Genomic DNA, 72089 nt, shown 5'->3' with positions numbered 1-72089 from the left:
AAGACTTGTGAACGTCCCCTTAATGAGTTCAGAATTGCTGTTGTTCAGTGCAAAGGAGACAATTTTTTGGTAGGCAGCTTTTTCCGTTGAGATCTTACTTCAAGGAGTTAAAATACTTTTCTGGATTGAAATTAAAAAATAAATTAATTGCCATGCTTTTTCCTGGTGAGGGTTAAACCAAGTGAAGATGGTGCATGAGTGGACACGGTATTGGCTAATTTAATGGCTAGAAAATAGCTCAGCACCAACCACTGCAACGAAATAGATTTGATTTTAACTGGACAGTGTAGGAAATAGGTGCGGTGGGTATTTATTTGCAATGTCTTTTTTTGGTCGCTAGATGTCCCTGCCTCCTGTGGGAGGAACAGCTACCTGGGAAACAACAAGGTGAAGCCAAAACCAAAGCCGGGCAGATTCCCGGAGGGTATGGAATCATCGAATCATTTAGGCTGGAAAAGCCCTCTAAGATCATCGAGTCCAGCCCTTAACCCAAGCAGTCCCCAAGTGTCATGTAGGAAAGTGTCCAGTTTAGGAACATCTTGTGATCTCTGTGGGTGCTTAAATGGCAGGAGAGGTAGTGCAGGGATGTGCTTTTACCAGAGATACAGGATGAAAATGAGATTTGTTCATGGAAACTTTTGAGGAGCTACTTACTGGGATGGCTGGAGCAGTCAGATGTGGTTGGGCAAAGCCTTGGTGACTCAATCTCCTCCCCAGTGATAAACACCACAAAGTATTCTTACTGTAACTGTGAAGGTGCTATTTAAAATTGGAGTTTAATTGCTGAGACATGAGGATGACTACAATGCACATACATATATGTCTTTATGTGTGTGTCTGTATCTGAGAGAAATCCCACAGTCCTACCATCGTGGTAATTAATGTTTGTTTTAACAATGTCCACAATAACAATCTCGACAGCCAAGTTTTGTGCCACACAGCAGATTTTATTTTGTGTGACAAGGCTGGGGGGAGCCCCTAATTAACCAGAGACCTAATGTTGAAGAAGATTCGCATTTATTTCTAAAATGTCTCCCTTTGAGTACAAAATGCCCAGGTTTTGATAAATCTGACTGCCGAGCTCTCCCCTGGTGTGAACAGACACGACGCTGTTGCTGTGGAGTCTTGTTCTCATGCTCAGGTTGTAGAATTGGGTTTTGTCTTTCCAGTAACGACCCGTTTGCTGCAGATGGAATCCAGGGCTCACTCTGTGGAAGGTCAGCTCTGGGGAGAGCTGGGACAGATGCTGTTCCCTTGCAGGAAAGCTTTGGGCTTTAAATATTTGACAGTTGAGTGCAGATCACAAATACAGAAAGCAGAGCAAAACGCTGCAGAAGTGATTGTGGTCTCCAATTAACAAGTGAAAAATAGTGCCAGAGTTGAGTGTAAAATACCAAACATAACTCTCAGGAGAAAAAGCACATGTGACTGAAACAGTTCCCTTCAGCTGAAACGTGGGCACAGGGACTGCTAAACTCTTTTATTGTGCAATTTTATTTTTTTGCATATATGGCTAAAAGTTTATGGGCATTTAGTTTAGTGTTAGACTGCCCTGTTCCCGATCTGACTTGCCACAGGTTGTTGTAAAAATAAAATTATTTTGGGTTTTTCGAATACCTGCAAAATTGTGGCGGTTATTAAAACACACACAAACTGATAGACTGCGTGTTTATTAAGCTTGGATACTCGTCCCTTTAGAGCCCACCTGCCAGTGAATATTTCACTCCAAAGGAGTCAGTTAAAGTTCAGCAAATTAATTTTGCAGTGGGTAACTTCGTGCAGAGGTGAGACCTGCTACAGTGCCATCAAAATGTTGAGAGGAGTGAATTCTGTTGGTGTTGCAGACTCAAGGAGGTACCTTGCCCTGGAAAGCTGCTTTTCTGCCTGTGGAATCCCCAAACTCTTTAGGAAATGAAAATTTGAAGGTTCTTTGTCATGCATCTGATGAGTCCAAACCTCTCTGTCCCCTCGCCCCCCTCACCCTCCCACAAATACTCTGTGGGTTCAAGAATTCCAAAGAATAATTTCCATTGTGCTGCATTTGTTTAGATTAGGCAGTCCATGGCTATCCAGCTGGAACAACGGCTCTTAAAATAAAACTGATCCTTTGAAATTTACATTTAGTACCTATTTTTTCTAATTTCAACTGGGTAACTAATTTTTTTTATTGTGCTAATGGGCTGTTATGCATATGTGGAAACCATTTACTGCATGCCCTAGATGGAAAGAGACTCATATTTCAGCTCTGAATATTTAACACTTAATAAGGTAACCACCTGCTTTTAAACTTACTCCAGCATATTTCAGTGGCCTTTACTGCTCATTGTGAACATCAGAATTATTTTTGATCTCCTGTAATGAAACAAATAACCCAACCAATTGAAGCACTGCATAAAAATAAAATAAAAAACCCCATAATCTCTCTATTTTTCAGTAATTCAAACAACTCTGTGACGTTATGAATCGCTTAGAAAGGGTTCTGTAGCTTTAAAAGCCAAGGCTGCACATGGTGAAGGTTTGTCCTTGTCGCCATGACACAGCAAGGGCAGGTGCTGAGCTCTGCCTGTTCCCATCAGCCCTCCCCAGAGCTGTCTGGAGCATTCCTGCTGAAACCTCAAAGCAGGAGGAACCGTTCCCTGCATCTGTTCCACTTTGCCCCCAGATTCTGTTGTGCCTCCTGAACCTGCATCTGGGGAGGATGGAGTTGGCAGGGAGGCACTGCAAGTGTGGCTGGAAGCCATGCACTTACTGCTCACTTTGGAGCTGGCTGCTCCAGACTTCAAACAGCTTGAGAAACCTCAGTTCCAGGGATTGGCACAGCTGAGGGACAGGATTAGTTTGGAGTGGTGGTTTGTGGGGGGGAAGTGTTACCTTAATTCAGCATTTCCTGTTCCTCTCGGTATTGCTGTTTGATTTTGATGGTCACTCTTCGGGACCAGAACGTGATTAATACCCTATTATCAAGCTCCAAGATGCCAACCTTTTCCAGGCAGTGCCAGCAAAGCTGAGCTTTCCCTCTGGGAATTGCCATTCCCCAGTGCAGTCAGCTGCCAGGTTAGCACTGTTGCCTGCCTCTCTGCCTCACTTCTGGTGATTGTTTGCAAGAAAACCCTACTTCTTTCTAGTTTTGAAGCATGGCAGTGCATGGATTGTGTAAAAGTGGGAAGAAAAGTTAATGGGGGAAGGGTCCCTTTGGTTTGCTGTTTATTGGGTGAGTTGACCTGTGCATTTTTCATATGGAAAAGAAGGTGGGAAGGCTTGGGTACAGCAGAAAATGTCCTACTGCCTGGCAGCTCTATTTGCAGGGCAATAATGCTCATTTTAAAGTCAGCTGTGACAGAATCCTTGAGAAGGGAACTCTGGAGGTGGCACTAGGCTTCTAGACTGATTTTGTTTGTGCTATTTAGTCCCTTGAAAATAAGGGTGAAAACTTCCTCTGAGTCCAGAACTCGCTTTGTGTCCTTCCAGTGCGTAAGTGGGGCTCACAAGAGATCTGGAGAGAGACTTTGGACAAGGGCATGGAGTGAGAGGACAAGAGGGAATGGCTTCCCACTGCCAGAGGACAGGGATAGATGGGGTATTGGGAAGGAATTTTTGGCTGTAAGGGTGGTGAGGCCCTGGCACAGGTTGCCCAGAGAAGCTGTGGCTGCCCTTGGATCTCTGGAAGTGTTCCAGGCCAGGTTGGATGGGGTTTGGAGCAAGCTGGGCTAATGGAAGGTGTCCCTGCCCATGGCAGGGGGTGGGAACAAGATGATTTTTAAGTTCTCTTCCAACCCAAACCATTCTGGGATTCCATGGACTCAAGAGAGTATTTTATGGACAGCCAGTGTGAGAGCAAGGAAACAACCTGCCCGTAGTTGCTGTGGGAAGGAGGTTGTGCTGCAGCCCTTGGTACCAGCTGGAGGTTCCTTGGTGCCGATGCTCCAAGTCCCAATGGAGCACAGTGCCATGGCCAGCTGGGAAGTGAGGAAGGCATTTATCCCTGAGGCTGGGCCGTCACGTGGCTATAAAGCATTTCTCACAGATGCTGCTGTCGGAGAGCTCAGTATCAATAAGGAGAGAGAAACCCTCTGGAAGCTGGATTCTCTTGGTGACCCCTGAGCACGTGTCCTCGCTCCGAAGGAACCGCAGCGCTCCTCGGAGCATTTCCCTCTGCCCGCAAGCCTGACCTCTGTCCTGCTGAGCCTCAGCTCCAGCCAGCTCCTGCTCTTCCACGTGCTAATCTTGGCGAGGCACCGGCACAACTGGACGTCTGTTGTGTTCTCCTGGGCTGTAAACAACAGGCCCAGCCACGTGTCATCTCCGAGCTCCCCGATCCAAACAGTGGCGGGAGCACCGGCGGGAGCAGCTCTGTGGAGTGTCCGGTGTGCGAGGGGGTCAAAGGGAGCTGGGCCTGCCAAGGATCCTGAGCACTGACGAGGCTTGGACACGTGTGCTGGACAGAAGCAGAGCAATAGTGGCAGAAGGGCTCAGTGAAGCAGCTCGAGTCGTTACAACCACTGGTTTTCCTTCTTTCCATGCAGATAACAGGGAATAGTGCTTTTGGAGAGAATGGTTCCCTGTCGAGGGAGCTGGTGGGTGTCAGAGGAGGGACTGTCGGGATCGGTGATGATGTTAGCAGAAAAAGAGCGTGCTTTTGTTCAAACTCACTCTTCACGTGGGAAAGGATTTTTGTGAAGGAAACAGTTTTTGTGATATGAGAATTTCTCTCCACTTGTGGAGCGAACCAGGGCTTTTCTGAAGCAGATGAGTTGTGTCAACTCTAGGGCCTTATTGAGCCTTTCTACCCTTAAAGTGGAAAAGATTGAAATCTGAGGTTTGTACAGCAGAGGTTACTAAAACAAGGAGAAAACTTGGTTCTTTTCCTGGGTTTTGGAAGAAATCTGATATGTAATATTGAGGAATTTATTTCACCTCTGTGCCTTTCTTTAACCATCTGTAAAATGGGAATGATACTGGCTATGTTATGTCAGGTGCTTTAGGATGTGTAGGACAAAGGAGGCAGGGAACAAGCCAGATGCTGATTGTATTGGATTATCTTCCAAAACCCTGAATCTGGCAAATCCTCACTGTACATGGATCTATCATCCTCCTTCACTCCCAGTATCAACCCCATGCAGAATAATTTGGAGAAATTCTTCCCTGTGAGGGCGGTGAGGCCCTGGCACAGGTTGCCCAGGGAAATCCCTGGAAGTGTCCAAGGCCAGGTTGGACAGGGCTTGGAGCAACCTGGGATAGTGGAAAGTCTCCCTACCCATGGCACCATGGAATGAGATGTTCTCTAAGTTCCCTTCCAACCCAGAGCAGTCTGTGATTCCATGAAATTGAAATTCTGTTTTCATAAGGAATATGTACTTTGTTATAACTGCCAGTGATGGGAAGGCATAAACAGCTAAACAGCTTCACCACTAAGAGCTTTTTTCTTGTAAGGGTGAACAATGTACAGATCCTGCAGCATTAGCTGCCACTTATTTTATTTTTAAACAACTCGTCCCCGTCTGTAACAGGGAACAAATTAACTTGAGCAGTGTGACAGTTTGCATATTTTCAGTCTATTCATCTTCCCAGAGGAGGCAGAGCTCGAGCTTTTAAAGCAAGAGCACACGAAGTGCAGTTCCAGTCTTTAACAATCCTCCTGTGCCCTGTTTTCATGCCCAGTTATCATCTCCCTCTCCCCACAGAAAGCTCAGAGCAATCCTCATGCTGGGCAGTGGAAGTGCATGGAATCAGCCAGCAGTGCCTTGCTCTCCTGTGGATACAGGTGAAACTGGTGTCTGCTACGTGCTTGGTGGAAGGATTCCTCCCAAAATCTACGTCCAGCACGAGATAGACAGGATATAATCAATATCCTAGATATCCTGTATCCAGTTAGAGCTGATTGAGGATGTGGTGCACCCCAAGACATACATCACACACGTTGTGCCTCACTCCTTCCTCTGCTGGGTTTTCCTCTGCATCCCGTGAACTCCATAGGAGAGAACCTTCAGTGATGTGCTGCTAATGCTCTGTGTGTGTTACACAGGCTCTTGGTGCAGGAATGCTGACACAAACAGAAAGGAGATAACTTGGAAATTCTATTGCTCCATTTATGTTATTATTGTAGTTAATGGTCTGTCAGCGTTTCCATTATAAATCCCTATTTTTCAGGGGTTTATAACTCAGCCGTAAAAATTCTCTCCAGGCTGAAATTGGCATGTGTGTTTTCAGCCTGAGAGCACATGTGTTGTGTTTTTTTTTTTTAACAAGTTTAAAAAAAAAAAATTAGAACTGCATTCACAATTTTTAAGATATAGAATTGCCAAAAAAAAAAAAAAGGCACCAACAAAAAATAGGTGATTGGTTACAGATGCTTTCTTTGCACTCATATAACTCAAAAATTGCTGAGTTATTTCAGCTGTAATTGTGGGTATGTGTAAGGTTAAAATGGTGGATTTAGTACTATTCCTTTCTTTATGGTGTTGGTATTTGACAAGCAAATAGAAAACAGACCCCTATACTGTATACACTCACGTATAAGCTGACCTGAGTGTAAACTGACCTCCCAAACCTGCCCCACACCCCCCTCCTTGGGGCCACGTTGTTCCAGTGTCAGCAAGGATGGGGGTGCTGGGAGAGGATTTTAGGTTTTGGTGAGTTCCTTTGCCTTTATCCCATCACTTCCAAGGTCTGTGCCGGGCTGTGGCCGCGGAATCCACATGGACCAGGTGGTGTGGGCAATAAAGAGCTACAATAGACACGTGTTCCCCCAGGCTCTGAGGCCCAGCTTTGTCCACCTTGTTTACAGAGGGCCTGCCCTGTGTCTGGGATCACCCCGGAGAAGTTTACACGAAGAGGAGTGTAAACCACATGTTTTACTCCGAAGCATCTGAAAGGAAAAGAAACAAGGGGAAGACCAAGAGATCCTGTCTGGATTCTTTGCTGTCTGCACACACAGATTTTCCTTCTGATCTCCCCACACTCTTCACTTGTGTTTTGTTCACCAGGGCTGGAACAGAAAAGGGTGACCAGCATCCAGAGAAATTTTATTTTACGGTCTCCAGATCTCCTAATTCCCAAACTAATTTGCTTCCGAGTGAATTGATTACCTCAAGAACTGACTCCAAGAACAGGCTGCAACAGGGTGCACAGATTTTTATATTTTTTTTGCATGTAGGGTGCTCTCTGCATAACATTTTATTATGCATAAAACCAGAGCATCACATGCCTTCCAAAGAATGAACAGTTCCTTTCACACTAAGAGAAAGTGCAAGAAATTCCAGCAATCCTGTGCCATAGTGACTCCTGCCACGTCTGTACTTTGGCACCGTGGTACCTATAAAAGTGTGTAAAATAACGATTATGGAAATTTATAATCTGATTTTCTTTCCTTTTTTTTTTTTTTTTTTACATTTATCAGACAGATCTTTTTGTAAGTATTCGGCTCTTTGCGTTTTTGCTGCTCACACTGGATTTTCTCCGTGATGTTTTTAACGTCCTGTGATATATAACATCCCATCATATCTTAAACATTCCTTTACATCAGTATGAAAGGTCATGTACTTGGGCTGTTTTTCATTTCACGAACATCTGGGCTTATGAGATTAACAGAACAGTACAGCATTGCCTTCTTTTTGGTCTCTTTTATTAATAACTTGTGAATAACACTTGTCTTCTACCATGTGGATTATACTTCTGTTGGGGTAATTTCCTCACTGTACTAATGGCTGCTGGTTAACCCCTTGCTCACAACTGCTGCTGTTACCAGCTCAAATGGATTTTTTATGTTCAGCTGTATAATCCTGTATGTTTCCATGGGGTAGGAACAGGCCATTTCCCTAAAAAACAGGGATCTAGCACCATTTTCATGCTGTAAGATGTCCCACCTGGGCTCCAGTTGTCACTCTGGAGAAGGCCTGGGGCTCCTGTAGGTCCTCTGGTGTATCTTCCAGATATCCCTGAGGCTTCAGTGTCACTGTGTGCCTGGGATTATGTTATATTTTTATATTTGTGATGAGCACAGTCAGGAATCGGGGTCCTCCTACAGTGCAATGGGAGGGTCACATTATTTAATGGTGATAGACGAGGGCCTGGAGTGCCAGGACAAGGGGGAATGGCTTCCCACTGCCAGAGGGCAGGGTTAGATGGGATATTGGGAAGGAATACTTCCCTGTGAGGGTGGGGAGGCCCTGGCACAGGCTGCCCAGAGAAGCTGTGGCTGCCCCATCCCTGGGAGTGTTTGAGGCCAGTTTGGATGGAGCTTGGAGCAACTTGGGCTAGTGGAAGGTGTCCCTGCCCATGGCAGGGGATTGGAAATGGATGATCTTTAAGGTCCCTTCCAATCCAAACCATTCTATGATCCTCTGATTTCTGGTTTGCAAAACCATGAAACAGGAATGAGAATAATTGTGACAGTAAAGGCTTTACCTGATTGTGAGGTGGTTTCATATTGTGCAGAGACCACACAGTCAGTCATAAGTGACATGAGAGGTGATCTGAAATCACCTGAAAGGCCAAAAAAGTGTTTTCTATGCATAGATCATAGAAACACAATATGGTTTGTGTTGGAAGGGGCCTTAAAGACCCCTTTGTTAATTAAATCTTTTACTGGAGTGTAACTGTCAGACCTGGTTCTACACCTGCGAACAGGAAAACACTGAACAGAGAAGTACAGACCTGGAGATTAAAGTCTCCATAGTTTGTCACCAGTCATTTAATCCCTCATTTCTTCTCTTTTGTCTGTGTGTTTATTGTGGGTTTTGTGTTCGGGGTTGTATCTCCCATAGCAATTCCATGGGGTTTGGCCACAAGATGGCATCTGATTTCATGATCTTCTTTTAAAATATCACTCTTTTTTTTTTTTTCTATCTTGATGGAGTAATGCCCAGTTTTCCTGAAGCAAATTATAACCTACTTTTCTCCTCCCTTAGGGAATGCCTTCAGGAGCGAATGCAGTAGGATTTTCCATGGCATTCTTGGTTGCTGATAGTTGGAACCACCAGCAGAGATGATGGGTGACAGTTGCTGTGGATCCTCTGCCCTGTAACCCCACTCCTCCACCCTTCCAGGGTGTAACTGCTGCCTCTGTTATGATTGTTGCCTGGCAAATGAGAACTGACACAAAAACTTCAGCTCATTTCATCTGTGAAGCGATTCAAAGTCCCTTGAAGCTGTTTAACAAACTCTAACTGGCATAGAATAAACTTTGCCTGGGTCCTTGCTTACAGAAAAATATCCTACAGTTTCTTAATTCTCACTAACCTGCCTAAATTTAGGGGTGATGTGTTTCCTTCTTCTTCCTGCTCCAGAGCATCTCCCATGTTCCTGCATTTGGGGAATGAGGAACAGCCAGATTTGAAGGACAAACAGCCTCATCTGAGTAGACAGGGAGTTCTGCCTCTACAACTACAGGAGAAATGGGTAACTGAGATTTATCACAGGATCAGACCTGCAGCAAACTGCAACAGTTGGTTCTTGGAAGCTTATGGAACATGAATAAGAAGAGTAAGTAGGATCTTGATTTCCAAAGGGAGAGCTAAAATATTCAAAATTATTCAAATGGGTTTGGCTTAACAGTGTGAAAACCAATGATTCAGTGCAGCTAATCAGTATTTAGATAACATGTTGTTTGGAAACTACTGGATGATGTGAAATAGGGCAATTGACCTTTTTCTAAGTAACTTTAGCAAATAACACAACTGTGAATTGCTCCAGAATATTTTGTCACAGCTGACCTTGCAACAGCTTAAGAAGGCAAAAAGTGAAAATGGAGTTGAATAAGAGGTAAGAGAGATTTTCATACAGTTCTTGGTGGCTTTTACAGGTGGTTGTTTGGTCCAGCCCTGGCTGAGAAACTCCACATCCCTTTGATTGCTGGAATTGATTGTTCCAGTTCAGCTGGAGAGAAGAGCCTCAACAGTGTTGCAGAGGCAAGTGTGCTCTACATCCCACTGGGAAGGACTTCACAGATGTGGGAACTCTTCACAGATTAGAGGCCACGGGGTAGGAACCCTCTGTGAGCCAGGATGGGAGAGCACCCGGGATTTCAGATGTGGGTGGAACCACACAGGGAAGGTGGGGCTGTAGACATCAAATGGTTTGGCCTTGTTGTTACTGCTGAACCAATGGAGCAAGAAAAATGGGAGATTTAATCTCTGCAGTCTGGTAACCCTGTATGAAATGTAGAAGAAAAGGTAGAGGAATCATCAAATTGTTAAGGTTGGAAAAGACCTCTAAGATTATCAGGTCCAGCAATCAACCCAGCACCACCACCATGTTCAACAATAAACCATGTCCTCAAAATGCTCACAAAAGAGAGACAAACTGATAAAGGGTGAAACAGTGAAAAGGATTTTTAAACAAGAATTTTGGCAAATTGTGGTGTTTCCATTGGTGTATCTCGTTACTGGAGTTTCTGATTAAAGTTTTTCTGTGTTTGGGCAGAGGTGAAGGCTCTTTGCCCTGTGGGTTCCTGCTGCCTGGTGGGGGCTGAGCTTGTCCCACAGGGTTTTCTCTGTGGTGGGACACACTGCTATGCTCTCTGTCCTGTAACAGAGAAAAAGTACCTGCTTTTAAAAAATTCAGTGTCTTTAATCTCTCTGAAGCCTCTTACACTCAGTCCGGTCACTTATGGCTAAAATGAGCAAGTGGGGTTGTGTGTGGAGAGGACAGACAGACAGTGTATGATCAGAGAGCTCAGCCAAATCCTCTGTTTTTCAAAAGACATTTTAATACAAGCTCTGTTAACTTTATCAAATGTCTCTTTCTGTAGATACTTACCCTGGCATCTCAGAGACTTATCTTTCTTTATTCCTATAACATTCTAGAGAAGCAAGGAAGGGATGCTGTCTTATTTTTCACTTGAACAAGTGTAACACAGAAAATTTTTAACCCAGATGACAAACCTATTTAACTGTATAATTCTGAGTAGCAACTTAAGGCTCTGTAAAGACAGTCCCTGAAGGATCTAGATCCAAACATTTTGCCCAAGGTGAAGTTGAAATTTGTAGCAGAGCAGTGAGGCTTGACTTCCCTACATGTGGATCTCTCTTGATGGAGGCAGATCTTGCACTGCACAGCAGGTGAGGTGTGGAAGGAGGTTTGTGCCAACCTGCTCCAGCTGCTCACCTACCCTTTTGCCTCCTCACGGCCACCCCAGCTGTCCCAGCAAGGTGCTCATGTGAGTCCTGTGTCAGGCTCAGGGACGAGGGCTAATTTAAAGGACATAAATAGCAGACCTTCACTAATTCTTCCTGATATACATTGCTTCCATGAGCAATTTTCCTAGGAAGCTGACAGGGCTGAAGGCTATCCCATTTTCCACAGGTATTACTGGGTCCAGGAGAGGATGTTTGCAGAGTAAGTAACTTTGCACATTTCCACTCTGCCTGAGCCTCCCTTCAGCTCCCTGTGGTTGAAGAGTCAGGAAAAAGCTGCTATTGGCACAATTTGCTCTTGTGCTGAGATCTGGCCCGAGGAGCTCAGGGATGTGTCTTGGTGAGTTGTGCTTCAGGTAATTATTTGCCTCTTGGTGCACTGGGTGGTACCAAAGCTCTGTGTGAATGTTAAAGAGCAGATTTTCAACCAGCTTTCAGCCAGCCTAGAGAATATTCCAGCTAACGATTTATTTTTGTAAAGAGCTGACTCTCTTACCGAGAGGGGCTGTCTTTGTTTGGTGTGGAGAAGTTTCAAGCTCTTCCACTCCAGGTCTTAAGGAAAGAGATGACTGCAACACTGAGGAGCTACGGACAGCTATCCACTCACACCTCCATTTTCAGCTTTCCACATCTGGTTAAGTGCATTATGGCATTTTTGCTTTTACATATGAATCATTAGCTCTTGGCTGTGGCTGGTAGGAAAAAGAGACAGCAATTTTCATGTGCCTGTCCATATTCTTATATAGAAAGGGGATAAATATTTTTCTAAAATACACTATGTGAGTGCTTCTGTTGCATCTCTCATCTAAGTACCCCCGAGTTGTCTGCAAATTGTAATCAAGTATGATGAGACAATTAAAACAATAAGGGGAAATATGAGATCAACTTCCATTTCTTTTATGAATCCAGGGACAAGCACATATTTCTTTCCTGCTGAGCAATGAGAAGTTCCTGTTTCATTCGGATGCACTTGAAATGTGAAGTGGGACTACAGTTTATCCTTACTTTTACTTTTCTGCTAATGTGTTCAAAATGGGGTTAATTTGGCAAATATGCTTTCTTCAGCAGAACTCAATCTTCATCTAAACAGCCCTTCCCAGTGTAAGCAGGACAGTAAGTGGAAAAGGAGGTTATTCCTCTATTAATCTCCCACATGGCTCAGTAAAGTTCTGGCAGCCTCTTGTGTGACTTTCCTGTGTCAAATGGGAAAAACTTTTATACTTTCTAGTTCTCACTTCTGTACTTCAGTCCCAACCCCAAATGTCCTTCTCTGTCAGCTGCTGCCTCTGTTCCCTTTGAAGTTCCACCGTGTGACCCAGAGAGATTTGAGCTGTGTTTTTGTGCTTTGTTGTCTCACCTGCTCCTGTTCTGACAGCTCGGGATGGGTGAGTGAGGCAGACAAGCAGCTTTCTGGAAAGGCTCAGGCTGGGGAAACCTGTGTTCAGGGACTGCTGAACTCCGTGGCAAGGCCACATTTCCCCAGGGTCTGAGTGACTTCCAGGCACACTGAAGGTACTCTGAGAACATTACACTGTCCCTGGTTGGCTGCCCAACAGGCTTGTTGTGACAGTGACACTTTCTGCCTCCAGTGTGCTTCATGCCATCTCTCCTACACCCACAAAACCACCCCAAATGAGCTGCTGCAGAAACCTGTACCTTTTTCTTTCCTGTAGATTTTGTGAAGACAGAGCAAGTCTTGCTCCTTGTGTAAGGAAAAAAGTCTTTTTGGGTGTTGGAGAGGTGTTTAAAATATGGGACAACACTGTGCCTCAGTAATGTTAGTTGTGAGTCTGCTCAAGGTATGGGAATACTGGCTGGTTGACTCTTTTTCTAGAAGGAGCATTTTCCACTGAGCCTGTGATTCCATAGCGGTCTAAGCCAAAATAAATTGGTGTGCTGTGGTCTGGTGCTACCCCTCACCTCTCCTTGCACATTCCCATCCCATGTCCTCCCCTCTCCATTCTGTGGACGAGGCAGGGCTGCTCCCTGTGTGCAGGGGGGTTTGCACTGTGGCAGGAGGGAAGGGCAGAGGTGCTGTGCTTCTGTAACATCCAAAAGCGAAGTCACCACCTGGCCAAAAATTCTGGGAACTTGTGGCCTGCCTTAATCAAACCCACATGTCCAAACAGGAAGCCACTCAGTGCTGTTCTGCATTTCCATGAGTAGCCTGGGATGGAGAGTGGGGAAGACACTGTTGAGTATTTTTCCCAGTTCTACCACTAATTTATGCTCTTTCTGACCTTTGGCAAAACAATTTAATTTGCAGACGTCCAAACTGTACAATGGGGCTATCAATACATTCCATCCCATAGGAAACTTGCTCGGTGACACTGTGTGAGCCAAGACATTTGAGATCCCTGGGCAGAAAGTGCTTCTGAATTGCTACAATTATGATTTTGTTAGTTATTTGTATGTTTGTAAATATGGGGCAAGAAGTCTGAAAAGATACCATAAATCTAGGACTCTGGAAAAATGTCCAAAGGAACATTTAATTCCTTTCACTCTGAAGTTTGTAAGTATTAGAGTCCGTGTTAGGAAAAAAATATTTGTATGCGTTCTGTCACTGTTCAGATATAACTAGTGCAATTCAAAAATATTGAAATCAAACCAAAAGATTGCTTGTAAATTATTTCCACCTTGATTTTTTTCTTGAGGGGAAATAAAGGATGTCACAAGGAACCCAGAGCATTACCCTGTCTGGGCTGTGCTGCACAGGACTAGTTCAAAACTGAATCATAGAATCATGGAATGGTTAGGATTGGAAGGGACCTTAAAGATCATCTCATTCCAACCCAAGATCCACAAGATTCAGTATGGAAGAATAAAGTGAGAGGAGCCCAGCCAAACATCTCTGCTTGTGCCAGCTGTTGGAGTTTATCAGGGTCTAAACTCCATGCTGGGCTTTGTGACCCTCACGAGAAAAGCAGAACAGGTTCCCAGTAATGGAAACACTCAGGAAAATGGTTTTGTTTCCCGTTTCAATGTTTCTGCTCTTGCACATGTGCAGTCAGGGCGTTTCCATGGGCAGCACTGCTGGAAGCCTCTTTCCTCCTCCACATCTGGGGTGACAGTCGGGAGTGAACGCGGGAGACCAGGCTGACAAAGAGCTGAGTATTATCCCGAGGATAAATGAGTTAACCCATCACTGCAAACACTGTGCTGGCGGATTTTAGTGCAATTAGCTCCACAAATACCAAGACATGCAGTCTGCAACCAGACTAAAAGGTCTCCTAAACAATTAGGGGACCACGGCCCCATGGACCCCTGTCATGCACATTAATGTCACTGGCCTTAGCAAAGGGGATGTGTGTGCTTTGATGCCAGGGGAATCCAGAGTTTGACGGCCCCATAAACTTCGTCCCGTTTTTGGTCCCACGACTCAGTGGCATTTTATTTACTGCACCTAATAACATTTAGTCAATAAACACGTACAGGTTGGAGAGAAGGTCTAGTGTGAGCTTAATTACCTCAACTCTCTGCCTTCTCTTTTGTTATGTACATCATGGATACTTGACAGCATTAACATTCCTGGAATTGTATCTGCCATCCTTTGTAAAAGGATTGAATACTACGCATTAGTTCGGGCTCGTGGGGCATTTGTGTCTCCAACAACAGCTTAATTATGGACATTGTTTACTAATCAGTATTAAATTGACAGACTATGAGGGCTAATCTGGAGATTAACACAATAGCTTGTTTTCATTTTGTTCTTCTAGCAGTTTATTGAATGCAAGATTTAAAACAAGACCCTTTTGTGAGCTTTACCTTCCCCATCACAGCTGTGTGAGTGGAAAAGTCTGTGCATTTCTGTAACGTAGAGTTTGGGCACAAACATTTTACTCAAGATAGAAGAACAACCATAAAAAATCCACGTTGTTCCGTTGTAAAAGCAACACAGGGTGTCCTTTCTGTAGGATCAGCAGTTCACAAATCTTTAGGCACATTTAAGCCTCCTGTTTGTTCTGTCTCACAAACTGCACAGAGTATCATCACTCAAACAAATACCAGCAGACCCCAGGCCCTAAGGAGTAATTTGTGGAGTGAGAAGATGTGATGTCACTGCGTGCAAAGTCATTCAGTGAAAGCTGTGGGCACTCCTGGGCCATCTGTTTTGCCCATACAAATTATTGAATTCCCTGATAATTCTGATTTCCCTTGTCAGCCACGAAAGCTGAATGTCTGTTCTGCACAGGCAGGTGCCTGTTTGATTATGAGAAATAAGAGGGTTCATTTAGAGAAGGACACACATGTGAGAGAGTCTTACCCATGTTGTATCTGTGTGATGGCAGCATTGGAGATTTACAGTAATTTACAGCAATGACACTGATCTGACGTGTCCAGTTCCCAAAATATTCACATCCACATCCCACTCTGATTTTTCAGACTGCTGAAAACACCTCGGGTTTTGTAGCCTGGGAAACTTTGCATCCTGCTGGATTACTTGGCTGATTAAGTATAAATGAATGAAAACTCACTTAGTAATAATGAGATAATCTCTTTCTAGTCTCTTACTTTCTCCGAGAGTGATGTAGCACGGGAAGAAGTGATGCTACAAGAGATGCAGAGTGGGAGAAAGTGATGCAGCACTGAACTTCACAGCACCAGTGACATGGGGAGAGTGGATAAAACAAGCAGAAGCAAGTGGAAAGGGCTGTTCCCACCCTCTGTCCCACACATGGCACTTCTCCTGTGCAGGGTTTAATGACAGTGTGGCACTCCAAGCTCTGTTATGTCTGGCAAGAAAAGAAGACAACAAATCTGACCAAAAAATCTGACAAATACTTCTGAAGTGCCCAGCAGAGTGTCTCCAAAGTCAGCTCTCTTCTTGTCCATGCACTCCTCATGCTGGAAGTAATTAGTATAAAAGCCCTAATCTTTTTTTGCATCCGAGCCACGCGGTATAATCCAGCCTTTCAGGAGGATAAGTCAGTATTTCTGAGCTCACTTGGATTTAATGTAAACAATAAAGGGCTAATTCAATAAAATGGCTTTGACCCATCAAAATCTACTTTTGGGAGCTGTTCTGCAGGCTGGGAGCCCACATGGTGTGTTGTGCATGCAGGAATCTTCAATCCTGCTTCCTTGGAGAATAGCTGAGAGTGCACATGGACCAGCCCTAAGGAGAGCCACTTGTTAGGGATTTTGCTCCTTGCTTTGTGGGGTCATTCTTCATTCTTAGAGAACTTGCTTGTCAAATACAATATGACAACATTTCTGATTTATTCACAGGTCTTAGAAAAAACAAAGGAAGAAAAGGAAAAGAAGAACAAACAGACAAGTAGCTGGGACAAAAAAGTAACTTTTTTTTTTTAATTTTTAAAGTTCTCTTGTGTTTAAGCTTCTTCAGAGGAGTGTAGTTTTCAGGACACTTTGAATATTTCTACTTATCTGTCTCCTAAAAAAAAAAAAAATCACAAGAATGGTGTTAAAAATTAAGGCATCCAAACGAATTTGTTGCCTTCTGAAAATTGATGCTGGAGGGTTCCAAACATTTTAGCTCACAGACTCTGAAAAGTCTCCCAGAAGAGGTGTGGACTCTTGCAAGTGAATTTAAAACCGTGACAAATAGGGTCTTTTATTATTGTGCTCCTGACTCCTTACAAATTGTCTGTTATTCACAGATTCAAAGTGATATAAATGATTGGTTATTGTAGCACAGGCAAGTTTTATTCACATTTTTTTTTGCTCCTTTCTGCTTATCTCAAGAGGCTGGCAGGTTCCCTGCCCATGGCAGGGGTTGGAATTAGGTGATCTTTAAAGTCCCTTTCAACTCAAACCATTCTGGAATTCTCTGATTCTATGATTGTTCTTCTACCCAGGGAGCAGCAGAGTTTTACAAACGGATTCATATTGGCTTCATACCTGTGAATGTACATCCACAGACCAAGTATTTTAACTATTGTGCAGAAAGATTAACAACCTGCTCTCTTGATCCACCTTTTTTGCTGTTGCTTATATTCAAGTCCTTTTTTTTTTTAAGCAACAGTCTGGAAAGGGTGGGCACTCAATGTTTTCGTGGGACTCTTGGGAAGCTGATAAAGTTTGCTGGTTAATCCAATAAAGCTGAGTCTGTTGCATCAGACCACATCAGTCAGATCAGTTTACACTCTGGCTTTTAAAGCAGGTCTTTGTTTATTTTATCAAAGGAGTACCTGCTACCTGTACATGGGCTCTCCAGGCAGGAGGGACCACCCCACTGATCATCTCTTTCCAACCCCTGTTTCCATAGGCCACACAGGGTTTTCGGGAAGCTGCATTAAACTGTTAAATTAGAACAGTATCTTAAAGTCTTGCTTAAAGGCTCAGAAGAAGAAAGTCAGCCAAAGTCTGTACTAAGATATTCCAATACTTAATAATGCTTATTACAAAGAAATGGCTTTTTATTTTAGAGTTGAATTCACCTGTCTCCACTCCATGCAGCCACAGGATTTTGCTATACTTCTGTTAGATCAAGAAGTTCCTGGTTCTCAGGTCGCATCTCCACATGTTAAGCTCAACAGACTGAGCTCCTTAAGCCTCATACTATATAAGCTTTCCTTTTCAATATCTGAATTTTTTTTGTAACCCTTCTTTGAATACTTGGAATATCCAAACCTCCTTCAAAGCATGGGCATAAAGCAGCTGCTCTATGTCTCATCTGTGTGCAGAGGCAGTGTTGCATCTCTGTTCACAGACATCTTTTATCAAATGAACCCCTTTTTGCCACAGCATCTGAGAGGTTTGTGTGTGTCCATCCCCCCTTGAATCCTCACTGCTCTCCAAGTCACTCTCCCATCCTGCTGGCAAAACCTACCTGTTATAATATATGTTAAAATGGCCAAGTCACCCATCCATGGTAATAAAGTTTTGCTCTCTATCCATTACAGACTGAGACTTGAAAACAGGTTTTCTCACACCTGGATGCACGTTACTGCTCACTTATAGACCTTTGGAAGCTTTCAGGCTTTGTGTTCCTGTACAATCTCTGACAACCCAACAGGTCAGTGTCTGCAAAAAACCCCAAATACCCTCTGTTTTCTCCTTTCTTTAGAGAAGGAGATGTAACCACTGCTTTCAGCATTCAGGTTAATTGACTTATCCCCAGATTTCAACTGTATAATCATTCCTTCTTCAGAGAGAGAAGGAAAGAAAAGGAGGTTTCTTACACCTCTTTTTTACTACTTCTCCTGCTATTACAACGTAGAGGTTTTTAAGCTTAGTCTCCCTCAAACCACACCTTAAAGGGCCTTTAGACATTGTCTTCTAGGTCTCTTTGTGCCAGTTTAGGATATTATTTTATCCTCAGCTATTCTTCACTAACAGAATGTGAAAATTTCTTCCTCCCAGCTCATCAAAAATCAGCATGTCATTAAATCAGAGCGTGTGTCCAAACAGTTTTAGTCTCTCTAAACCAGAGCTGCAGTGAGACAGCCTGGAGAAGGTAAAACCATTGACTTAACCCTAACTTCTTGTTATGGTTAAGTTGCAATCACATGAGGTTCCTTTTGTAATTTAGGCAGAAATCTCTAGACTAATCCACGCCACCTAAAATTCTGGTTTTCCTCCTCCCCTTTTAGGAAATCTGAGGATAAATTTATGTGATACAGTTGACCTGACTTAAAATTGTGCTCTTCTGTTGAAGGAGGTAGTTCTGCTCCTCCCCACTGTACAGTTTGATGATTATCCCATTTTCAACCTCCCTTTACACAGTTTGGTAAGAGATTCTCAGCCCATCTTCCCAGAGGCTGTTAACCCTCTGTCTGAGACTAAAAACTGTGTTCTCTGTAAAAATTGTTCCAGAGCTCAACAAAACCAGATTTTCCCTCCTTCACTGCTTACTTAATGAGCTAAACTTCCACTTACTGTTCTTTGCCTTGCTTGGAAGGTTTTTTGAGAAGTTCATTTAAAAGCCCTTTTCTGCAGTCCATCAGGATGGTGCCTGGTGTAATGTCATGGATGTCAATGTGGATTGTACTCAAACAAGTACAGCTGGACTTGATGAGGTCTTAGAGGTCTTTTCCAACCCTAATGATTCTGTGATTCTGAGTCCTTCCTGAACTTTTGAATCTTCCATGTTCATTGTAACAATATGTTGCCTTTACTCCCAGAAAACTACTGTTTTTCCTCCTGCCTGTCCTTTGTCTCTTGCAGATCATCTTAATCCCTTTCCTTCACAGGGTTCTCAGCCAGGACCATCTATAGCCTTTGGCAAGTCAAGGGTTGTGTCTTTGACCCCTGAAGTTCCTCCAGCTTATTCTTGCAAGGCAATCTCTTCATATGTCTACAATGTCAGGTGCAATTAAATACAGCCAGTGATAAAGATTTGGGGCTTCCTCCTTGCTGTGACATGTTTTCAGTCATCTTTTGTTTCCTTGTCTCTGCTTTTTATGTGATTCCCCTGGGACAGTGTGTGGGAGTCCCTGTTGAGTGATTTGAACCTACCTATTGAGGAAAGATGTTTCTCTCAGGGACAAACTTTCTCCTCCACCTGAACTAAAATCTTGCGCTCCATAAAGGCAAAAATACATCTCCTTTGAGGGAGGAACAGAAATCTGGCACATCCAGTGTAGTGGTATAAGCTGGTGACTCTCAGTCCATCTGCAAAGCAAAGCCTCAAGCTCAGCTCTGGGAATATTCTCATAAATTCCACTGCCAGTCACTTGCTTTTCACAGTTTATGTTCCCTCAGTACCATCCCCTTGCAAAGAGTTACAAACAGGCTTAGGAAATCACAGTCAGAACCTACAGCACATCCCTGTACCTCTTGAGTAGCAAACTACTCAAGAATCCTAAAAGCAATTACACAAACCCCAGAAGACCCTGAGGGCAGGCTTTACACAGCCTCCAAATGTGATGCCAATGGCAGGGGCATCACAGAACTGCCAGGTCACACCAGGGCTCCTTAGTTGTCACTGTTTGGTTGTATCACTCTCTGTTCACCATTAGGAGTCAGGGGTTGATAACTTGGTTTCTGGTGGACAGGCCCATATCCCTTTGCTTCCTGCTTTTCTCAAAGCTCTGTACCCAGAAAGAGCCAAACCTGTTTAAATTACTGCCAGTCACAGAGATGCAAATATCCATCAGGCTTTTTATTGGACTTTCCTTTCCATAGCTCCACCTTGTGCTCCAGCAAAGGAAGCATTCAGAGAGGAAAGGAACTGCCCTGCTTTAATTAGAGACCCTGCTTTTCCCAGTGACAGGCTATCACTAATTACAACTCATCAGTGACCCCCCACTTGCCTCTGATGCTGCTGCTTGGTGAGCTAATGAGGGGCAGAGGAGGAGCTGGAGCAAGAGGTTGTCCTGAGTGGTTTGGAGTGGTGTAGGGAGTGTTTAATTCGCTCTAAAAATGAAGTTTGCACTGTAAGATTGGGCTTTACAACAGCAATGCTGACACTTTCTTGTGAGTTGATATTTGAAATGTTGCTAATGCTGTATTTGACTAATAAACATTGCAGCACATGCTTGCCTTTGCTTCTGAGGGGAAGGAGGTCTGTTCCCATTCCTTGTTTGTGTGCAGATGACCTGCTCCACCTCATTAGCTCTGCAGTGCTGGTTGGTGTGCTGGGAAGGATGATCCTGAAAGATCCACCCATCTGAAAGGGATGAGGAGCGGCAGCCCGGACAAAGCTGCCATCCCTGCTTCCCACGTGGGAATTGATTCCATGAGGCTGGAGGAGCAGGGATGCAAAGGAGCAATAAGTCTCCCTAGTAGGCAGTCAGTGAAACGGATAAGAACGTTCCAGCTCTGATTTTTTAAATCACATACACGCATTTAATATTAAACCACATTCTGTAATCAACAGGTCAGGTCCTGATTTGGGTTAAATGGTCCTCAGCTGGGGTGCTGACCTTCCTGTCCCTGGGACATTGGAAAGTGCCAGCTGCTGAGTTATTTTAGATGTTTTCTCAAGGACACAATGCACAGCTAGATGCTGTGATCAACCCCTGAAGGAAGAGAAGTGCTGTCCCTTTGAGTTGTGTAGAATTATAGATTTAAAGGACTTTAAAAAAAACTCTTCTGTAGCTGGATGAAAAAATCCCTCTTTCCTGAAAGCTAATAGAACTAGCAAACTAACCAGTCAACTAAAATAATACAATAACATTTTTCAGAATTGTCTGATTCACCTCAGCTCTCAAAACCTGATATTTAAATAACATGTTATGACAATTCAAAACACTTCAGTGAATTTTACCAGATATTGTGGTTTAAACATATATATCATATCTCTTTTGACACCAGTGAGATTTCACTCTGTACTCAAAGGCACTACAATGTTTTGCTGAACAGGGGTGTTATAAAATATGTCCTTAAATTAAAATTATTCTTACAAACCTAAATTAGTTAAATGTCAGTATCTGTTATGATGCAGTATGTTAGGAGGCATCAGTTAGACTTGATTTGGGGTCACTCAGTACCGTTAGAAGGGAGAATCAAACATTTAGGAGGGATCCAGAGAACCAAGTTTCAGGGTGAAATGATCTTCTCTTGTGTGTAAAGCAGTTGTTGAAGTCTCAGGAAGAGGGATTTGTACTGGGAATGCCGTTGGCATAGTGATAACCATCAAACTGAATGGAGTCTTGGAAAGAACAACACTTGATAACAGCTGTGTTTGCATTAAACATTTTTAGAGTTCAGTTCAGAGCAGCTCTGCACCATATATGTAGAATTTTTATGCAGAATTTGCATACAGAAAGCATGGAATGCTCTTTGCTGGGGAAATTATTTGCTTCTGCTATTTATTACACTCCCCCCCATCCCCTGGGCACACGTGGCTGCAGGGATTCGAGTTAGTAGAGAAAACAGGTGTGCCTGGTCAGAAGAGCAAAAAAGCAAGTATTCAAGGGAAAAGCAGGATTTTTGTTTGGAGTGAGATGTATAAAGCAGCCCTCCCTCTGGGTCCAGCTAAACTGACCTTCTGGCAAGAATGAATCGAGGCACAGATACCACGGCCCAGATTTACCTCATCTAATGCAGATGCTTTAATTCTGTCCTTATTAGGCAAAGGATTTAAGAACAATCTTAAGTCAGGAATATTGTTGTACTAGACTTAGTCTCTCTTCCAAGGAAGAGGGGTTCCTCTGGGTAGTTCTTCAGGTCACCAGTGCACTGAGCCATCTTCTCTCTCTTCAGAGAGACCAGAGGGAGCTTGTGTGGTAAAACTGAACCAGTCCAAGAGCTCATGGCAGGTGACAGGGACATTCTCACTCCTTGCCCTTCTTCCCAGTGATGTGGATCACTTTCCTCTGGTGCAGTGCCTCTCCTGCTTGCCTGACTGCACAGTAAAAGCTGAATCAACTCATAAATCTGGAAGAAAAGTATACTTTTTATTTGGTCAGATGGAGCAAAAACATTCCTGCAGGCTGAGTGAATCACATCCAGGGTCAGGAGAGTGCCAGGGAACACATTAAGGAATACTGCAACATGAAGGATTCTTTTCTTCCATCAGAACTGGCCTCAGAAGGTTGTCTCTTGCTTTCCAAAATGCCAAGGATCCAGTAACCTGGTCTAGTGGAAGCTGTCACTGCTCATGGCCATGAGATTGGAACTAGATGGTCTTTAAAGTCCCTTCCACCCCAAACCATTCCACGATTCTCTGATTCTATGATCCCAGCACAATACTCAGCCTGTGAGCCTCACCTCGTGTTATGCCTGGGTTTGGATTGGGAAATGGAAGCCTTGTGAAGGTACAGCTTCTTTGGAGTTCTTCTGGCAGGGTTTTTTTTATCATGAGCTTCAAAACAACTGAAAGTGAAGCTCCCAGAGCTGTGCATGTCCCACCTGCCTCCCTGCTCCTGGGACAGCACAACCTGAATGTGTTGGAATTTGGCTGGAACGCTGCAAATGTTCTTTTTCACCTGAAATGCACATTCTCATTTTAATGACCTGAAGTGTCAAGTACCTGAATTTATATGTCATGTGTAAGATATCATCCCTGGCAGGTACTGCCAGCAATCCCATTTTGGGTCATCTCCTCTGCAGTGATTTAGGAAGTGGGATGCAGCTTCCTGGCTCAGCAGGATCACTTGCAGCACTTCAGAGGGTGCTGCCTGAGACAGTGACCTGGTCCCACCTGGTCATAGCTCATGACATCTCAAAGGTCCCATGACCAGCAGATTTCACATGTGTCTGAGGTAACCAGACCATTTTTCTTTCCTTCTGAGAGAGAGGTCCATGAGTAATAGCAGATATTTTCAGTTCTTTTGGTATTTTTGCTTTTCTAATCACAGTTTATTTTTTTCCAAGTCTTTGAGCTGTAGATTTTTTCCCTCCTTTTCAGTCTTTCTGCAGAAAAAAAAATTATCTCAGCAGTGGGTTTTCGTGTAGGCCAACAATAAAAGAAAGATGCAGTTCTGCTGTGGTTGTGCCACCTGTGTAAAATCTATATCCAGGTTTTAACTCCTAGTTGTTGCCTGGAGCTCTCTTAGGCTTCTGGAACAGAAAATCCACGTAGAACCATGGAAAGTGCTCTCTGTGTCCGGTGTTACCATAGTCAGAAGAAAAAACCCAACACTACCTGTCTTGTGAACCAGAATTCTGCCTTTTGGGTAGAATGACACTGTTTTTTCTTGTTTTAAAACGAGTTAAACCATAAAAATAGTGTGAGACAGGTGGTAACCATCATACAGCTGTGAAGGAACGTGCTGGCTGGTTCTCCTTTAGATACTTGGTGAGGACAATGCCTGAATGTCCAGAGCTCCTTGTGCTGATTGTTCCTGTTCTTACCAACTGGAGATTCAGTCCCTCTTATCTCTTCATTATTTCTTCAGTCTTCCCTCGATGCCACATAGGGGTGGAGGTGACAGCAGGTGCCATGTGGGGTCTGGTGTCCCCAGAGCTGAGACATTCTCTGCCCCTGTGGCTGGTACACAATCGGATTTCCTCATGGAGCAAGAATAAACTTATCTTCCATGCTCCTCCTTTGTGTGCAACCTATAGAAGATTTTAAAAGAGGGATTCTGGGCTAAGGGAGAGCTGTGCAGTTTTGGAAACTTTTTTTTTTTTGTTGTTGTTGTTATTTTTATTCAGGGTGAGAACAGAATTCATCTCTTAAGGCTGCATTTCACGTGGAGGGAGGCAGCTGTGTTCCCATGGTTTGAAAGGGATGGGGTGTCTACTGTGGGGTAGGACCTCCCCACTCTCAGTGTCCCCTTGTGCTTTCCAAGTGCTTAGAATTCCTTACAAATTACAGTCTTTTGTGGTACAGAAAACTGTGCTGTTTTAACTGGTTGGAGGGGTGGTGGTGCTGGGGGGGAATATAATAGGTTGGGAAGTATTTTCTTGCGGTGCTTGATGGTTTGTTTAGGCTTCTGTCCTGCATCAGGGTCTGAAGGAAGGGACCTTTCTGTACCCAGTGGGACTCCCTACCCTCTACTATCACATCCCTAAGTGTGGCTTCATATATAAAATCTACTGTCAGCTGTAGCACCTCCATATACTTAAACTGCTCAAACAGTATAAAGGAAAGGAGTTATGAGATATAAATCCCAGAATACTGATAGTTCCTGGGCAGTGGGCAGGTGTTAGTGTTCATTTCAGGTGGTAGAATGATTATTAAATCCCAGATCACTTGAATCCACTAGGAAACCTGAAAAAAAACCACACACGAGGAAATAGTTTCCAAGATGAAAAACATTTAAGTTTACACTAGAGAGACAATAAGCAAATTATTGACTTCAAGAATCCCATTTTCAGGAGGCTGTGAAAAGTGCCGGGAGAAGGGTCCAGAGATCGAAAGGAGACAAAAATGTTAACAGATCTTCCTGAGAACAAGAATGTGGCAGCAGGAGGGAGACTTGTCAGAGCCATCCAGGGTGACAGCATGGAGGGCAGAGAGAGACCTACATACTCTATAAGGTAATTTAAAGAAATTGGCCCTCCCTGCTCAAAGCAGAGAGAGCTGAGAGCTGGCAGTGAGCACCAGGAAGCCCTGGGGAGCTGCTAAACAGCTGTATTGCTTATATTGTTTTTAAGATTTGTTTTCTCAGAATGGTTTGGTTTATAAGATCTGCCCAGAGTCTGTAGATCTGGGCTCTTCACGCTGCCAGTGGTAGAAAACAAATACTTGGAACAAAGTATTTTTAGCTTGAGCGTGACTCTGTGGACAAAAATCATCTGTGGATCAAATATTGTTTTTCTAACTTTAAAAAAAATATCTTTGACATCCAGTTCTTCAGAATTACGGTGAATTCTCACAGCTTTGCCCACAATTCATGTATTCATCCATCTCTTCATCCACACAAATCCAGTTTAAATTGTAAATTTAAGCACACACTTAGGTGAGTGCCATTTGTTTTACAACTGGTGCACTAAGGTGCAATAAGAAGGGCAGTACATGGGCTGATGTCAGGAGTCTGTCAAGGATAAATGTTATTGATAATAAATGCTGAATATGCAGCCAGTAAATATTCATAGAAAACAGCATTGCCTTTCTTCCTGCTGTTTTATTTATTTCATTAATTTTTATGCATACTATGTCCTAAAAAACATAGGATTTATTCTGAAGAAATCCCTACACAGTTCTTTGCTTTTAGGAGAAGAGCAAGCTCCTCAGTTTAAGGGTAAGAATATATTAGAGGTAGGAGATAGTAACTAGAAGAAAAGTAGTTGTTTCCCAAAGGTATGGTGGAGGGGGAGTTGGAAGACGAAAAGAATTTGCTGCAGTCTTGTGAGAAACAATCACCCCTTGGGATAATCCAAACTAATAAACCCTCTCCTTTACACTATTAAGAAATTTCTTCCTACATTCTTAATCTACCACATTTCCTGGTGCTAATGATGTGGGCACTTCTTTCCTCAAATGTGTCATTTCCATTATACTTGCTATTCAATGAAATCTCATTTTTCCCCTTAAGATGCAAAGGAACACAAGCAACAGGAAACAATTCTGTATTTTGAAAGACCTGAAACTCCATTTGGTTGTGTCCCAAGTAACTTAATAATATGTAAGTAAGGGTTTACCTTTTACTTCTTTTTGGTGTAAAATGCCCATTTCACAGCTGTGCTACCAACGTGAGCTCAAAACCATCCATGTGCTCCGAGTTACACTTCAGCAACAGCTGCAGCTCAATTCCCACCTGGCTTTGGCTCACACCAGTCAGGTGCAAAGAGCTTGGAGCTGCCTCTCCTTGGAGCTGTGCTTGGGCACAGCGAGGGAGACAACCAGGTTGCTCAAAATGAGAGGATGCACCAACAAAACATAAAGACACCCTGTGACTTGTGAGCACCTCCTCACAGCTTGCACACCCCGTGTGCTGGGGCTGTTTTCATCTGCTGAACTGCAAAGATACCTTTCTCATCATTGTTCTGCAGATTCCCTTTACTCATCTCCAATATGAGTAGGAAGAGCAAGAGTTTATATAAACAGAAAATGGAGAAGAGTAGCTACTTTATTTAAAGATGTGTCCCACCACTAAGAATGCCAGCTGTAACCCTAATATACAAAGAGAAGGAAGGTGACTGGGGACAGGAGGAATGTTTATGCAGGGGGGATCTCACCTCCTGAAGATGCTGCTCTTTTGAAGGGGGTCTGCTTCCCTGAAGAACTGTGGAGTTGGGGAAGGATTGCTTTCTTTGCCATGGAAATCTATAGAGCCCAGTCTGTGACTCGGATGATTGGCAAGAAAACATTCTTTTAAAGATCACTTCTGTTGACCTTGATAGGAACTGTGCCACTGCCTTCAGAGGGACCTGGACCAGGCCCTGATCTGTTGAAGAAATAACAGTGACAAGGCTGTTTTCCCTCCTGGCCCCTACTTTTGGCTCTTCTGCCCACCCCCTGTTTATACTTTCTCAAGCTGGGCTGGTTTGATTGCAGCAGCACAGACAGTCCCTGTATCCCTCTGACCCAGCACTGTGTGGAGCTTTTTGCTCAGCCAGCTCCTCCAATTATTAAGGGAATAGCCTCAAAGAATCTAAGGAATCACAGATATTCTGGGGGGGAAAAAAAATCTGTTGGCTGCGAGTGAGTGTGTAGAGAAGGAAAAGAATGATCTAACATCTTGATTCAACATGTCTGTTATATCAATCAGTTGCTCTGAGTGGGTAGCAAAGATATGATCTAATAGGTGCAGGATTCTTATTTCCTGTGAGAAGCTAAGCATACCTTTTGGGTGAGGTCAGAATGTTTTTATTTTGGTTTATTCACCAAGTATTTTTATCAGCTAACTGCAATGGCCAGGTGGCAAAAAGCATTTAAGTCATTATGCTTCAGACTGTATAAATATCATTAAGATCTTCTAGTAGCTCTTTTATAAGACTTTATAGTATATATTCTCTAAAACTTTTCAAGTGATGTGCTAATTTTCTCCCTGTGTTGCCCAAGCCCAGGTTCATATTTAGGTATAAAAATTATTTTTTTCCTTTGAGAAAATGCATTTAGTAGTAATGCAATCATCCTCAGAGTTAACTTCCCTCAAATTCAAGAAAAAGAGATAAATTAGAATGAAATCAGAAATACCATCATCTGCCCTGGAAATCAGCAGCTGGATTGATATCCACAATCACATTTAGGCATCTCACTATGCCTGGGTTTCCCTGGGAATTCAGACACTTAATTAGGATTTGGTTTGATTATCTCTGTGCACCTGGCTCTCTGCCTGGTATGAAGTGTCGGCAGGATCAGCCCCCTCAGCTCATGTGCTCAAATCTTCCAGGATCCTTCTGTAGGCAAGGCCTTGTGCTCCCCAGTGACTCCAGTGGAGTCAGGAGAGCCTGGAGGCTGCTTCTGTGGAGCTCGTTTGGGAATCTGAGTCTATGTTTTATTACAAATGAGGAGCTTTCCATATTTTTATTTTTTTTTTTGTCTGTGGGGTGATTTCTTTGCCTTTAAGGTATCACAGAAGCAGAAGAAGTAATTGGAAGAGGTTAGCAAAATACAAGATACAGCAAGGAATTGTTCTGGTAATCAACTTTAAAAGGCTGGGACACTGAGTTTCCTTCAAGGCTGCTTCCTTTCTCCTCCCTGGACTCAGAACTAATTAGTGTTCCAGTGTATACAGCGCAAACATTTCCACTGGGAAAGGTTTGGATTGACTGGAGTGACTTGAATGCAAGTGCTCAGAAGGCAAAATTGTAACAAATATATTCCAAGCAGAACCAATCAGCCCTTAATGCCAAGCCAGGCTTGCGCTGACCTTGTGACGCCACGGCTTTGCAATGGGTGTATTACAAGGTGTATAAATAGACAAATGAGCTCCACCTAGCAAATAATCCAGATCAAATTCGTGGATTGACATATGCTTGTTGTTATTTTTCCCTTCACCCAGCTTTGTGCCATCTCCAATCTTTACCAGCAGCAATGCTGCCTCTTCCTCTGAGCTCTGGGATATGATTGAATGGCACTGCCCACAGTAAGACCCCTGTGCTACTGCCAGTGCTGTGCTTTTTGGAGCTCCCAGACTATTTTCTTGGCACTTTTGGATTTTATTTTCCATATGGAGTGGTTTCTTGGCCATCCTCAAGCCATAACTTGGGTGCTCAATCAGCTTTTTAAAAGAACTATTTTAAAATTGACGTTGTGTGAAGTGTACCCTGGGGATTTTTTGGATTTATTCTGTCAGCTCCACCACTTCTAACCAACCAAATTTATAACCATAGAATCACAGAATGGTTTGGGTTGGAAGACCTTAAAGATCATCTTGTTCCAACCCCCTGCCATGGGCAGGGACACCTTCCACTAGCCCAGGTTGCTCCAAGCCCCATCCAACCTGGCCTTGAACACTTCCAGGGATGGGGCAGCTACAACCTCTCTGGTTGTCAAATCATGAAATAATTTTAAGAATTTAAGAGCTGTGCTCCATTTAATCAAGAGGATTGATAACTACCTGGGTTGTGAGCCTTTGGCTTTGGAAGTGAGTGCATCTCCTTATAATAGTCTTACTTGAAATCAATGCCGTGCTAATCCTTGTGTAATTACTCAGAGTTCCCAAGTTTCTAGAAATGTTGGTGCATAAATTATTTTCTGCATCTTCTGTGGTTTTGCCAGATTTATTATATAAAAACTCTACAAGCTCAGGGCTGCTTGGACAGCTTTTCAAAACTCTGAAGTGTAAATTATCTCCTATCTGGATCCAGGTAACCCTGTGGTAACTGAGGAAGCATCAGGGAACTGCCTCCATATGGAACTGTAATCTGTTGCTTTCTGCTTCACAACCAGAACCCAGAAAGGCTCCAGAAGAAGATGTTGCAGCCTTGAGCAGCTTCTCTCCTTGTGCCATGCCTGGAAAAGTACTATGTGTAAGACTGACAGAGTCAGTGGAGCCTCCTTTAAATGCCTCCAAGGCTTGGAAAACAAAGATTGCTCTAAGGTAAGAGACTACAGATAAGAGAATTCTTTCCTGTATTTTCTGTGTACTTTGGTAGTGTTTACCAGCTCATCCTTTGTGTTATGAAAATTAGAAGTTCAACTATTTTGCTGGTTGACACTTTGACACTGCAGAGAGCAAAAAACTAAACTGCAGCTTCATCTCCCAACAGTTAATGCACATTTCCAGAGGAGATGACTGAGAGAAAGGTGCACTACCTTTATAAAGAAAAAAAAGGAGAAGCCCACTCCACAATTACTTTTCAAGACAAACATTTGGGCATTTTGCCAGAAAAACATAAAATGCTGTCCCTCATCTGCAATGTGCATCTCCCTCTTGCAGCTTATCCCAGTGACTGCTTTCAGGCCTTTGAATGGAACCTAGAAAAAGTTGTATTTCAAGGAATAGCCCTGGAAAGCTTTGATTCATTGCTTGTGTTCAGGATTTGTGAGATGTGCTGTAATTGCATATGTTATTACTCTTGCAATATTTTGTATTACGTTACTGCACATTTATAGACCAAAACTTTTTAGACAGATAGAAAGCAGCCTGAGAAGGAGGGCAGACATAAATCAAGGTATAAAACTGCCCTGAATAATATTTTATGCTTCACTATATTGACCTGGAATTACAGGATAAAGACATTTTCCACTGGTGCCCTGTTCTTTTCTTGCTTTCCCTGTGTATGTGTTTCAGGCTTGTTGGAGTTCTCCATTAAATCCAGAATCTGTATCAAATTGAGCTGCAGTGTGCTGCAGCACAGAAAGATTTCAAAGCAACAATTACTCTATTATTTCAGCAGAGATTACCTGTTTGAAATGAAACCCACACTGAATCCTTTCTGACCTGGTCCTTATTGTGATACTGATAACAAGCCACACTTTCCAGGCTTTATCTTACCTCCTACAGGGTAATCTTTCCTTGTGGAGCTTAATTCTGCTAATAGCACCCTTGACTGGTTGCCAGACAACAAACACAAGCAGGTGAAAACTGAATGGCTCCAGTCTGACCACTGATAACTCATAGAGACTTTTTATTCTCCAAATTCCCTCCAAAATATCCAAGTTAACCGGTGGACAATCAATCACATTCCTTGTATGCTTCTCCCTCCTTCAGATTGGTTATTCTTTGAAAGAAATTGTGATGATCTTTTCTACAGTTTCAGATTCCTTTTTTTTTTTTTCTTCCCTCCTCCAAACAATGGTAAATAGTAATTCCAGATGGTAGAAATTACTTTTAAATTAAAGCAGTTAATCCAGAGAATGAATGCTTATCTAATTCCCCTGTTTTAAGTGGTAATGATACGATGGAAATGGGGAAAACTGATGTGCACTGAAGGTATGCAAAATAGTTTGAGATTGTAAAATGCTTTCTTCCCCCCCCCCCTTTTCTGATTTACTGTGCATGAAAATGAATTATAGACTCGTGAAGAAAACAGAAGTTTTTATTTGCTGAACTCAATAGGCTGCTTTCTGGGGACTTGAACTTTGCAAAGTGCTGAAAAAAAGATTACTGCATTCCACGGACAATTTCTCTGTTTGAACCAAATGGGAGGGATGACAGTGGGCTGTGCTCTGCCTTTCTGCTTCCCCAGATAAACCTCAGGACTGTTCATTATTCCTCTGTAAACGTCTGTAAAAGCAGACCCTTAAAAACTCTGCTAAATTATGTATTTGAGCCTGGACTTACCTTTGGTTGTGGCTGCCCCATTCCTGGAAGTGCTTAAGGCCAGGTTGGATGGGGCCCTGAGCACCCTGATCAAGTGAGTGGCATCCCTACCCCCAGCAGAGGGGTTGGAACTGTATGATCTTTAAGGTCCCTTCCAACCCAAACCATCCCATGGTTCTATCATTCTATGATTTAACCAGCTCCTCTTAAAACCAAGGAGTGCAGCAGATCCTCAGCACCTTGCAGGTCTGGACCATGTGTGAACCAAAACCATTATCATGAGGAGGATGGTGTAAAGGGGCCTGAAATCAGTGAACAGGCATTAACTCACACCAGCTGAAGGTTTGGTGGGGACTCATTTGTTTTTTTCCAAAATGATTTTGCTTTTACCATCTGAGTATATGATTATAAGGTAACTAGTTAGTGCTAAGGGGGAATATGGTTGGCTTCACTGGAAAATATAAAAGTATCCACTGTTCCTTCAGGGAAATCATTTTAATAGATAACAGCATGTTGTACAATGTTTCATCAGTGATATTTAGATCTAAATTAGGAGCAGTTGTGAGATGGGTTGCCGATTTTCTTGTGATAAAAGGGAAATAGTTCAAGAAATATGGACCAGATGTTATCTTAATCCAATCCTCATGTACAAGAGCACACTATGAGACAGTAATAATAGTCTCTTCTACCTGTTTCTAATTTTCCTGCTCTGAAACACCCCCTGTGAAAAATAGATTAAACCAACACATCATTTATGAATCGGCACTAGCGGGTCGGAGTTTGTGTGGAATGCGGCGTGCGTGGCACCGACCGAAGGGTGCAGCCACCAGATCCTGATCCATGTTTGAAAATGCTCCTTTGACAGTCCTGTTTAAGACAGCAGCTCTCAGTGATTTAGAAGGAGAGCAGCCAGTTTGGGTTTGAATCAGGCTTTTGGTTCAGCGTATCCCTACGCAGTTTCAAATTTGTCATCGGTGTTTCTAGGCAGTGCATGTTATACAATCCTCAGCAGGCCAAGGAAAGAGGGGGTTGATCCTCAGCTGCTGTAAATCAACACTGATCCATTGATTTAGATGGAACTACTCTGATTTGTACCATCTCATGGTCTGGACAAAGTGTATTAACTTTCCCCATGAAAATCCTTCCCAACAAAAAGCTCCATTCACAGTCCCAGTGCATAAGCAGTAACTAATGTGTCTCTGTTCTCGTAATAATGTTTAATACCTGCATCATTTCCTACTTGCTGGGGCAGCCGAAACATTACTCTTTGCATTGACGTAAGAGGCCGAGTGCTGCGCATTTGTAATATTTGGGACAGCTTTTTCCATAGCTCCCTGTCTGAGCTAAAGCATTTTGCTGGAATATTCCTGTCTCTTGGCATTTTCATGCCAAGGAGGCGTTTGGGCAGCTGTCTAGCGACTCAGGAGACAAGACTTTAATTTTCCTTTGAGGAACACAAGCAGTATGAAAATAATTTGTTCGGCAACATTCAGAACTGTGGGAACTACTGGGGGGGGGAGTTTGTTCACTGGAAGTAGCAATAGCTGTGAGGATACCAACAACAGTGTTAATTAGGCTGCTTTATCGAGGCTGGACACCTTCACATTTTTGGATTATTCCAGGCTATTTAGAAAGCAGAGTAAAATCCTGTTTTCCAGGTTGGACATTTTCATATTGCTACGAACAGAGGAAACAAGAGCAGGCAATGAGACAATTAATCTTCAGAGCTGGCCCACACAGCTGGCTGGCTGCTCCAAGGATTCCACGAGGGCAGAACCAAAGTTTTCCTTTTGAAACAAACTCCTTTGGTCCTACTTTTATTTAAAAAAAGAATGGATATGCACAGGAGAGCTGAAGAGGGACTTTTGACAAGGGCATGGAGTGACAGCGCAAGAGGGAATGTCTTCAAACTGACAGAAGGCAGGGTTAGATGGGACACTGGGAAGGAATTCCTTATTGTGAGGGTGGTGAGGCCCTGAACAGGTTGCCCAGAGAAGCTGTGGCTGCCCCTGGATCCCTGGAAGTGTTCCAGGCCAGGTTGGATGGGGCTTGGAGCAACCTGGGCTAGTGGAAGGTGTCCCTGCCCATGGAGGAGGTTGGAATGAGATGAGCTTTAAGGTGCTTTCCAACCCAAACCATTCCATGATTCCATGGTATAGCATTGCAAATGGATTCACTCCTCTGGTGTTTTTTGGGTATGGGGGTTTTTTTCAACATCTTTGAAGATAAATGGTCAAACTTATGCTGGAAAGAATGGCTCTGAAGGGCCAAAAAATCAGAGAGTCCTAGAATAATTTGGATTGGAAGGAACTATAAAGATCATCAAGTTCCAACCCCTGCCATGGGCAGGGACACCTTCCACTAGACCAGGTTGCTCCAAGCCCTGTCCAACCTGGCCTTGGATGCTTCCAGGGCTGTGGCAGCCACAGCTTCTCTGGACAACCTGTGCCAGGGCCTCCCCACCCTCCCAACCAAGAATTTCTTCCCAATATCCCATCTATCCCTGTCCTCTGGCAGTGGGAAGCCATTCCTCCTTGTCCTGTCACTCTGGACCCTTGTCCCCAAGTCCCTCTCCAGCTCTCCTGGAGCCCCTTTAGGCCCTGGAAGGGGCTCTAAGTTCTCCCTGGACCCTTCTCTTCTCCAGGCTGAACACCCCCAGCTCTCCCAGCCTGACTCCATGGGAGATGTGCTCCTGAGGTTGTGGGCTCACACAGGAGAGCTGGAATCTCATGAGTTCCCTTAAAATGTTTCTAATCTGTCTGTGCATCTATAAATACCCATGGGAGATGTATCAGCACATTAGGGAAAAAATTGTTCAGTATTTCTGTAGGGAAATATTTTTATTGCATTAATCCAGCAGCCGCCATTTTATTTGTATTGTGTCTGTACCTCAAGGCCCTACTTATCTTTTGAGGGTCCAGTTTTGTTTGGTTCTGTACAAACGTTTGCAGGGAAATTGTCTTGAGCCAGACAGTGCATTAAGATGAGACAGGTGGATCAACAGGAATGGGAGGGGATGGGATCATAAAGGGATGGCAGAAGATGTAAAAATAGAGTCCAAGTTGCCACATGGCCTGAACTGCTCACATCAATGGCAAAGCTGTCATTTGGGATGAGGGTGCCTCAGAAATACACATGGAAAACTTGATGGATTAAAGTAGTTAATGAGAGAATAAAATGAGAGGAAGAAAAACGCGGAGTGGCTGAAAACAGTTATAGGGGAGAAAATCCACCTGTGGATCGGGAACACTTGAAAGGCTGGAGCAGCAGAGCTGGTTACACACATCTAATCAAAATGCAAAGTGCAGTTTAGAGCTCTCAGTGCTAAAAGACACCAGTGGTGGTGTTGGGGTAGGTAGGTTAACACTGAAAGTGTGTTACTAGTAATGACCAAAGACCTTTAGCCCCCTGTCCAAACCCCTTTTTTACTGTATGGAACGGGAAAGTAAACTCGATCATGTTGGGCCATTTAGTAAGCTATTAGTGCATTCATCTTTTCATCATTTGACAGGTGGAAGTAGTAGTCCAGCTTTTAGTTTTAATTATAAGGGATTCCAGATGTAGAATAGGACATAAATTAAAACCAGATCTGCTCATATGTCTTTTCAAAGTAAGCCAACTTCAAGGTATCTGCTTTTCATTTCAAAATGTTATTAAAGCTATTACTAAGAAATTCATAGTCTTAGCATGCTCCAATAATTGACACCTTTAAAGTGACTAAACAGATTTAGAGTGTGCAGAAAAGTAAATTTGTCTTAGAGAATGACTCTAATCATCCATTTACATAGAATGGACAAATCAGTGTTTGTGTTGGGAACGGCTGGGCGAGCAGCCTGTCTACATGGCTCTGGCTGCCTCCTCCTCTGCCTGACCTGGCTGCTGGTGTTAGGTAAGGTTGTTTCCATGATTATGCTGCTGTACGAGGGAAGATGAAGAACTAAGGGCTGATCCAAAGCCAGTGAAAGTCAACGGGAGCCTTTTGATGAGCTTTCTGTCACAGTCTCCTCCTCTCGTGTTGAGCTATGCTACATTATGTTGGAAGTAGCATTTTTTTTTTTTTTAAAGAAAATTAAATCCAGAACCATTTTTTTCCCCAGTGATAGTGTTCTTAAACCCCTGACTGTGCGAGGAAACCTGCAGATCCCTTTCCAAAAAGCCTTTCTTTTCCCAAGACCTATTTAGCTGGTGATACGTTACAACCACGCAAATAACGCCGTACATCTGACTTCATAAAAACTCTGAGGTTTCCAATAATTAGAATGATAGCTGGCAAGTCTGATAAATTAGAGAAATAACTTGTTTGGTGTAAACTGAGCCTGTTTCTGAGGCAGAAATGTTAGGCTTTTATCCTCTGGAGTGTGATTGAAAGGGTGAGAAGTTAATTTGGCAGCTTCGCTTCTATGGTTTCATAATGTTTCTCCTCCCCCCTCCCCTCAGCTTCAGGGAAGGACTGTGATTTCAGTACTTTGCGCCTGCCCTCATACAAGGCAAGAGCATGACCCGAAACGAAACCCCTCTCCCCAGGGCACATCCTGAGCAGTAACAGCTTGGCTCAAGTGTTTCTTATGAACAGCCGTCCAGAGCACTTGATCTAAATCATGCCATTTCCTTCACAGTATGGCACAGTTAACAAGTCAGTGCATCAACACAATCTGCAGATGGCAGTTCAAAAGGTGCACGTTCCCCAGCAAGATAAAGGGCAATGAGTTCCATGGGTTAGCTCATTACTTGGATTCAGGCAGGGGCTCCGTAGGGGTGTGAGGGAGGAAAAGGGGGCAGGCAAACCTTGAGAATGCATGTCTACACAAATAAAGGCAGCGTTGCAAGAAGCATGTTATTGAAGTAAAGTGCAAACAGCTTGCAGAGCATGGCTTCCTTCAGAGGTGGCTTGTTTTGCCCCCGAAAAACAAGAGGAAAAGGGGAGTGAAACCAGTGGTGACGCGCAGCCTTCGTTTATCCACAAGGCCCGGCAAATAGGACGACATTCCCTAAGCTAATCCCCAAAATCCACAAGAGGCAAGAGAGCTCGTGGTTGCTCTGCATCCTCTAGGACTCTGAGCAACCTGGTCTAGTGGAAGACTCCCAACCCCGGGGGGGTTGGAATTAGATGATCTTGAAGATCCCTTCTAACCCAAACCATTCCATGATTCTGTGATTCTGTCCTGCTTGGGAAGGAACCTGTTTTCTGGAGCGTCGCAGAAGGGCTTCTAGAGAGCAGTGTGCACTCCTGCACAAATTACATTAGAGCTAAACATCCAGTGAAGAATCTCTGAGACATATTAGTTCTTTAGACTTCAAAACAAGGTTAAATTGGAACCATATTGCTGGAATACTTCTTAGCTAACATTTATATTACTTCAGTTACCAAATCCAGACTAAGTCCCAGGACTCGGCAGGGGAGAACATAATATATTAGGAAGTAAGATGGGGGTGTGCACTTCTGGCCTCCTATTTTATATAAATGTACAAAAAGTTTCCTCACACTAGCAAGGAAATGACTACAAGGCCCTAAAATGCCGATTTCCAGCGGCAAACGAGGGAAGTCCGCTGCCCCTCCTCCCCTCTCTCCCCTGACCATTCTGTGTGTGCCATGCCTTGGGGATAGTTTGGATTACTTGGAGTAAGACCGTTGCATAGAAGCTCAGGTATCAGAGCAGATAATTATACACATATAGCGAGATACAGCAAAGGTCTCAGTGAATTGTCAGAGGATGAGATACATCTCGGGAGACCAAACAAGCCTCCCCTATACTGATCTTTGTAAATGAATCTCTTTGGGAACTATCAAGATGGTGCTTTACCACGATTTTCACTGCTGAGGAAAAAGGAACTCTTCCAAGCTGTTTGTTTTCCAGGTTGCATCAAAAGCTGGCGAGTGAAGGGTTTTTTTTTCCCTTTCTGTGCCTACGTTGGTTTGAATGCCCTGAAAGGCGCTAAAATATGTGCTAAGCTGGGAGCTCCTGCAGCAGGGAAGTTCAAGGCAGGTTAGGCAAGAGAGGAACAGCAACCCCCCTCCCCTGCCCATAACTCCAAATCTACAAAGGCTGACTTTCCGATGAACTCCCTGGTCTACATCCCAACTCTTGTGGAGGAGCAGTGCTAAAACTGGGCAGGGCAAACCCTGAGTGGCTGCTAAGCAGAGGTGTGTTGGACTAAGTTCATTCCATGTGTAATTTGATTGATTTAGGAGGGTTATGCCAGAGAGAAATTTGGCTTCAGGCTTTTGGGTGGTGTGTCATGTTTCTTTATGTAACTTATCGAACAGGTGCTTAGCAACAGCATCTTCCACTGGTTTATCCAGAAATCTTTGCTTCTTTCTTTCATTATCCCTTCTTTAATATCCTTCCAAGCTGTGCTGAGTTAAAAACTGAGCCAAGACTTCAGGCTGTGCCCCACTGGGACACGCAGGGATGTTTCACCAGGCCCTGTATCCATTTCTTTCTTACAACAGTGCCTGGTAATTGCTGTTTTTCTCCATTCAGTGAGATAAGCGAAGGATAAAGAGCTGTGAGTCTCAGAGATTTTTCTGGATTTGGTGAGTTCAACCTTAAGCTGAAGCAGCTGAAGAGGACTGGGTGGGAAGGGGCTGAACTTCCTTTCGTTAGGAATGTTCCAGCTTCTGCTGAGACCGGTGGAAAACAAGTGACCTTTGATATTTCAACACGGTGCTGTGCTTGTACACTGTGTGTACCAGGGTTGTAAGAAATACTGTATTTTCTACCCCTTTTCCAGTCTCTCTCGGGAAGACATGAGGAAAGAGAGATGAGCAATCCTTGTTCTCAGCCTTTCCTGTGTATAAGCACAAAGCCACTTGCCCTCTGTGTGCTCTGTGTGGTTTCACTGGTGTGGAGCACAGGTGGTGTAGGTGGTGGAGGGCCTCATTCCTGAGATCTGTGGCATCCACAACCTGCCTAATCTCCTCTCTGTGGCCGTACCCTTCACAGGCACTGCTTGCAGAGAAAGTGCTGTTTGCTTTCTTATGTTACACCTGAAGTTCAGCCTTGTAAGATACACCTGACAAACAAACAGGTGTGACTTATGAAAGGGATTATCCCACAAGGTTGCTTGTAACAGCAGGAAACAGAACTTAGTGAATTAGGTCCCTTCCATTCTCATCATCTGTGATTTCCCTCCTAATGATGGATGTCAGAGAAGAAAATGGTTTATTCTGGTAGTTCTTACTGATCAGTGTGCTCATATTTCTTAGAATTGCAGTGGAAATCTCTGGTGCTGTGCTGAAACACAATCTCAGACCCTCACAGTGTCTTAGGCTTCCAGAAAACATTCTGCACCTTTATGGTGAAATATTTGGGTTATGATAGCACTGAGAAGCCTTGAAAATGGGGGACTCTGGTGTGCAAGGAGCCATATGCTGAGATATGAAATAAAGAGATCGATCTCATGTATTCTGAGCAGGGCACACAGACCTGGCTCTCCTGCCTCCCATCCCATGCTTTCATCATGAAATCACTCAGTTCTTTCAGCTGGATCTCCAGGCTCTGTTCTTAGCACTGTAGTTTCTCTGTCCCACATGGAAACCCCAGGGCTGGGCTTCACAGACTCTCTGCAACTCTATCCCTTTGGACTGTAATTGATTTGGAGTCAGGTGGTGGTGTAACATAACCCGTATGGAATCTGCTGGTGAAGTTTATGGCCATTCAGTTAAAAAAGAAAAAAAGAGGGAAAAAAAAAAAAGGAAAAAAAAAAAAGGAATATAGAGGGGGAGTAGGAAGTGAACTGAGTTTGAGTTCTGGGATGTGAAGCTGTGCTGTTTCTCAACCCAAGGAGAAAAGCTCGTAGAGACCTTGGGTGTGGAGAAATCTGTCACCAGCTCATGCAGCACAGTCCTGCTCGGCCTGGCCAGGACAGCCTGTGGATATACAGAGCAACCTGTGCCCAGCTCAGGTCAGCCTTTGAGCCAGGGTGGAAAAAGAGAGGATTGCAGAGGGAATGCAGAGAATACTTTAAAAAAATAAGAAATAATTGCTCAACTGATGGCTCTGCACTGCCTGGCTGTGTGGCTGTAACACATCTCTGGACTTCCATGTCCCCTTACCTAAATTTCCAGGGCTTTTCTGTAGCAAAGGAAGATATTTCAGCGTGGCTCCCAGGTCCCTTGGGGCACTGCAGGCAGCCTCATGTTGTCTGCAGGTTCCAGCAACTGATTCTAGATTGAAAGTCTTGAACTGAACTGGGAAGATCTCCACTGACAGCACTGGATTTTCTGATTTGGCAAATTCATCTGGGGTGACAGAGATGACAGGCCAAAAAACCTGTTCTTTCTGTGACAAAAGAATCCCTTTCACAAGGTCTTGTAGAGGTTTGAAGACATTGTTCCAGGTGCCAAAAGTCCTAGAAAAGATTTGTTATGCAGCTGGTGGGCTTTGCCTCTGAGCTACACTGAAAATACCAACAGTGTTACGTGATAAGCATTATGTGACAACAGCATGTGGTAAGTATGTGATAAGCAAGGCTGTAATTTTGTCCAGGTATCCCTGCATTGCTGAAATCCCAATAAATAGAGTGAAAAAGGCAGCTGTGAGGGCTCAGATCGTGACTGTATGTAAAGTATTGTGAGACAAATACTCGTAGCTTTGCTGCAGCCGTGGTGATTTACTGATACAGGGGAAGCAGAGTCTGTGTTGAGCTGTAATATTTGTCAACAGGCCCATTTGTACAGCCAGAAAAATAATGGGCAGGCCTTTGAACACACAGGCTGGGTATTATTCTTGCTGCTGTCATTGCTGTAATCCAGGATCCTGCTTTCCAGGAGGAAGGGAGGAAGCCAGTTCTCACCCCAGGCTGTATCAGTGTTCCTCTCTCTCAGGGCTATTGGATCAGTCCTCATCTGACACCAAGTGCTCCCCTACAGGGTGTGTATGGAGGGACATCCTGCTGCTGCCACAAGTCACATTGTCACTCTTGTACACAAGTGAGGTGTGAGAGATAGAAAGGAGAAGCTGAGGAGAGAGAGGGTTTGCCTTTAAGCACTTTAAGCCCTAAGTAATGAGTGGTATCTGAGTTGCATCAGCCACCCAGACATCCTAGGAGACCTCAGGTCCTTGGTTACTCTCCTGTGGCATATTTTTTTAACTCTGCCCCTCAGAGGCTCCTCCAGCCAGTACTAACATGGGGAGGTTTCCTGAGGAAGGTGTAAGATAGTGACAGGACAAGAGGGAATGGCTTCCCACTGCCAGAGGGCACGGTTAGATGGGATATAGGGAAGGAATTCTTCCCTGTGAGGGTGGTGAGGCCCTGGAACGGGTTGTCCAGAGAAGCTGTGGCTGCCCCATCCCTGGAAGTGTTTGAGGCCAGTTTGGATGGAGCTTGGAGCAACTTGGGCTAGTGGAAGGTGTCCCTGCCCATGGCAGGGGTTGGAACAAGATGGTCTTTAAGGTCCCTTCCAACCCAAATCATTCTATGATGTTTCAGTCCCTCTGCTATAACCCTATGCAGCATGTGGAGTGGGTGCAATGCCCTCCTTATGCTTAGTGTCCTGCTGATCCTTTTCCCAGGACTGTCCTGGTCCCTCTTGTCAGCCCCACTCTGTGAAGTCACTGCCATAGATCCTGCACACAGCAGGATCCTGGCACAGAGCTGCCTTCAGGGTGATCCCTCTGTCCCTGGGGTGTCCCAAAGCCCTCCTGGGCTGTGAGCTCTGCTCTGTGCTGTTACCCTGTTCCACCTCAGTGGAAAATGTGATTTAACAAGGTTGAACCCAGTCAATTTTTAGTGAAAAATAAGCTGCTATAGGAAGGTACAAATCAGTCAATGAAAACAGTAATAGGGACTTCTGAATTACTCCATGACTTTCTTAACAGAGGTTATCATTTCCCGCTGCATTTTGTTGGACACTTCCCACATCTGTAGCTGCTCCTTTGCCATTAAGCTCTACCAGATTCTTCCACAGGGGTGATTTTTTTTTTTCTAAAGAGAAAATACTGAAGCCCCATGTGAAAACAGGAAACTCCATGAATTTTTTATAGTGAAATTTTTCCACTAGGGAAACATCCGTATTTTACAGTTTGCAAAATGTGTGGGACCATAAACTGTAAAACCGCACGGAGAACCACAACTCCTTTGTACTTTAAAAATAGACATAAAAGTAATTTCTCCAGAAAGAAGGAGCATATTTTTAAAGGTGAATATCTGTAGGGCTTATAAAAGCTATTGGCCCGTTCTTGGAAACGGAATGATCGTGTTTAAAAAAGGAAAAGTCACAGATTGTGGTGAGTTTACTGCGCCTGAATCATCTCTGTAGTATGTGCTCGACTGGACCAGCCATAGCGCAGCTGCACGAGGACGTGCAAGGTTCCCACCCAGCATGGGAGCCTCTGGCTCCTCACTTCCCCCAGGCATGAGGGGCAGGAGAGATGGTGCAGAGATGGGCAGGGAAGTGGTGAAGAAGGTCAGGAAGAAACCCAGGCTATTGTCATTTCTCCCACACTTCACCAGCCAGCGGAGCTGAGCTGGAATGGGGGGAAAGCAAGATGTTCTGGCCATAGGACTGCTGTGTGTCCCCCCACTCTGCAACAGGTGCTGAGCAGGGAAGGGGTGATACTTTATTCTCCCAGTTCCTTGGGGGTGGTGCAGGAATGACCACACTGAAGGCTTTGAGCCAAAGCTCAGTCTCACCCTGTGGCTGTGTCATTCGCAGTCAGTGAGACTGACACTTCTCTTTTCCTGTTGGGATCATCTGGGCTGCAGCCAGGGCTGTGCAGGACCTGACAGGGCTGGTCTTTGGAGCTGCCCAGCTGGGAGATCCTGCACATGTGGCAGGATGGTGGATTTTAGCAGATGCTCTGTGCCATGGGACAGCACAAGGATGTCATCATGGGGTGTCAGGAGGTATTTCAGGCATTCACTGTGGGAGTGGGCAAATGGAGAGGTGGCTCTGGCTCTCTGTTGGTGAAATGAAGAATCAAGGGCAGGATGTGTTCCTTGGCATATTCAATCATTTCATCTGAAAACTGAATTGGACCAGGGCAGATTGCAGTTGTAGGCAAAGGTGTTTTGGAGCTGGCAGACCTCTTGTCCTTGCCACCTGCTCAGTGCATGTCAGACCTTGGGAAAGCCATTTCTTCTATTACTGCTTTGGTGAAGAAGTTTGGGGTGCTTGGAGGAGGTGGCCTTTCCCAGCAGCAGCAGCAATCTTGCTGTCCCCTCCTTCTCTCCCAGCAGCAGGAGCAGCAAACCTCACTCTTCACAGCTCTTTCCCCTTTCCCTTCCTCCCTGACTTTCCCCTCTACCTCTGTGTCCAGGCAGGAGGGGCCAGTTCCTGGCATTGCCTGCTCTGTGGGTGACAACATTCACTCCCGTCTGTGTGGCAGAGGACACTTTATCTGACCCATAATTTGATAATGACGTCCTGTTTATCCAAGTTTATCCTGCCATTTCATATGGAATGTACTTTTCCATGCGCTGCTCAGCCCTGGTGCTGCTGCAGAGTGTAATATTCTGGTCTGCTGTTTGTTTACAGCTGCCTTTCATCTTCAATTATCCACTATATTTTAGCAGTGGATAACTGACTGATTCCTGTATTCAGGCCAAATCCCACTTGTTTGGTTCATGTGAGTAATCTAAGGAAGTCTGACCCTTTGTTCCCTGATCTGTCTGGGAATGCTTGCACGACAAGGGGTCCGCAGGCATGGGACCCACGAGCAGGAGTGGAGTCCTGAGGCTGAGACCCATCTTCCTTTCACTCCACAGGCACTGGGGAAGTGCACCAGTCCCCAAGCATGGTTCTAGCACTAGAAACTCCTCCTGTTCCTGGCCAGCTGGATAACATAAATTTTTACAGGCCGTTGGTGCAGTGTGGAATATACCAGCTGCCTTTCCATTTCCAGGGAGGGGTGAGACAAGGCCTCGGGCCATTCCAGTTGGACAGCACTCCCGAAAAGGGCAACTAGATGAGTTGGAAACACTCAAAGTTCCAAACTTTCCCAGTTCTGTGCAGCTGTCATCATTAGCACAAACAGGCTGGTGCTGCCAGGGCTGCCGGGCTTACCCACTGCTGAGGCTCCTTTTACACAAAATCCCTGCCCTGCTCAGCTGGCAAATGTTTTTTTGGATGCCTTCCTTTAGCTGAGCTGCAGAGTTCTGATAGTGGTTTATCTCATGATGGGGCTGCAACCACTCCGTTTTTCCTGCCTTAACTGCTTAAAGAGACCTGGAATATGACCACTACAGAACATGGACCAGGGTGAGGAATGTGAATCTAGAATAATTCATTTCTTTCTGTCACGTACCACCACCACTTCCACAGTGGGATCACCACCTGGTCCATCATAACAGCATTTCCTTTGGACCTGGGAGCCGTGGGTTCAGTTTTCTGCTGTGACAGATTGTCTCTGTGAGCCTCAGTAAGTAACTTAGATTCTCTCTGATTAAGTGTCATGTGTAAAATAGTGATTATAGTCTGACCCTTCATCACTAATGCACATAAAAGAAAGTGAATTAATATTAAGAGTCAGCCATTAAAATGCTGGGAGCCCAAGGGAAAGGGGTCTCTACCCTGAGGAGATGAACTAATTGGGAAGCACTAAAGTAAATGGATGAGGTAGTTTAGTTTCGGGGATGAAAGGGGTAAAGGTATGGACAAGGTGAGGCAGGAAGATGCAGTTGCTGGAAAACATTTGGCAGATGTGGAAGGAACATGAGGGTGTTGGGACCGCAGTCACAAGGAGGGGAATGAATGGGAAAGCAGGAGGGGTAAAAAACCCTAGAAAAACCCCTAATTTTTGAGGAGAAGCTACATCATTCAGGAACACTGTTCTGAGCACCTGGGCTGGGAAATGATGAGGAACAGGAGGGTGTTGGGGTGGTGGCCTCCCCTCACTGCAGAAAGATTCCCTGCCCTGCTCACCAGGATCACTTGGGCTTGATAACAGAAACCACACTGTAAATCCCCCAGGCTGAACTGTTTGTCCCCAGGGTCTATCTTTGTCTTGTTTATTTGTTGGTTTACTTGTGTTTTTTCTCGAACAAAGCCCTCATTGTCTGCTTTTGCAAAGTGGAAATAATTTGGGGTGTAAACTGGCAGTGTCTGGGTAGGGCAGTGGGTTTACGGTTTTGGATGTTTGCAGAGCTTGTAAATAAAGTTACCATGCAGAGAGCAAGAGCAATCATGGCAATTAAGACCTCTGGTGCCTGAGCTGAGCAGTTTGGCTGAGCTCTGAGCATTTCTGTGGGCTGTAAAGACAAGATAGTCTCTGAACAGCTGCTCCATGGGTCACTTGTGTGAGCCTTACAGCTTCCAGCTTTCCCGGTCTTTTCCAGCATAGGGAGAGTCAAATGTAACACCAGTTCTTCAAAAGGCTTTATCCAGGATCCAGAGAATTACAGAAGTGTAATAAAGGTGTTTATATGGACAAATGGGTATAAAAGAGTGGACCTGTGCATAAATATGACTCACTTGGGAAGAGTCATCATGGTACCTGTGAATGGAAGTCTCATCTTAGAAATATCTTGGAGTTCTTTGGAGGGATCAATGAACAAGTGAATAAGAGTGCTCTGATGGATATAATCCGCTTGGGAATTCCAGAAGACTAAACATAAAATACCCCACAGATGGCTTTTAATGAAACTCAGCATCCATGGGATAGGAGAGAAGCTCCTTGCACGGATAAAAACAACCAACTTAAAACAACAGGAGACAGAGAAATAAATGATCAGTTCTGGCAGTGAGGGAAGTGGATTCCTGAGCTGGGGCCTGTGCTGTTCAATGCACTCATAAGTGGTCAGGGGAGGTGAGAAAAAACAGTGAGAAAATCTGGTGGTGAGGCAGGATTTAGTCAGGGGAATAAAGCTGTTGATGGATAGGGAAAGAATGTAAAAGAGCTTGGCAAAAGTGAGCGATTGGTCAACAAAGTAGAGGCTGAAATTCAACAGACCTACCTGTGAATGGATGCACACCAGGAGACTGGGCTTCATGTGTAAAGTGAGGAGCTTTCAGCTCACTGCTGCCATGCAGGAGAAAGATGCAATGGTCACTAGTTTTCTTGGATACTTCTATGAAAATGTCAGTACAGTGGTTGATAGCACTCAAAAAACCCCAAATCATATTTTAGGAATTACTAGGAAGAGAGTGCACATAAAAAGAGAAGATCTGTTCTATAAATCAATTTATTGCCCACTCGTTCAGTATGGTGTGCAATTCTGGACCCTCATCTTGAAATCACAGAATCATAGAATATCTTGAGTTGGAAGGGACCCACAAGGATCATCCAGTCCAACTCCTGGCCCTGCACAGGGCACCTCAACAATCCCACCCTGTCCCTGAGAGCGTTGTCCAAACTCTCCTGGAGCTCTGGCAGCCTTGGGGCCGTGCCCACTGCCCTGGGGAGCCTGTTCAGTGCCCAACCACCCTCTGGGGGAAGAACCTTTTCCTCTTATCCGACCTAACCATCCCCTGGCACAGCTCCAGCCATTCCCTCAGGAACCTTCAGAGTAGAAGAACAGGGCTGCTAAATGACCGGGATGGTGGTTGTCATTTGTCAGCCTGGAGAAGCTGTCAAGACTGGCTGGTGCAGAGGGTATCCATGGGGATCAGTTGTTTGTGGATCAGTCTGAGAGCTGGAGGGCAATGGGAGCTAATTCAGCTACTGGGAGTCCTGTTCAAACCAGGCAGAAGAGAAGGGTGGGGCATCCCTGGAGCTCCATGTCAGAGGATGTGTAGATGGATGCAAACAGTTTGAAGGGTGTTTGTCCAACTATTTGGAAGAGAGATCTGTAAGGTGTTTCTAAATGGAAAAACCATGAGATCCACCAGGCTGAGCACAGCTGGTGCTGAACAGTGTTCAGGCCAAGCATCATAAATGATTGTCCTGTTCTTCCTCTTTCCTGGATGTCTCCTTAGTATCACTACTGGGAAAAGGATACTGGTGCTTGCTCTGACCTAGTATGACACTTCTCAAGCTCTCACCTATATGTGCTGTACAGACAAACATCCACTGGACATTCAAACTCACACATAGTCTTGTATTTGAGGAGAGTGAGGTCTAATCTCAGGGGTGAGAAGGCAGTTTCAATTCAGTTAGACCTTAAATTCAAATTAGACCTTAAACTCAAGTCAGCACAATCTCTTAAGTTTGTCACCTTTCTAGGGCAGAAGGTCTCTGTGAGATCACCCCATAAAGAAGTTCAGAGGATGTGGCCCTGAGAAATTAGACAATATGGTCAATAATCTTGAAAAAACAGTTCATAGATGCACCTGTATTTGCAATTGGAGGTAACAGAAAATATAACTTCTGTTTAGGGACTAAACTTTTAGCTGATTGTATCCTGGCCTCTTTCACCAGTGGAGGCTGGAAACTTCTCCCTGTGGAGGCTGGAAATGCTATCCACATTCCCTCCAACTCCTCCTAATTCAGAATGCTGGCACAAGAACAAGCTAAGAAGATTTGGAGAGTCTTTTTTAGCCAAAACAGTATTGGTTTTCTGAGCTGCAAAAAGTGATGATCCACCAAATGCTGGTTCTTTTCACTGAGGATGTGATGTCACCAGAGCATGGCTGAACTTTGTATCCCCATTTGCACTGTTTCCATTCCACATTTTATCCAGGAAGTTGCTAATTTCATTGAGGCAAAGTCAGCCTGTTCTTGAAGTGCATAAAATATCCTCCTTAGCTGGAAAGATTGGAACAGTGTACCTTGAAGATAAATAAATGCAATTTTCTCTCCAGGCCTGTTGTCATCTGCTGTTTCCATCTAGAAGGCAGATTCCAAACGTTTGAGGATACCTGCTGAAATGGTAGTGAGCCTTTGGAGAATTGAGGAATGCTCAACATTTTCACACCCCTGTTAAAAAGGTCAATAAAAGGCTTCAAGAGGACTTACTTACCTGCAAATTGTTTTCTTCTGAGCTTTTCTTGAATTCTGACTATGCTCACGAGACCTTTTCTTTACTTGTTACCCTTCTGTTCTCTTTTTCAACTGTCCAGCAATTGTGATTTCTCCAGAGTAGTAACAGGGAAGAGTAGAGGGAAAATCACTAATGGTAGATCTCTTTCATCTTGGTTTTTTTTTTCACAAGAAGACATTTTATTAAGACTCATCCTGAATTCCTGTCCAACAAATTAACAGATTTCCACCTTAAGTGTTCAAATAGTAGCTACATCACTTATTTTTGCTGGAAGTGTGAAACATGAGAGACCAGGAGCAAGTTTAATAAACTGGATATATGAGACACCATCACTTTATTTAACTGGATTATGCAGTTTAGTTCCTGTCCAATGTGGTTTATTGGAAAATAGGACCCATCACACCTTTTCAGGACTGGGAATCTTGATTTTGTCTTCCCTGTGTATCTAGAGTGGATGTTACCTGTCAGACTTCCAAGAAGCATTCCTGCTTCTTCACCAGGAGGACTTAGACCATCTGGGGAGAAAAATTCTGGTGGAAAATTCCAATTTGCATCATTTGTCAATTTTAATACATTCATATGTGTCCTATCAAGCATCCAAGCTACAAGAGACTTGAGAAAAACATTTTATAGCCACTTGAGGGTATGCAGAGGAGTATGTTTGGGATTAATAATAACTGGGAAAAGAAGAAACAGTTCCTTACTTGTACATGAACTCTTAGCAATGTGATAGGCACAAAATCTCTCCATAGCTTGTTCCTGGATCTCACCTCTGTAGGTTCTACTATAACTTACACATCCAGAGGAGATGTTCTTGGAATTTACAATTGGGACACGTTGGTTTTTTTTTTTTCCTTCATTCCTACTGTTTTTTCACCTGCAAAAAAAAAGAAGATTTACCGTCCCCTCCTAGGTTTTGAATATCTCAACAACTTCCCATGGCTTTTCAACACTCCTCCCCAATACCTCATTACAGAGCTGGGGGTAAGGTACTGTCTTTCATCTGCTTGTTCGTTCGCTTTACAGAAAGTGCCTCGAGTCATCCATAAGGATATCTCACCAGGATTCAACTATGGATTTTCCTCTTTGACCTTTTCACTGCCCTGGGGCATTCCCCAAGTATTTTGTGGTCGTGGTAGCTCACCTGAAGACACAAGAAATACAAATCCACCCATAAAGATGTTTCCACAGGCACTGCTATCCAAGAGACCTCAACTGCCTGTATGGATACATGAGAAGCCAAAGTAGAATCCATGTGGACGACACATCTTGAACTATAATTACCATATGGTAAATAGTCATTCTTTATTGTATTGTCAACAGGCAGGGAACATGCTCTGATGTGGGGTTTGGGGTACTGCTGACACAGTTAATGGATGAATCCTGAGGGAATATTCTTTTTCCCACGTGACACTCAAGTCACTTTTCTTAATTGTAAAAACATCTGTGAGAAGAACCAAATGAGTTGTAGGCCTTGACAGCTGATCTTCCCATGACTCACTCCACAAAGACAAACTTGTCTTGTGCTTGTCCTTTATCTTCATCCGAAGCGTTTGCCAAGAGGAGCATCTGAATTCTGCTTAAATTATAATACTCAACTTCAGATTTTCCATCTGAAGCCCTTGCTTCAGGAAAGAAGGGAAGCTTCATATTGTGGCAGTAATGAGGTTTTAAGAGTTATTTTGGATAGAGCCAGGGTGTTTAGGAAGGCACTTCAGGGTTTTCTACCTTTGTGTGTAAGGTTAAAGAGGAAAAGAGCTTTTATTCAGTTTTGGTTTGGTATGAATTAGATTGTTATGAAGAGAGATAATTTTTACTTGGATGTTGATGATGACACTGAGGCCACGTGCAGATGTTAACACAAGTTCTTTACACCTCAACTACTTGTCTAACTCCCAAAATAAAGACTGAAGAGAACTGTGATGTTTCAGTCTCTTGCAAACATAGTTGCCTAAACCAACTCAGGCTGTATGTTCCCTAAATTATCTATTTCATTTGTTTCCCTGGCAAGCTCAGAGGTGGATATCTCCTGTGGAGGTATCTGAAGTGACTTTAATAACCTTCCTCCAGATTTTGTTCCTCAGAGCCTTTTCACTTTCGTAGCTCTGAATCTCTCCCAGCAGGTATAAATTAAGCAAGGATGTCCTAATTTCAATTAGATTATCTTGTCAAAGTAAGGTTGATAGTTAATTATCTCAGAGTACAAATACCTTCACAGATATAAAATACTTGTGGTGCTTTTTAATTTATTGGAGAAATGCCACTGGAGAAATTTATTGGAGAAACCTGCTGGCTGGAAGCTAGAACTGAAAATGGGACCTTTTTTAATGAGAGGGGTATTTAATAATTAAAGAACCCAAAGATTGTAGCAGAAGGCCTGGTAGATTGTCCATCTTTTGAAGTCGTCGCACGAAGACTCGCCGCCTTTGTGGAAGGTTCGTGTCAGGCAGCAGCGAGCGACACTCGGTCAAACACGAATTATTGGGTTCAGCACAGGGGTAACCCAGTGAAAGTTAATGACCTGTGATATATAGGAAATCACACTGGATGATCTAATGGTTTCTTCTGGCCTCACACTCTATGAATCCATGAATATGTATCCTCTGAGGTTGCCTGCTGGTTGTGTTCCTAAACAGGGGAACAGGCAGAGGCCGCTGCGAGAGAAGGATTTATGTTTATTTACTGGCATCCCTTGTCCTTTAGCGACGTGTTCAGATGGTTCACACCCAGATTTGTAAGGTCTGGGAGAGGATTTGGAGCATTTGGGAAAGCGTGGTCGCTGGTAGCCTCCACTGTGAGAGCTTGATGCTGTGAGAAGTGATTCACACAGTTCCCAAAAGGCGCTGCCTTCCAGCACGTTACCACATCTTGGCAGCGTTTGAAGGGCACCCTGTGAGCATGAAAGGCAGGAGTGGTGACTCAGAGAGCCACAGCGAGGGGGAAGAAACCCTTTCTGGTGGGATATGAAAACACAAAAATACATACACTTGTGTTCAGGGCTATTTGAGGGTGGCGCAGCCTCGGTAATTGGGCTCATGTGTCTGTCTAGAAATGGCTGTTTCAGCTGCCTGTTTAGCAAAGAAAGGCTTTTCCCCACATTTATTTTCTGGAAGGACAGTGGGAATCTGGAGAACTCTTAGAATCCATGAGCCATCCTTGTGCCATGCTGTGGCTGCCCGTGTGTACTTACAACATCAGCTTCCTGTGGCTGGTTTTGTTTTGTTTTCCAATTGGGAGGGAATATTATCTTTAAACAGACAAGAAAACGAAAACAACTGACTTGAAATTTCCTTCAAAATAATAATCGAGGAAGCAAGGATGTTCGCAGGAGGGAAGGAATAATGACTGATGAAGAGGAGAGCAACCCGAGGGGAAGAAGTGGCAACATCTGGGGAATGCTGGGGAGGGAAATCCTGTCTGTTTACAGGCTCTGTTTTTCCACACCTGTGGGTTAGAAATGCTGTCATCTGAGGAGTGGCCCCATATTACAAGAAGGTCAAGCACCAAGCAGACCTAATTAAAAGCTCATTACAAGAGACAATCTCCATTAGCATGCCAAGTTTCATGCAAATCCATTAGCACCAGGGCTCTCTTCGGAAGCTTTAAATTCCAGTCCTGTGCCCCAGGGACTGGAAACCGTGGCCGGTTAATTTGCCATTCTCAGTCTGTGAACATTAGGCACAGTCCTCTTACTTTCTGGATTATTTCACATTCCAGCAAATTAGTTTTATCCGTTCTGAGAACATTTTAACAAAGAAAGTTCTTTTGGCATCACATGGATAAAATAACAAGGGATAAAAGAATGAGCAGTTCCCCCAACCAGGAACAAATAACTTTAAATCTCTCCTGAAAATGCAGCCTTTCCTGTTATTCCCACCCCCCCTTCCTTTCATTTATCTTTCGGCAGTCGGATTTTTTAATTACGTCTCTGCAGCCAGATTCCCCTCCCTCTCTCTTTATGAGGGTGCTCTCAAGAGCCATGTTTTTTCTTTATGCCATTGTAGCAGAACTTGACTAAAGATCTTCAAACTTGTTAAGTATAAAAGTTGGTAAATGATACTATTGTTTGAGTTAAGGGTGGGGGGAGAAGGGGGAAGGCAGTTTATCTGTGGCGGCTGCGGGGAGGGGGAAGCTTTGGAGAAAAAAAAAAAAAGGGGGGGGGGGGAAGAAAAAAGGCTCAAATGAACTGAAATGGATCAAAGTAAACAGAGACATCTAAAAGCTTTTGTAAGTTAAAAGTGGCTATCTGTTGCAAGTCCTGCCTCATTAACTACTGATAGAAGCACTGTCTTGGCCTTCCCAGATATCTAACGCTGACCGCCTCTAACGAGATGAACTCGGGGTTATTCCCTCTCGCCGTTCCCTGCACGACTGCTTAACCTCAACCTCTCCACGAATGTTTATCCTCGCCCTGGGATGGGAGATCCAGTCCCCAAACTTCAGCCCTCGCCCAAAGGGAGAAACAAGCCCGGCGAGCAGGAAGGAAGTGGGAGAAAGAGAGGAAGTGTCCCCAAAGTCAGCGCCTGGCCTGGGCCGCGCCGCTTCCACACACCTTTGTCAGGGAGGGAGCAGGGAGGGATGGAGTTCAGCCTCTGGGTTACAGGGTATCCCCCACGCCGTGCCCGTTCCGAGGGGGAAGCTGAAACCGAGAGGCTTGTCCAGGGAAGCAGGGAGAGCCAGGAGGGCTGGGGAGGGGGGAACACGATGGCTCTTTGACTGGGACCAGATAGGTCTCTGTGTAGAGTAATATTACAGCTCACTCTCTCATAAACAAGCTGCATGCCGGCTTCTAAAGAGCCCATCTGGCATAGCTTTGAGAATGGCAATAATTACAAGCTGATGATGGACATGGAAGAAAAGCCCTGCTGAGCTAACTCATAAGGAAGTACAGGCCAGGACTGTAGGGAAATTACAGGCTAAAACTCTTTCTAGTTTAGGCCTTTTGGTGTTCTTAATCACAGACTTTAAATGTTGTAATAAACACTGTTGCATTTTATTGACCAACTCCCATGACAGGCAAATCTTTTTTATTTTATTTTATTTTTACTATTTGTTAGTTCAGAAAGCAGTTTGAGAACAATCGTTTCTTAAGACTGGGTCTGTAGATTTACTTCATGAAAAGTGATCCAAACAGCAAGAGTCCCTTTTGTTGCTTTGCAATTAAAAAAAAGAACGAGGGAAAAAAAGGGAAAAGAAATATTTTAGAGTTCCACTTACCCCTGTGCAGGACTGGCTCACTGATAATGCTTGCTTTGTTTTGAGATTATCATTGAGGAATAAAAGATCTAAAATGAGTTGTTAAGTTTTTAGGTGAAACTCCTGCTGATTTCACTGGCTATAGGATTTCCCAGGAAATAAAGCAGTTTTAGGTATGAGAGGTATGGCCTGATCTTGTGCCCAGTGAAGCTCATGACACACTTGCTGACTCCAGTGGTCTAACCCAGTGTCACTGGAAGCTTAGAGGCCTCATCTATGTCTGGATTTAAATCCAGTCTTACTGTTGTGACCCAGAACCATGTTTCTGAATAAAAGGGGAAATTCCAGGCTGCTGGCGCTCTGTTCCAGTGTCCCTTAGAGATACCAAACATCATTTTCACAGTGGAACATGAGAAATGTGAAACCCAGCAACGTTGATGCCCAGTTTAGGGCACCTGCCAGGGCTGTGGTTGCCAGAGGAAGGTCTCTCTAGCACCAGGTATCTCATGTCTGGAGTTAAAAATCACTAAATCTTGAGAGTGTTACCACCTCTCTCTCTCAAAATGTCTGTGTTTTGATTATATGAATATATTTATGGTGTGGTTTTTTATGCACATGCATGTGGCAGTGCCATCTCTATGGACTATAAATGGATGTGGACTATCCTTGTGGACTATTTCTATGGATATAGGAGTGGAGAGCAAGGGACTTGTGACAGTTAACACCAGCTAAAGTTCTGCTTCAGAGAGCCTACCTGTTTTCCCAGACTAATTTCCCTCTCCTTTCCCTTCTGCAGAGTCTAGAAGATCAAGAGTTAAACAGTTCTGTGAGTTTTATTTGACTTGAGTGCAATAAATCTCCCGGGGTGACTGATAGACTGATAACTCTCAAAATCCATTCAGTACTTTGTGTGTCAAAGCAGCAGCGAATGTGGAAGTGTTGTCAGTTGTTTTAAATAACACTGTTTTGACAGTATGTTGTTTATTACAATTCAACACGTGTGATTTGTTTTCTTGGAGGAAATCTGCCTTTATTTTACGTTGGGTTTTATTTTAGTTTAGGAACATTGGCCACACATTAGAAATGCTGCATAACACGGTGGGTTGGCTTTACTGATCCAGTTAAATCTTGGAAAAGTATCTGTGTTTTTACAGGATGCATTCTCCTATGAGATTCCAAATAGCAGAACATTCTGTTCCTTTAGATAAACGTTTGCCTGCAGGTATAGCTTTGTGTTTGTAAATTGTTTCATGTTGCTCCTATTTCTGCTGCAGTTCTTTCACAGACCTTTCAAAGTTTCTGGTTTACTTGTGGCTGTTTGTATCCCAGCATTTCATAACACAGATGCTTATTCAGTTTTCCCAATTACCATTTGACTATTTGTTCAGGCATCAGATTTTTTTTTCCCCCTTTTTTTGTTGCAAAGTTGAAGGAATGTGAGGTCAGGGAATGGAAATTTACCTATCCAAAGGCAACTCTCTTTTCTTTCATAAACTTCCCCTGGCTTCTTAATCTGAAACTTGCTTGTCAATGTGAAATGATTTCTTTATATTTAACTGTCTCTTTCCAATACAGACTGGAATTGTTCCTAACAAAAGGAGCATGAATTGGTGGAAACTATATATTAAATGCAGGACTATTTGTCTAGTTTTCATTAGGTCGCTGAGTGAGAAGCCCAAACTCCTCTCTTTTCCCAAGGTACTCGGATATCCACCAAGTGCCTTCATCCCATAGCCTTGTTTCCTCTCCCAGTAAACCAGCTTCCCAAAAGAATGCTACACTCTCTGCTCTTTATACTGTCAGCAGTGACAGCAACCAGCCACGCTGACATTTCTTATTGTTTACAAAGGATGAGCGCCAACAAGGCATCTCTGATCAGTTGATAAACTCTCCTAACCCTCTCCCCCCGCCCAACCCTCTGCTCCACTGACCAAACTAACCTTTTCACGGTACACTGCCTGTAATTACCAGTGAAAGACGCTAACCAGAGAGGATCAGGGCTTCAGCTAAACACAAACAAACCAGCAAAACAGCTCTGAAGATAAACTACTCACAGCTCCACGTCGCTCTGCAGACAGGGCAGGCCAGGAGAAACGGAGCAGCTGCAGGCAGGGAGGGCAGAGAGGAGAAATCTAACCCTAAATTCCTCATGTGCATGTATTTTTCATATGAATTTTAAAATTGCTTGAAAAACCACGCTAGAATAGCATTAAAATAACCTTATTGTTTATTATCATAATGCTGTATATTTAATATCCTTTCCCCCCTTCAATTCCCCCCACTCCTGCAGAAACTCCCGCCAACACAGTGGTCAAACTGAGTTCACAGCTCCTCATAATGAGCCCAGGGATAATGCCTATACCAAAAAGTTACTTTTCAGTAATGACATGAATTTGACTTTTACCCACCCCCTCCTCAGCCCCTGGTGTGACAAGCAGATTCTTCCCATTCTGTTTTCCTGGAGGTGAGAAGCACCAGCACATGGAATCTCTCTTCACTCATCCCTCTCCAAGAGCCAGTTGGTGAGGAAGGGAGTATTGGGGGCCTTTGTTTGCCAGGAATGTTGATTTGGTGGATGATTATATAAAAATAGTTTAAATTCCATCTTTAAAAAATTTCGTCTGCTGATACAGATTTTACCTGAAATAGCTGGATAATGGACTTGCTGCATGAGCAGAACTGTTGCCACTGATTTTTCCAGTGCTAAAGAGTCAGACACAGCTTTCAGAAGGGTGTGATTTTCTTCCCAGAGGCTCAGCTGTGTTGGTTCATTCTTCTTTTCCATGGTGGGAAGACTGTTACACGGAAAACAACAAGATCCAGTTTAGATTTCCAGCAGAAATACAAATCTTTAAACTGAAGTTTTATTTTAGGCAAAACAGCAGCAGAAGTTCTTCTGGCTCTGCAAAATTCCTTCCTGTTCTTGCAGAAGCCCTTTTCTGCAGGGAACCCAGTCATGCCATGTTATCCCAGCATGGAATCAGCCATAAAATAATTTTCATTTACTTGTGTTAGTTCTGCAGATGCCATTGATTAAAACCTCCTAAGGAATAACCAAAAGAGTAGCACAGCCACTCCTACAGCCTTTGGACAGGCTTTATCATCAGCTGGATACTGAACATCTGAGGGACCTCTCTTCATCTTTCTTTATTTCATCCAATTGTGGTACCGTTGTGATGGATGAAGTAGTTTGCACCTTAGCCCTAAACCCCTGATCCTTGCCTGGAAGCTGTAGCTGCAACTTCAGCAGGAGCAATAACCTGTTGCTTAGTTGAAAGTGGCTGAGATCTGTCCTTGTCTGGCTTTGCAGGGTCTCCAGAAAGGCTGCTCATGTCAACAGAATTGGTCAAGGCAGTACAGGGTGGTTTTCCCTTTCATTTATTTCAATGTCGATTTTTGTGGTTCTCTCTTGAGTTTTTATCTGTTCCAAGGAGATTTTACAACATTGTCAGACTAGTAAGGTACGAAAAGCTGAGCCTATGAAAGCAGATTTGAAAGCCTTAATTTAAGGAGCATGAAAACCTCCTTTAGAAGTATGTTTCATTTAGTCTTGTTGGCTTTCCTGCCTTCTCTCTTGATCAGTCTGACTTTTTTGATCTGCACAAAAGTGGCAATTCGTGCACTTAGGACACATGAAATGGAAAGGTCTGAGATGATGTGAATTTTCCCAGAACTGGGTGTGTCCCTGTGCATGTGATGTGCAGGAATGCCTTTTGTTTCCTCCCAGCATTCCTGGTCACAGGGGGTATATTCCAGGGAATTAGTTTGGCAAGAACAAAGCCAAGTATTGCGTAGACAAATGCAGTTTAATGTATTGACAAACAGGAATAGAATTTAAAGTTGCAGACATGAGATGAAGACATGACTTAAGTATACTGAAAAAACCTTCACAAGTAAAAGATGTATTTGAAATTTTTAGGCTAAACTATTTATGAGGAAAAAAAATGAAAAAGCTGATCAAAATACCACGGCTATTTACCTTTTTAAACATCCACAGATAGGAAATGCCTTGTGCCAGTCTTTCCTTTGCCCAAAGTACTCACTGACCAGTGAATGTGGATGCTAAATGCAAAGCTGAATTTTTTTTTTTAAAAACAATTTAATGCATTTGGTGGGGGGAGACTGTAAATTAGCCTTATCAGAAAAAGACTTAACTGCTGAAAAACTGCTTCCTCCCCATAAATGTAGAGAGGATTCATAGATCATAGATCTAGAAGGGACAATCAGGGGCCATGCTGTTTCTAAGATGTTGGCCAATATTGGGTATTTCTGAAGTTAGAGACAGGAAAACGTGTAGCTTGAGCCAGGGTGGGCGTTGGACAGAGATGGAACGTGTAACACCTGCTCCTCCCCGAGTTACACAGTCCCTGCAAACCACTTGGGTTTCTTTTTCCTGCTGCTAATGTAATTAGAGTTCCTGTATTTCCCACTACTGTCCTTTTATCTTGCCTCTCTTTCATGTTCCCAAGGCTCACTGTCACCCTCATGCTAATGAGACACTCCTTGGCTGGCTAAATGCTTGTTGTTACCTTCCTACAGGTAAGTGAGCACTTTGGATTTGCAAGTCTTACCTGTTCTGGCTCAACATGACCCTTAATTCCTGTTTCTTTGTGTTAGTAACTTGGTGTGTGTTCCCAAAGTTCAGGGTTGCAGCTGAGGGGGATAGGAAAGGCACTAAAATAAAAACATTTAAAGCCCCCCACTTCCCTGTACTCACATGTGCTTGTGTTGTATCAATCCCAAGAATTCCCGTGAATTAAGATGAGGATTTTCACCTCATCCAGCCATCCCTTGCCCTTTTATCTCCACTCCAATGAAGTCATGTCTTGCTGTTTAACTTTCGTGTTACAATTAAGGTTTTTACTTCCTCGTGTGATTCACTGCAGGAAAAGTGGATTCAGAAAAGTTTCAAGGGCCAAAAGACACAAGTCAAGAGGAGCAAGTAGGTGGAAATGAAGGTCTTTTTCCATGTTATTTATTTCCAAGTCGGGTTGAAAAGAGCTGTAAGAGCAAGTCTTGCTTCCATCAGCATGCAGTGATTGGAAATAAGAATATATTTGCACCAAAAGCTCCTTAACTCAGGAGAAGATGCCAGTTGACTTTGAGGAGTTAGTAGAGGGAGGTGTGTGAGACAAATAAAGGTCATGCACTTAAAAGCCAATAGGCTGATTGTTGTTTGAGCCCACAGATTTCTTGCTGGTTTTTGGATCCAGTGTTTAAAAATATGAGCTCAAAATTCATGTCTTTAATGCACAGAAATATTTTGAAGGGAGGGCTAAGAGCATAAAATCATATTTAAGGTCATTTGTCAGGGAACTGCACATAGATTGTCTACCTAAAATGAAGTGTCTTTGCTCCACAAAGCCAGTCGTCCTGGCCCCTGGATGAAGCAGCTTTTCTGCTTTGTAGATTCTTGCTCTATTGCATTTGCAGGTGCCTCATATTTAGGCACAGACGGCAAATAATCAGAACTTATCTGAATAAAATTTTCCTGAGTCTTCTGCCTGAACGTTCTCACTGTCAGTTCCCAGCCAAAGTGCCTTTCCAGTCCTTTCCCCTGCATTTCTGCGTAGTTCATTGCCCTCATTCCACCACTGGAGCCTGACCCTTTTGTTTGATGTCTCTCCCCTGTCTGTGCACATCTGTTTGGGCCAGTGGCTTCCAGACAGTGGTGCAGGGAGTCTTGGAATGCAGGAAAAGGAGGTGGCCACAGTTTGCCTCTGTAGAATTCTGTGGGATGTCACAAGGAAAAAGCACAGTTGCTGTCATTACATTTAGATTTTTCTAGTGCACGGCCTGGACTCCTGTGTGAAAACTTTAAAGGGCTGAAAACTTAAGTGGCATTGCTGGAAGTTGTGTTGTAGAGTAGGAGGAACATCTCTGTGCTGCAAAGCTCCTCCTTATGGGCACGTCCCAGGAGAGCTGCTCTGGGACAGACACACTGCTCCCAAACAGTTCTCTCCTGAACTGCCTGGTCTGCCTCTTTTTCATTTAGAAATTACTGAAATGGGAGGTTTGCTGATGTGCTAGTGGAGCAACTGTCCCAGTGGTTCTTGTGGGGCACTGGATGTTGGCTATTGTAGCTGTGGTGGGCCAGGTGAAGCAGAAACACCCAGCTAAGCATTTCCATCAGGGACACACACTGTGCAATGTCAGCATTAAAACCAAAATTGGTTTTCAAGCAATGTTTCTGGGGAAACACTCCAAGGAAGCATAGTAAGAAATGGGGGGAAAAGTCTGTGAAACAGTGCTCTGGGGGATTTTGCTCCCAAGTTGCTGATCTTGTTGGTATAGATAAGGGAGAAATGAGGACATCCCTCCTGATCTTGCTTAACTGTATTTCTATGGATTGGGGAGCAGAATTTTCCTCAGCTGAGAGCTCCATCTCTGCAGTGAGGTTCTAGGGGTGTCCATCTCTGTGTTACCCTGTACTTGGGGTTGATAATAAGTTCTGCCATGGAGCCAGATGGAAATGGTCCATCCCGTGCTGGCCTGATGTTTTGTAGACACCATTGAGGTGATTGAGCACTGCAATGGGCTGCCCAGAGATGTTGTAGACTGAGTTTCCTCTCCTGGAGATATTCCAAAGCCCTCTGGACACAATCCTGAGTGCTGTGCACTGGGGGACCCTGCTGGAGCAGGGAGGTTGGACTGGGTGACCTCCAGTGGTCCCTTCCAACCTTATCCATTCTGCATTCTGGGCTTTATCCATCTAAGCCCAGTTCCCTCCCACAGTGAGCTCAGGCCTATGAATACTCAGCCTTCCATTTCCCCACCTGTGTCTTTAGGAAGCAGCAGGGGCAGCTCCTTCCCCAAGGCACCAGCCCGAACCAGTTACCCCTGGACTTGTGCTGTTTGGAACCGCCGTGATTTTAAAGGCTCCTTAAAGCAGAGTTTACCAGAGTTATGTAAATCTTTGCTTTAAATCCACTGTAAATACGTTACAGAATCTGCCAAACATGCATTAAAATATTTTGCTCCAGATATGCCTATGTCTAACCTTTTGGTTTCTAAGAGCTTTAATCAGTAATCTTCAAGTAGGAAGTTATTCATCTTTATTGCCAGGCAGTTCTCAGTGGCGGTCGTGGCAACAATCTTTTCATTGCTTCTGTGTTTAGTTGTTCTTTGACATGATAGAAGTCAGCTGCAGTTCAATGAGCTCACTATTTGTGCAACTTAATTGCTTGCTTCCTTTAATATGTACTCAATTTTTCCTTTTATGAGCGGGGTTGTTGGAAAAATTAAGCTTAAGGATATGGCTATCCACTGTTAATTAACCTCCTTCCCAAACACATTAGTAAAATAGGTCAAATGGCTGTTGAGTGTTAAGTGTACCATTACTAAGGTATTTCTCAGCTGGAAAATGAACCCTGGATTGGATAAGACAGGAGTTTCCAAAGGAGCTTCAAGGACTTAGGTGTCCATATCGCACTGAAATTCAATTAGATCCGAGTGCCTAATTCCCTTAAGCTGGATTTTCCAAAAGCTCTTAAGAGCATATGTTAAGGAGTTTGGATTTGGTGCGTGTTTAGAGCGTGCACGTTTAAAAATAGCCTGAAACTGCTTCCCTTTGCTCTTCACTTAGGTTTAGTGGAATCTTTGGATGTGTGATCCGTGCAGGCATGTGGGTGTGTGTGCATGTGTGCACAAGAGCAGGAAAAAATGGGAATAGTTTTCTTCATAGGAATTGGTGCTTTGCATCATTAAGGATACTGCATGTGTTTGTTCTTTCAAGAATGACTAATATTATAATTCAGATTTGAAATTCCTAGAATAGCTCTGTTATGTGAGGATGTATAAATAGTTTTGATGAGTATAAAATATGCTCAGTGAGGGAACTGATCTATCAAAACAGCTTTATACAGTGATAGTGTAATTTCTTTCCATGTCAGGGATATATTCGGATGGAAAAATCACCTTAATTGCAGTGGTGATAGCTTGATTGGAATTCTGCCCATTCATCCCAAAAATTGGGCATGATTTTAAAAATCATATTCAGAAAAATGGGTTCAGTTTGGGAAGTTCTTAATTTTTTAAAATATATGTATCTTATAAGGGGATGGGTAAGGTTCAAAAAAAAAAGAAATGAAAGCTGGAAGATTTCCCAGTGGGAGATAAAGGCTGTGTTTTGTTATGATAACATCTCCCAGTCGCAGTTCCCAGGCTAAGCCGGGAGAGTTCTCCTGGAAGCCAGTGGGACTTCCCACATGTGTAAACTCTCCTCATCCAAATATTATTGTGTGCTACAGCAGTGGCCAGCCAAGATATTAGGAATATTAAGGATTAGGAAAAGGGAAAAGGTTCTTCCCCCAGAGGGTGGTTGGGCACTGAACAGGCTCTCCATGGAAGTGGTCACAGCCCCAAGGCTGCCAGAGCTCAAGGAGTGTTTGGACAATGCTCTCAGGGACAGGGTGGGATTGTTGGGGTGTCCTGTGCAGGGCCAGGAGTTGGACTGGATGATCCTTGTGGGTCCTTTCCAACTCAATATATTCCATGATTCTGTGATTCTGTGAAGATCGGAGTCGCTGTGCCAGGCATGGTCCATGTGTGTCGGAGGCAACCTCTGCCTCCTAGAGCTTCCAGGCTGAAGAAGCAAATGGAGAGGAAGGAAGGATTCCTGTCTGGTTTAGAGGGCAGGGATGAAATTCCCAAGGACACATGGCAGATCCGTGGCTTCCTTGCAACAGCACCAGGAGGAATGTTACCCCTTTGGGTTTGAATCACAAACAGGGGTTTTGAACACTTCATGATGTCATACCAGAGAACAGAGAAGTGTGTCATCTTTGAACAGGCCTTCTCCAGGCAGGGATTCCCAGTGAACCAGCCTTCTCCAGGCAGGAATTCCCAGCGCTGTGTCCCACCAGGAATGCATAGCTTGCAATCCCCCAGGCCTCTTCCAGGTGCCATAGCTACATATCCCCCACACAGAGAGTGAACTCAGTCCCTTCCAGCACAAGTTCTGCTTCTGCTCTATTATCTTTCCCTGTTTTTCTAATATACCTTTATAAAGGGCTTGATAGATGCAAGACAGGGAAAAATAAGTGTATTAGAGGAGACGAGGCTCTTCCTTTGAATCATCTTCCCAGCTCACCAAAGCCAGGGTCAGTGGAAAACTTCTGGCTTCCAGGATGCAAGCTGGAGCTGTACAATACACTGTCTCTCTTTTATACCAGATCAGGACGCCGTAAAAAGGACATAAGGTGGGTGTAAATGACATTTCTGCCAAAATCAAGTCTCCTTCAGCCACTGCCAGCGGTGTAATGGGGCCTATAATAAACGAGCATTAAGTCTTTCTTTAGAGAGATGCACTGGAATTGCTGAAACGCTGCCAGGGTGATACAAGCATCAGGAAATCACATTTGTTCCATGTGGCCAAAACCCACAGAGAAGCTCCACGAAGCACTTCATTTTTTAGTGTGGCTGTAAATAATGTTGTAGAGCATAAATACTCAAGTCCGGCGAACAACTTGCCGACATGCTCCTTCAAAACACATTTTCCCCCTCCTGTGGCTGATGGTGCTGCAACTGAGGGCATGGATCTGAGGTTCTCCTGGGTAGGAATGCACCTGTCAATAGGCAGAAGGTGTGAAGTACCTCCAGAGCCAGGTGAGAGCCATAAGCATTTAAAATGAACGTAGAGTTGCTGCTGTTTGCAGAGTGGCTGCTCCTTTCAGGACACAGGGAACTGGAACTGGAGTATAGCTCACATGTGGGTACTTGGGAGCAAGAAATACATCCTATTTCTAAATCCTGGGATGCCAGGCCAAAAAATGTAAAGATGGATAGTGATTTTTTACATGGGGGGATAGTGATAGAACAAGAGAGCACCATTTTAAACTAAAAGAGGGGTGATTTAGATGGGATATTAGGAAGAAATTCCTGGCTGTGAGGGTGGTGAGGCCCTGGCACAGGTTGCTCAGAGAAGCTGTGGCTGCCCCATCCCTGGAAGTGTTCCAGGCCAGGCTGGACAGGGCTTGGAGGAACCTGGGCTAGTGGAAGGTGTCCCTGCCCATGGCAGGGGGTGGATTGAGATGGGCTTTAAGATCCCTTCCAACCCAAGCCATTCTGGGATTCTATAAAAATAGTGCAGGGAATTTGCAGTTATTCCCTTGTTATACATCTTCCTGTGTGGGGAAAACAGTGTGAGGATTCCCAAACTATGTGGAGCTGGAGGAAAGTGTGGCACCTGGTTATGGCACAGGGAGAAGTGGCTCATGTCACATTGCTGGTGGCTGGCACAGCTTAAGGACCCAAGTGGTCCCAGCTCCTTGGTCTGGGAACTGGAACGGTTCAGCTGGCATTCCTTGGGGACCACCTCCCAGTGGAATTTGGCATGTGGCCATGCGAACTGTACCCTCTCAGGGGCCGGGAGGGTTGTCCAGCCTTCCTGCAGCAGGACCTGGCTGGTGGCTGGGATTCGTGTCGCAGGCCAGAAGGTGGCACTGCCGATACTGCGTTGGAAAGGTCCCACCGGCACTGGCCGGAGCAGGAAATTTGGGGGAAACACGGCAGAAACGAGGCACTGTCAACCCGGATGCGTGGAAGGGTGTCAGGGTCTGAGAGAGCCTAAAACAAGCAGCATGAATGGACAAGGCAGCAGTTTGGGTACGAGTGGTGTGAGAGTACACGAACATCCTGGTGCTTCATCTTCCACACTGGCAAGGATTTAATCTCATTAATCACAGAATCAGACTGTGCAAAATGTTGAAACTTGTAGATTTATTGCCAACTCCCAAAGGAATGAGCCTGGCAGGAGGTTTATGAAGTGAGCATTGCAGAGGGGAGCTTGGCTTTGGTTGGACAGTATGGAAAGCTGGGTTGTTTTCCACTGAAAATGGGCAAAACTCTCCCTTATCAGCCCCTCAGTGGCTGCCTTGGCAGTGCTGGGCTGGGAGAACTTTTCCTGCCTTCCTCTCTGACAGGAAATAAACACCTTTTTGTCAATGAATGTTCGGTGGTGAGGGACAAACTGGACTTTGGTTTGGCTAAAACAGGAGACTGACATCGGAAGGAAGGAGCAGGTGAACAACTGGCAGGTTAACATTTTGTTAACACAGGTCATACATAAACACAAATATGTATATATACACACACACACATATATACTCTGAGGTCATACATCCAGCTTCTTCACCCTGAGACTGTGTGTATTTAGAAGAGGATTTTGTGCTCAGCTCCAAGGGAAGCCTCCTAAAGACAGTTTGATTGGAAATTACTCTGGAGGGCCGGTGGGCGATTCATCATCCAAATGACTTATCCCTCCCCCAGAGTTTCTCTAAAGTTTCCTGTGAGAGCTCATGTGCCCTGAGGAAAAGTGCTTTTTCTTTTTTCATTCCTTCACTCTTCACCAGCTACTTGTGTGGGTGTCCTGGGGTCTTGGAGAAAGTGGTGCTGTGCCTGGATTTGTCTCAGCTTAACTCCTGGGGAACTCTGTTTCCACCCCACCCCTGTGTGAACCTGGAGTCACATATTAAAGTTAAAGGTGATCCACTCGTGGACAGACTTACCAGGCACATCAGGTGGGAGCTTTGCCTGCTCCAGAGCATCTCCCAGCAGCTCCCCCTCCACTGCCATGAGGAGATGCCTATACAGGTGGCAGGAGAATGGGGATCTCTGGGTCCTAAACCTGCCAACCCTTGTGAACAGTCACCCTGGCCAGAATTTGTGCCTGGGTATGGTGCCAAGCTCAGGAGAAGAGCAGAGCCTATGTGGAGATCTTGAAGCTTTCAGCCCTGTGGGGACCAGCTGGATTAAATCATGAAGGGTAACAGGTTTTCCTTCTGCTGTCCTGCTGTGGGTAGGAGCTGCCAGCTCAGGGACAGTAATGAGCAGCTGGAGAGAAGAGAGCTGGGAACTAGGAAGGGAAGATGAACAAGAGCTAAGACATCAAGATCAGTGTTTTGTCCCAGGAGCACCAGCCCTTTACCTGGAAGAGAACGTGAGGGGGGAAATAACTCGGTCTCTGTGCTCTGCCCTTCATTTGAATGCATAAGAAATTGCTTCACCACAGAGGGCAAAGCTCCCAGACAGATGCAAGAGGCTTGTGCAGGGGAGGTAAGTCCTGCTACATCCTACCCTACTCCCTCTTCCCCTCTGTGGGCAGACAGGGTGGCTCTCAGTGTGACCAAGCGTAAATGATGCGGCTCTCGGAGTTGGCAGGGAGGGAATCTGATTTTTTTTTTCCTTTTGGTCAGGATTGCACTTGCAGTTTACAGCAGGCTGGTTTCTGCTGAAAGGCAGATGTGACTTTGCTGTGCTGCAGAGCCAGCCTCCCATCCCTCCTCTTTCAGCCCTGGTGGAGTCCTGAGGTGGGAAGGCCGCGTGCAGCTCCGGAGGGCACACGTTTCCTGTCTCTTCCTCCTGGCAGGTTTTGTCTGCAGACACTGGCTTGAGTACCCCATAATTACATTTTCACATTTTTTAATATAGTAACACATGGCTGGGCTTGTGGTAGAGAGCCAAGTGATGTCTTTGGGCCATGAGGACTATAAATAACCAAAGGGATCATTTTATTTGGTTGTGGAAGGAAGAAGGTCTTTCTTCAGCAGTTGCTGTACAAACACAGCTTTGGAGCAAATAAAGAAGGGTTCTTTTTTTCTATATGTTAGGGACATACCCATAGGTTCAACAGAATGCCTCAAATGTGAAAAATCCTGTGAGTTACATTTCTCTACAGAAGACCTTCACACACTGTCAAGCTGTCCAAATTATAGCTTTGTTTTCATTTTAGTTGTGGCAGTTATTGTGCTTTTGTTAAAAATACCATTCTGTGTCCATTCTAAGCCCTTGGTAGCAAGGACTGTCTTAAAATAAATGTGTGTGCACTGCCAGGCACAACAGGTCTGATCTGTGCCCGAGACTTTGGGGCACAACTGCCATATGTACAGTAAATATATCTGTGTGACAAGATGCAGCTTTTCAGGTCTAGATCTTGGCACTATGAATCTTGAAATCCACAATTCCTTCTTTTCCTCCACAATGTGCTCCTTGGCATTCAGGTATGAGCTGTATCTGATTCCACTCTGCTGCCAAGCAGCCTCTGCACTTGTTCCCCAGCATGTCTTTCCCCCTCTGTGGTGATGCCCTTTATCCTGCAGATCTGTCCCCTGGATCTGTCCCCTGCTTTCCACCTCCAGGCAGCCCCTGGATCTGCCTGTCGCTCTGACCAGAAATGCTGAGCAGAAGATGTAACCAAGGCTGTGGTGCTGCCCTGCCTCCAAGGGAATTCCCCACACAGCAACCTGATTCTTCAGCATTTCTACATTGGGTGGGTGGCCTTGTGTCACCCAGTGCTGGGACATGTCCTGCTCTGAGCTTCAACCTGGGAGCACATATTTTGTGCTATGAGCAGCCAGCCATCCCCACCACATGGCTCATGAATACAGGATCAGAGTATGGTTTGGGTTGGAAGGGACCTTAAATACTGTCTCGTTCTAACCCCCCTGCCTTGGGGGGTTCCACTAGACCAGGTTGCTCAGAGCTCCATCCAACCTGTCTCGAACAATTCCAGGGATGGGGAAGCAACAGCTTCTCTGGGCAACCCATGCCAGGGCCTCACCACCTCATAGTCAAGGATTTCTTCCCAGTATCCCTGGCAGTGGGAAGCCATTCCCTCTTGTTCTGTCACTCCAGGCCCTTGTCCGGAGTTCCTCTCCAGCTCTCTTGGAGCCCCTTCAGGTACTGGACAAAACTGGTACAAAACAAATGTTGAGATTCCTCTAACTTGTGGAGTTTGCTTTTAGTGTGAATGGCTACACACGAGGCTCGGGCAGGAATATTTCAGCCTGTTACTTATAGCTTTACTCCTGCTTTGGAATAAGGCTGCCATGCCCAGTATCTGTGCTGGGTGCTGGATCTGCCACAGATGGTTTGTAGAACTTGAACACAAGCTTCTCCGGACAGAAAAGAGATGTTTGGAGGGAATACAAACACATAGGGTGCATCTGCAGAGGTCACAAATCAGAGAGACCTTTCTGTGCACCACAGGACACCTGGAGCATCTACCTATTTGCTAATATATGTGACAAAAGTATTGCCAGATACAATGAGGCCATTTCTACCCCCGTTTTGTGGATACAAAATGTGATCAAAGAGTACTCCAACTCTGATTCCTGAGTTGGTGAAGTGTATTTACCACAGCCTTTCTCATTTCCTTTTGGGGACTGTTTTCTCCTGCACGTGATCCAACTGTTGAGCACAAAGGAGTGGCAGACCAAGAGGTTTCACTCCTGGTTGTGTGTGAGCTGCTACGTTTCCGTAGGGAAGGTGCTGTCCCTGCAGTCCCATCGTTACAAAGAGGCCACAGTCGTATGATTGCCCTCAATTAGTGGCGCTGCCAGATCATTCCTAATATTCTTCTTTTTCCATCAGCAGAGCAGTACAACAGATCTGAGAGTGTGTGTGTTTGGATGGGGTGCACTGACAGCAGTGGTGTCTATCAAGAGGGACAACAACTCCAGATTAAATAGCAGGGCGCTCTCTCCATCGCGATGGGGCGGTTTCGGGGAAAAAGCTCCCATTGTTTCCTCGGCCATATCGACGGGGCCAACACAAGGCCCTCTTGATTAAACGAACTGGCAGTAGAACAGCAAGTTCTTGTTAACCATACATGCCAAAAGGCCCTAACACAAACAATCCCCATTATAAATTAGGCCTTTTACAAACAATATTTCAAGAAACTACTTGTCCGTTTTCCATGCCATTATGCATTTTTAGGATGATTACATGTTTCTGCTGGATAATGGCCTTTTGCCAAGGGCAAAATGGAGTTTCAATAGGATTCATTATGAAGTGAAAAGTTTTTCTGTTCCTACCTCCTGGAAGGAAAAAGCCACTCACAGATAAAGCTCGCGATATAATTACGTTGCTTTAGATAACCAGCGACATTACTTCCCAAATGATAAGTACTTGTTTTTATCCTTCCTTAATCTCACAGGCCTCTTGTAGTCTTTTAATAGGAAGTGGTGGCAGCTGTGAAGGCCACTTGATCATCTGGGTCCGAGCAGAGTGCGAGGCTGCCCGGCTGATAAAAGCCAAGACAGCTCCAGCTATCAGGAGGGCTATTAGAGGAGGAAGTGCTGTCTGCAAGGACAGGCCATGCCAGGCAGCTCTTCAGTGCACTGCTAAATAATTATGGCCCATTATAAACCTTTCCCTTCCCCCTGTTCATTTTACAGAGCCTGATCTTTCCTGGAATTAAGGCGTGTTGTTCATATGAGAAAAGGAACATGAAATGCTGAGCTGTCAGCGGGGGGATGTCAGGGTTTGATCCTGAAACGGCCACGGTAGGAGCCAAGTCCTTGGATCCTGGTGCTGTGCACAGGAGCTCAGCAGTGCTCAGTGTAACAGAGGAGTTACACAGCAGCTTTGTGACTGGGGTCCTGACAAAGGCAGAGGTTGCCTTGGGAATTGGGGAAAAAAAAGGGGGGCTTGTAGTTCAAGACCTGATCTGGGAAACCTGGCTCAGTTTCCAGTCCTCCCTCAGAGCCCTCGGTTTTGATCAGTCGCTCACCGCCCTCATTTCTCATTCGTTACATGTGAGTGGAAATGATTTCTCCTTTTGACCAACTCTCAGGATTATAGCATCTGAAGATAAAGACTGTCATCTGTACAGAATATCAAGATCAACAGGCTTTTGCCTGTCTTAGTTAAGGCATTGAGATGTTACTGTACCAGATCCCATTTCTCTGATCTAGGGCTCATGTGACCCCTTTTGTTTATAAAGATGCCCATCATTCTCCATTACATGCTTCCCCCGTCATTACTGCAGGAATTTCACCAGGAGGGCCAAAAAAATAGCTTGGTGACTGTGAGAACAAAAGCCCCAATTAATGAAAATTCATTTTGAGGTGGCAGAAGCAATTTATTATACCCATATAGCAATTATTGTCAAGTTAGTGATTCCAGGATTTCATTACTATTATTAGGAAGACAGGGCGTTTACACTTTTATAGTCCGAGGTCTTTAGGAACGCTAATTAGGGCTTTTCAGCTCTCCTGGAAGGGAGGAGGATCAGCTCATATTCACTGGGAAGGGAGTAGGGAGTTAGGTCTCTTGCCTGTGTGACAGTGAGGAGCCTGTGATGGTATCTAAGGAGTTAGATGAGGTGAAGGTGAGCCGAGGCCACCTCGCCCTTATTCTGCTTCCCCAGCTGTGAGGAGCCAGGAGAGCTGAGAGGAGGAGTAACCTGGGGGAAGGTATGTACTATCCAAACTGAGGGAGGGCATGGGAGTTTGAGTGAGACAGGGAGGAGCAGCAAAGGTTAAAGTGGTCCTGGGATTTAGATAATGAGGGTTTGACAAGGTGGGTGTTTGTTGGGCATATCAGGCAGAGCAGAGCCTAAGCAGTTCCTGTGCTCTGGGTGTTAAAGGAGGAAAAAGAACAGATAATTGTGGAGTGTTCACCCAATCAGACAGGGGAGTTGAAAGCTGGTTGTGGGAAGTGAGTTTTTAGTCTTCTTTACATATTATGTTTTATATAATATGTATAGCATATAAAAACATTAAAAATCAGGGAGATGGACTTTTTATATGGGCAGGTAGTGAGAGGATAAGAGGAAATGGTTTTAAACAGAAAGACAGGGGGTTAGAGTCGATGTTAGGAAGAAATTCTTTACTCAGAGGGTGGTGAGGCCCTGGCACTGGTTGCCCAGAGAAGCTGTGGCTGCCCCATCCCTGGAATTGTTCCAGGCCAGGTTGGACAGGGCTTGGAGCAACCTGGGCTAGTGGAAGGTATCCCTGCCCATGGCAAGGGGTTGGAACAAGATGATCTTTAAGGTCCCTTCCAACCCAACCCTTTCTATGATTCTATATAGATGTGTGTGTATTAACTGTATATATTTATGTTTATTTAGGAAAATAAAAGAGATAAAAGTACATATATGTGTAAAGAAATGTATAACTGGTGGGCTCTGCCTCTTGGACTACAAAATCTAGCCCTCTCATGCTGTAGGCAGATAGAGTGAGTGCAAACAGGCGTTGCCAGCTCCTGCTGCCTCTGGTAGGGAAGACTGAAGCACCAAGTGACAGCAGGTCACAGTCAGGGACCTGAAGCTGCCAAGGGAGTGCCAGGACATACTCACTGAGGTGACACTTGTGGTCAGTGTTACCACAGCCTTGAGCAGCCAAGTCACATAATCCTGCTCCTGGATTTACCAAGCTCCACCTGAAAGTGTCCTAGTGAGTGGAGAGGAAGGAATCTGCAGGCCAGACAGTGCTGTCCTGACGGGTCCCACCCTGAGAAATGGAGCCAGTGCTGCAGGCACTGTGCTGTACTCCCCAAAAGGCTGTTAAATGCATTAGTCATTAGGCATTTAATTACCTCTTTTCACCTGGACTCAGCTGACCTCTAATGACCAATATCTGTGTTCAGAACAGCAGGGACTGAGAAAGTCTGATGGCAAGTGACTTCTTGCCTAAGGTCATGCAGGAAGGCTGTGGCAGAAACCTCTGCCATAAACCCCAAGTCATTCCTGGCTGCTGGAGTCACACACCATCCCCAGTGACTGTGCTCCGTGTACCAGGCTGTGCTCACGAGGACAAGTGAAAGGGAGGAAATCCTCTCACAGTCCTGGGAACTGGGAGCTCCATCCCCTGCCCCTGGAGATGGTGGAAAGGCTCATTGTCTTCTGTGAACTTGGCGTGGTGCCGCCGCGAGTCTCTCCTGCGGAGCACGTGGGGAAACTGCGGGCTGGAAAATATCCTGGGATGCTGGGAAGAAGGAGAGAGGAGAAATGCTGCTGCCTGGGTCGAGAACAGCCCTTTCTGATCATCTAACAGCTGCCTCTGGGCCATCACAGCTACACACTTCGGATACAGGGCTGTGTTGTGCTCCCCAGAACAGAGTGATGCACATGGAAACCCCAACCCAGAACTTGTGCATGGAGACCCTTCTGGCATGGGAAAAATGAAGAGTGTCCAAGAGAACACTCCAGAAATTCAGGTATATAGTTACTATAATAAAAAGACCAGGGTATTCTTTCCCAGTTAGTTGCCTGAGCCAGATGGTAGAAAGAAGAAGGATCTTATTAAGAAAAATCAACTTTATTGGGGAAGGGGCAAGAAAAACTGAACAGAAAACAGATTGCTTCAAGGCACTTGGATTCTCTTCCCATTTTTAGTGTCAAAATCACATAAAATATGTTGACAAACTAAGAAAAGCTTAGGAAACCAAACAAATATTAAGCCCTGATAACCAGCAAGCTCCCCAAAGACCCCACGTGTCTCAGGAAGGGGAATTCCAGTGAAAATCACCACATTTCCAAACTGTTGGTTCGAGTGTTAATCTTCTGGAGCTGTTTTTAAACAAGGTCTGCAGCAGCTTATGTAGCCAGCTGAGCAGATGATGTGAATAAAAGAAATGAGCCACAGATCAAAAAAAGTCTACGGGGTTTGGCTTTTAATTTTACCTCCTCGTCTTTTCCCCAGATGTGGCTGTGGGGAGGTATCGGCCAAGAAGTCGCAGGTGGCACGGTTATCTTGCTATTTACTGAGCGATGCTGCTGCTACCAGCTATTCAATAATAGGAAATGACTAATGATGTGGTGGAAATTATGAACCAGGATTAATAAAACTTGAAAAGGAACAGTCTGGTCTGTTTGATCCTCTGAAGAGGAAGTCTGTCTGTGTACAAGTCTTTTCCCTGAGGTGATGTTCTTATTAGTCTGATCTGAGCGAGGAGCAAAAGGGAGCCGAGTTTGGAAGTGGCTTAAAAAGAAGACAGTAAGAGAGGACATGAAGTATTGTTGAAAAACATCCCTGGGTGACAGGCTCCTGTCTGATGTGCCTTGCAGGAGGGTGGGGGTAAGTCACAGGAAGGCAGTTCCCGTCTGCGCGTCGCTCGCAAGGGAAAAGGAATTTCTTGGAGAGCCGCGTTTGACTCGAGTCCGATTTTGCTGTTCTTTCTCCTGCCAAATCCTCCTTGAGTCATTTTGCTTGGTGAGGGACTGCAGTCCCAGGCTGCTGCCGGGGCTGTGAGCAGTTGTGAACAGGAGGTGCCATCTCTGAGCGCCGTGGCAGTGCTGTGAGTAATTCCTTGGAGGATTGCTGGGGGCAGACACTGCCTTTCACAGGGCTGGTGCAGGTGCTGTGGTTTGAGAACAAAAGGGTGTCCTTAAGGATCAGGCCCAAGAAAGGGAAGTGGAGGGCCTGAGTGGAGTAAAATCCTGAACTGAGCCTAAAGGAAGTTATTTTAGGACATATATCCTAAAATGACTGTGTGAGTCTTGGAAAACTGGAGTTTTCCCAGGTAAAGCCACCACCTGCTGAGATGGCACCCAGCTGGGAATGTGTTTGATGTGACAGAGCTGCCAGCCAGGACACATGGTGGTTTCCAGGTTGTTACCACAAAGACTGGGGAAACTGTCCTCCCCTAGTCCCCTTTCATCTCCCAGAGAGGAGACTTGCAAGGCAAATTTCGAGGAAGATTATATCTTTCCTAGGTTTCTTGACATATCAAATTCCCATGACTACACTGGGGAGTCACTGGTGATCTCTTCTGCTCTTCTTGAGGCAGGTCAGACTTGTGGCTGCTGCTCCTTTCCTAGAGGACTGAAGGTGGTTCAGAAGGGAACTAAATAATGATATTGAATGGCCTGTAATGGTTGACGTGTGAAGGAAATGCTCTCCTGTAATATGTGGTTCTGTGTCATTGGCTGAGGTTGCAGAGATGTGAGTTCAGTGTGAGACTGTCTGGTCCAATGTTTCTACCTAAAATGACGCCAGAATTTGACAATCTTGAATATTTGTACCCACCACTAGTTCTTTGCTTTAATCCTTCTTGGCTTTGCCACTGTTTGAACCTGTGCTCTCAGGCATGTGGTGGGATTCTTAGGTTGTCCTGTGCAGGGACAGGAGGTGGACTTGATGATGCTTGTGGGTGTTTTCCAGCTGAAGGTATTCTGTGATTCTGTGACAGTCTTCAAGTTCACCAAATTTATTAAGTTGGTGTA

The 72089-nt window shown here is 44.5% G+C and overlaps 1 long non-coding RNA gene across 1 annotated transcript; it reads left to right on the top strand.

The window, feature by feature from the left end:
* Window positions 1-24812: 24812 nt before the first annotated feature.
* On the top strand, window positions 24813-51571 carry LOC127461228 (uncharacterized). The gene is made up of 3 exons (XR_007899992.1): window positions 24813-24968; window positions 29269-29419; window positions 51249-51571. It is a non-coding gene; the product is annotated as an uncharacterized LOC127461228 (long non-coding RNA).
* The last annotated feature ends 20518 nt before the right edge of the window (window positions 51572-72089 follow it).

Source organism: Manacus candei, unplaced genomic scaffold, assembly GCF_025592945.1.
Source record: "Manacus candei isolate 608988 ecotype Guabito, Panama unplaced genomic scaffold, ASM2559294v1 h1tg000097l, whole genome shotgun sequence".
Classification (NCBI taxonomy): domain Eukaryota; kingdom Metazoa; phylum Chordata; class Aves; order Passeriformes; family Pipridae; genus Manacus; species Manacus candei.
The sequence above is the reverse complement of the archived record's forward strand: the minus strand, read 5'-3'. Positions and strand labels throughout refer to the sequence as shown.